Source organism: Moschus berezovskii, chromosome 25 (genome assembly GCF_049115385.1).
Source record: "Moschus berezovskii isolate FMDL1 chromosome 25, NW_MosBer_1.0, whole genome shotgun sequence".
In the NCBI taxonomy this organism is placed as follows: Eukaryota; Metazoa; Chordata; class Mammalia; order Artiodactyla; family Moschidae; genus Moschus; species Moschus berezovskii.
Genome location: NC_142484.1, coordinates 16,212,582 through 16,284,670, shown reverse-complemented (window position 1 = coordinate 16,284,670; position 72,089 = coordinate 16,212,582). Strand labels below are relative to the sequence as shown.

General features: G+C 47.6%; 1 protein-coding gene across 1 annotated transcript; it reads right to left on the bottom strand.

Moving 5' to 3' along the window:
- Positions 1 to 24,072: 24,072 nt before the first annotated feature.
- Positions 24,073 to 54,822, bottom strand: JAM3 (junctional adhesion molecule 3). The gene is made up of 9 exons (XM_055415877.2): positions 54,723 to 54,822; positions 29,300 to 29,365; positions 28,746 to 28,859; positions 27,715 to 27,867; positions 27,185 to 27,387; positions 26,689 to 26,788; positions 25,532 to 25,661; positions 25,394 to 25,448; positions 24,073 to 24,849 (listed from the first exon to the last, which is right to left on the bottom strand). The coding sequence occupies exons 1-9, from the start codon at positions 54,772 to 54,774 to the stop codon at positions 24,814 to 24,816; spliced, it is 909 nt and encodes a 302-aa protein (XP_055271852.1). The 5' UTR covers positions 54,775 to 54,822; the 3' UTR covers positions 24,073 to 24,813.
- Between the last annotated feature and the right edge of the window lie 17,267 nt (positions 54,823 to 72,089).

Here is a 72,089-nt window from a genome sequence, read left to right as displayed (position 1 = left end):
GACATAAATGCAGCAAGTTCTTTGTGGATTCTCCTTGATGGATGAAAGCTTACAGTGTTCCACCAGATTTGTGGCCTCTGAAGGATAAGGTTTAACTCAGGGACCAAAGACAGTCTGAGTCACTCAGAGCTTTGTGTAGAAGAATTTTTATTAAAGTGATAACAGCAGAAAAAAATCTTCTGACATAGACATCAGAAGGGGGTAGATTACCGCCTTGTTAGTTTTAAGCAGGGCATTATATACTTTTCTGTTAGCTGTTGAGAATAGAAGAAAAAAAAAAAACCTCATGACTGTGAAAATTTTTCCCACACCCTTCCCCATAACATACATCCTGGGAGGGATGACATCAGCACGAGATTAGCCAGAAGGAATGGGTTAACACAGAGCTCAAGGTTGTGGAAGTTTTACCTGGACCTTCTCCCATAACATACATTCTGAGCTCAAAAAAATCATGTCCTTGAACAAGAGATACCACTGCCTACAAGGCCTATGTGTCTATGTCAAAAGAATGTGAAAAAGAATGTTCACCTCCTCCTTAAAAGGACTTTAGGCTTGGACACCTTATCAACTTGCCTAAGTTAACTCTCTCAACCTCCTAGAATAATGAAAAATAAACCACAAACCAGAAAATGGGACAGAATTGACCTTAAAACCATTTGCACACCAAAAGAAAATCCTTAAGGAAAGACCAGGGCAATCCTCAGAATAGGAAGAAATATTTACAAAGGAAGATGCCCACAAGGGATTCATCTCCAAAACATACACACAGCTCGTGCAACTTAGTATCAAAAATACATAGAACCAAGGACAAAACGGATCAAAGGTCAAAATGGGTATTTCTCCAGCAAACGCTGACAGATTGCATTTAGGCACATGAAAATGTGCTCAGCATCACCAACAGAGAAACGCAGATTGAAAGTCCAGTGAGGACAGCACTCACATAGGTCAGATGGGCCACCTCAAAACGTCTTAAAGAAAAAAATGCTTGAAAAGGTGTGGAGAAAAGGGAATCTTCCTGCATTGTTTTCACAATGTACATTGGTACATCCATTAGGAAAAACAGTAGGGAGGTTCATATACAAAATAACAGAAGTACCTGAGGACCCCGTAATCCCACACCTGGGCATAAATCCAGAGAAAACCTAAAATTTAAAAGACATGGGTAACCCTTGATTTTGGCCCCACTAGGTACAACAGCCAGGCCTGGGAAGCAAGCTAATTGTAGAAATTACAGATGACTGAATACAGATGATGGGTACATATACACAGTGCAAAATTTCTCAATCACAGAGAAGTAGGAAATAATTCCAAGTCTAGGCAGAGGGAAGAAAGTAGAGATCATCATTCCAAGTTAAGTTAGGGAGACAGCGACAGACAAGTATCACTTGATGTCACTTCTAGGTGTAATCTAAAAGTGGATACAAATGAAGTTCTTTATCAAAAGAGATAAAGCCTCACAGACTTGGAAAAGAAACTCCAATCAACAAGAATATAAGAGTTGGCAGGGAGAAATGAGCTGCTTCAAACTAATGTATGTGCATTACTATTTATAAAGATGTGATCAGGACCCTGTGTGTAACACAAAGGAACTTACTAATACTGTGTAATAACCTACATGGAAAAAGAAACCAAATATATATATACATACATGTATGTATATACATATTCGCTTCTATGAGGAAGTGAAACAAGTTGCAGCAGATTGAAAAGAAAAAAAAAAACTCACAAGATTGTAATTCATCTATATTATTTGATAAAAACAGGAAAAAAAAAAAAAGCTGTCTCTATCCCTCTCAGGCCATAGTGATGTGGGCTGGTATCACATACCTGGAGCCTGAGTGGCTTGGGTATCAAGGCTTGCGTGTCCCCTGGAGCTGAGTGACCTAAGAGCATGGGGCAGGCAGTGTGCCTCCACAAAGAACCTGGAGTGTCTCTTCCCTTCAGAGCCCCCAACCCCAATACAGGCAGGAGAAACTAACAGTTTGAAACTAACAGACACACCTTAATATATATCAAGTAGATGATCAAAAGTAACTACTGAATGGCATAGGGAAGTTTATGCACTCACTGTAATCACCTATATGGGAATAAGAACCCACAAGAGAATAAACAAACATCTATGTATAACTGAATCACATATCTTTACAACTGAAACAAACAACATGTCAGAAATCAACTATATGCCAACATACAGGAAATTATAGGAAAATAAGACTGAAGCCTGAAAAAGTGCTGCTCCCTTGTGGCCTTTTTCTGTAACAACACCATGAAAAGCAGTAGTGCTGGGCATTTACTATTCACAAGAATTGAGTTCAGTTCAGTTGCTCAGTGGTGTTCGACTCTTTGTGACTCCATGGACTGCAGCATGCCAGGCTTCCCGCTCCATCACCAACCCCCAGAGCCTACTCAAACTCACGTCCATCGCGTCAGTGAAGCCATCCAACCATCTCATCCCCTGTTGTTCCCTTCTCCTCCCACCTTCAATCTTTCCCAGCATTCGCATCAGGTGACCAAAGTACTGGAGTCAGCTTCAGCATGAGTCCTTCCAATGAATACTCAGGACTGATCTCCTTTAGGATTGACTGGTTGGATCTCCTTGCTGTCCAAGGGACTCTCAAGAATCTTCTCCAACACCACAGTTCAAAAGCATAAATTCTTCTGCGCTCAGCTCTCTTTATAGTCCAACTCCCACATCCATACATGACTACTGGAAAAACCATACCTTTGACTAGATGGACCTTTGTTGGTAAAGTAATGTTTCTGCTTTTTCATATACTGTCTAGTTTGGTCATAGCCTTTCTTCCAAGGAGCAAGTGTCTTTTAATTTCATGGCTGCAGTCACCATCTACAATGATTTTGGAGCCCCCCAAAATAAAGTCTCTCACTGTTTCCACTGTTTCCCCATCTATTTGCCATGAAGTGATGGGACTGGATGCTATGATCTTAGTTTTCTGAGTTTTAAGCCAACTTTTTCACTCTCCTCTTTCATTTTCATCAAGAGTTCTTTAGTTCTCCTTCACTTTCTGCCATAAGGGTGGTGTCATCTGAGTATCTGAGATTATTGATATTTCTCCCAACAATCTTGATTCCAGCTTGTGCTTCATCCAGCCTGGCATTTTGTATGATATACTCTGCGTAGAAGTTAAACAGGCAGGGTGATAATATACAGCCTTGATGTACTCCTTTCTGATTTGGAACCAGTCTGTTGTTCCACGTCCAGTTCTAACTGTTGCTTCTTGACCTGCATACAGAGTTCTCAGGAAGCAGGTTAAGGTAGTGTTGTAGGTAAAAAACACCTGCCCTTGAGATATGTCCTAGGGGTTGTCATCAAAAAAGAATTCAAAACAAGGCAAGGTGTTCAAGTGGCCAGTTTCAGGTGGTAAGTTTAACTCACACCCATTTAAAAAAATCACATGAAAAGATGTGAACTTTTTAAATATTAGAGAAATGCAAGTCAAAGCTGCAATGAGGTATTTCCTCACATGGTTCACAGTTACCGCTGTCTAACAGTACAAACAGGAAATGCTGGAGAAAGTATGGGAAAAAGGGAAAGCTCCTACACAGTTGCTGAAAAGGGTAAATTAGTAACAGCCGCTATGGAGAACGGTGTGCAGGTTTTAAATGGTAATAAGACTGAAACTAGAAATGAATGAAATAATGTCTAATTAGAAATTAAGAAATGATAATAGGAATTAAATTAGAATACTCCCTAACAGCATACACAAAATTCAACTCCAATTAAATCAAAGATCTAAATAAAAGGATATACACAATGAAACTCTTGAGGAAAAGAGTATATAACATGCTTTGACATAAAATGCAGCACGTTCTTTGGACCCGCCTTTTGGAATCATGAAAAACAAAAATAAATGGGAACTGCTCCCCCTTAAAAGCGCTGGCACAGCAGAGGAAACCATAAACACAATAAAAAGACAACCCTCAGAATGGAACTATATTTGCAAACAAAGACACCAACAAGGAATTTATCTCCAAGACATATAAATAGCTTATGCACCTTGGTATCAAGAAACGACCCACAAGATTTAAATGGACGTTTATCCGAAGAAGACACAGAGATGGCCATGAAACACATGAAAAGATGCTCAGCATCTGTAAGTATTAGAGAACTGCGAATCAGAAGGACAATGTGGTATCAACTCACGCAAGTCAGAATGGTCAGCATCAAAAAATCTACAATAACTGCTGGAGAGAGTATGGAGAAAAAACAGCCCTCCTCCCTGTTGGTGGGAAGGAAAGTCAGTAACTCCACGTAGGAGAACAGAGCAAAGGTTCATTAAAAACAAAATAGAGAAGTACCAAAGGACCCAGCAATCCCATTTTGGGGCATAGATCCAGAGAAAACCATAATTTGAAAAGACAGGCGCATTCCATTGTTCATGGCACACTATGAACAATAAAAAGCCAAGGCATGGAAGCAACCTGAATGGATAAGGACACGTGAATGGGCAAACAAGACTGGCTACTCACATACACAGCAATGTCACTCAGCCACTAAAAGGGTGACATCATGCCATGTCCAGCAACAAGGAAGGAAGTAGAGAGGATCATAATAAGTGAAGTAAGGCAAAGAAAGACAAGTATAATATGCTATGTCTTAGAGGTGAATTCTAAAAATGGATACACAGGAACTTCTTTCCAAACAGAAATGGCCTCACCGGTAGCAAAGCAACCTCATGGTTACCGAAGGGGAAAGGTGATGGGCAATGAGAAAAAGATGAACATACAAAAATGATCAACAAGGACCCCTAATCAACACTGCACAATAAACTATATGGGAAGGGAACCCAAAAAAGGACATGTCCACATCTATGCAAAGGGAATCATGTTGCTGTACAAAATACACCCTATGACATTATGTCACCTATACACAAATTACAAAAAGACAATGCTGACTCTATTCCTCTCAGGTCTTAGTGCCCTGGGCTGCTGGCACATCCCTGAAGCCTGGGCAGGCTTGGTTCCCAAGGATGGACTGTCATGGGGCTGACGGAGCTGGGGAGGATGTGCCCGCCAATGAGCCCTGCCCCATGGACCTGGCGTGCCTGCTCCCCTCTGAAGGGGCCCACAACCTCCAGATCCAGGGGGTCCTCCTGCAGTGAAACTATGCCTCCTGCACCCGAAGGCTGTGGAGCATCTGGGCTGGAAGAGCTCTGAAAAGCCCTGAGGGCTCCATGTCTCCTGGTGTTGGGGTTCCCACCACCAGCCTCCTTCCTCGGGGTTCCCCCACCTATGGATGAAACCACCCTCCATAGAGTGGTATTAAAGGAGCTGAGATTTGTCCAGGGGATGGGGGAAGGAAGAAGGAATGGGACACAGGCCTTGGGTGTTTCTCCTGGCACTTTCCACTCTGACAATCCAGGAAAAGGCCTTTCCCTAAGGCTCTGGTTCCCCCAGTAAGCAGGGTTGGGTGTCATGACATGCTGCTCAGTGGCCATTTCCACAACAATTTTGAAACCATTGTTGATGGACACTTAATATTCACAAGGTCTCTGGAGCTGTAAGTAAAACACACCTGCCCTCAAGAACTCTCCTAGGGGAGGTCTTCAGAAAAATCTCCAAAACAGGGCAGGTGTTCAAAAAGCCAATTTGAATAAGTATGTTAATTCACATTGTTTAAAAAAACATCACCATGTAAAGATATCAGCATCAGTTAATGGGAGAGAAACATAAACCAAAACTTGAGGGCGGGGTCACCTCACACCGTCAGAACGGCCGCAGGCAGAAACTCTACACACAAATGCTGGAGAGGGTGGAGAGAAAAGGGACCTTCCCACACTGATGCTGGAACTGGAACCTGAGAATAGCCACCGTGGAGGACATCGGGCAGCTTTCTGAGCAATGGAAATGAGTGGAATTAGAATACTTCCCAACACCATACTCAAAACGAAACTCCAAATAGATTAAAGATCTAAATGAAAGGACAGCTACTATGAAACTCTTGAGGGAAAAAGCAGAACACGCTTTGACATAAAATCCAGAATTTGTGAACCACCTCTTAGATTCATGAGAAGTAAAACAAAAGTAAACAAATGGGACCTAATAAATAAAAGCATTTGCACAGCAAAGGAAGCCATCACTGCAAGAAAAAGACAACTCTCAGAATGGAAAATATTTTTGCAACCAAAGACACTCATAGGGAATTTATCTCTAACATACAAAAAACTCCTACGGCGCCACAACAAAACAAAACACCTAATAAAAAAGTGTCCAAATATCTAAATGCGCATTTTCCAAAAGAAGTCATAGAGAGGGCCATAAAGCACATGAAAAGATGCTCAGCATCACTACTCCTTAGAGAAAGGCAAATCAGATATCACCTCACATTGATCAGAATGACCATCTCAGAAAATCTACAAGTATAAATTCCAAAGAGGGTGTGGAGAGATGTGAACCTTCCTACACTGTTGGTGGGAATGTAAACCATTATGGAAGTTTAAAAAAAAAGAGAAGTACCAACTGACATAGCAATTTCATACCTGGGGTAGATCCAGAGAAAACCAAAATTTATAGACAACACCTGCACCCAAAGATCATGGCACGACTGGGCACAATAGCCAAGACGTGGGAGCAACTTAAAGTATTCATGGATGGATGAATGGATACATAAGATGGAGTATATACAGATACTCAATATTACTCAGACATAAAGAAGGATGAAATAATGCCAGACAGGGAATGACAGGTGTCATATGAACCACTTCTGGGAGAAACTAAAAATGGATACGAATGAACTTCATTATAAAGAGAAACAGATTCGCAGACTTACAAAAGAAACTTACGGTTACCCAAAAAGAAATACAGTAGAGGGCAGAGACTAATTAGCTGATTCTGATCAACATATACACCTTAAAACAGGTGCTGCTGTTGTCTAGTCACTCAGCTGTGTCCAACTCTTTGCCATCCCATGCACTGTAGCCCCACCAGGCTCCTCTGTCCATGGAATTTCGCAGGCAAGAATATTGGAGTGAGTTGCCATTTCCGTCTCCGGGTGATCTTCCTAACCCAAGGATCAAACCCTCATCTCCTGCAAGTCTCTTGCAATGCAGGCAGTTTCTTTACCACTGAGCCAGTAGGGAAGCCACAAAACAGATGCTGAAGGGCTCCTAATACTCACTAGTCCAACAGGGCTTTAAATGACACCTGCCCTCAAGAAATGTCCCTGAGTAAATCATCACAAAAGAATTCCAAACAGGGCCAAGTTTCAAGAAACAAGTTTCAAGAGGTAAATTGCACTCACAAGGTGAAAAAGAATAAAAGCACGTGGAAACATGGAAAGACACGCCACATCAATCAACATCAATCAAAACTACAATAAGGTATCACCTCACACTGGTCACAGTGACCATCATCAAAAAGATCTACAAAGAATAAATACAGCAGAGGATGGACAGAAAAGGGAATCCCGCTACAATCTTGGTGGGGATGCAAAAGGTTGGAGCCACTATGGAAAACAGCACGGAGGTTCACTGAAACACTAAACATAGAGATGGCATATGATCCTGCAATTCCATTCCTGGACTTAGATACAGAGAAAATCACCATTCAGGATGACACGTGCACCTTGATTTTTAGGGCAGCACTATTTACAATAGCCAAGACATAGAACCTACCAAAATGTCCACTGACAGAAAAATGAACACTAGTATATCTTTACACTGGAATACTGTGCGTGCACGCTCAGAGACTTTAGTCGTGTCCAACTCTTTGCAACCCTATGGGTTGCTGCCCACCAGGCTCCTCGGTCCATGGGATTCTCCAGGCAAGAATATTGAAGTGGGTGGCTATGCTCTCCTCCAGGGGATCTTCCTGACCGAGGGATAGAACCCATGTCTCCTTCATTGTAGGCGTATTCTTTACTGCTAAGCCACAAGGGAAGCCCCACCCTGGAATAATACTCAGCCCTAAAACAAAACGAAATAATGATACTGGCAACACCACTGATGGACTGAGACGTTTTCATACTAAGTGAAGTAAGTCAGAGAGAAAAAGACAAATATCCTAAGATATCACATACTGGTGGAATCTATAAAGTCATACCAATGAACTAATTTACAAAACAAAACCAGACTCACAGGCTGAGAAAACCAAATTATGATTATCAAAAGAAAGTTAGAAGGGAGGAATAAATTAAGAGTTTGGAATGAAAAATGCACACTAATATATATCAAATTGATAATGAAAAAGGACCTACTGAATAGAACAGGGAACTCCATGGGAAAAAAAAAAAACTGTAGCGTCCTATATAAGGAAAAAAAGAATAGTAGAATAGATATACTTCTATGTATACCTGAATCAAGTTCATGTACACCTCAAACAAAACATTGGAATTGGAAATCAACTCAATTCCAATATAAAATAACAAAAAATTACAAATTGCATGAACTCAGTCTAGAGGAAACCAGACTGTGGCGACCCTATGAATTAGATATGTAATATGCTATGATATGACTGTCGCATCACCAAAGGTTTTCACTCAGAATACAGAGCAGCAACTCACTCAAAAGTGCCTGACCTCAAATGAATGCGACAAAATGACGAGAAGAAAAAGGATCACAGGTTAAACAGGGCAACATCCTCAATTCAGACGTTGGGAATCTCAGCGGGGACAAGGCACACTGCAGATAGAGAGCAGACGTGGGGTCTCCAGGCACGGGATCCTGACCCATGCAGCTGGGATGAGACCCACGCAATCCCCAGACCTGGCACCTGGGGACACATGTCCACAGTCTCCAAGGGGACACCACCTCCTGCACCTGGGGTGGCATGACCCTTGGATAGGACACCAGCTTCTGCTGGTTGGGTCCTTAAGGTAGAAATGAGTGGGTTGCAGTAACCTCCTGGGATGGTAGAAAGAAGTGCAGAGTTGGTCCCCTCTTCCCACACTTTTAGAGAAGTCCTCCCCTTTTCCCTTTGGTTCTGTGTGATATTAACTGCTTTTATAGCTGTCATGATAATGTTGAACACACTACTTAGTTCTGGCAAGCTTGGTCCTTTCTTGTCCCACTGAAATGTTGAGAAAACGCAACATATGCAAGGCGGGAAGATGAGGGGCAGGTCTGGTTTCCGTTGAGTTGAAACAGTCAATCTGATCACAGCAGCAACCTCACCTGCTGCCCGTTGACTTCTTGCCCGATCCATGTGCCCTGCAATCAATTCATCAGGTGAACCTGCCTCCTTACTCAATGTGAAGGTTGGAAAATTGGAATAATTATCAGGTAGCCCACCTGAGGAGCCTCCATGCCCCAGGGAAGGTGACCCTGGCAGGGGGAGAGACTCAGAGCCACCGCAGCTCTGACCCCCGGGAGGGCCATGGAACCCCCTCAGAGAAGAGCACGTTACCCAGACAAGCCCGCCTCAGCTCCAGACCCCAGACATCTGAGCACTGACATTCAGATGCAGGCGCAGAGCTTTCCAGGACAGAGGCAGGCCAGGTCTCCAGTCCTAGAGCACAGAACAGGGTCAGGTCTAATGTTCTCATTGTAGAAGCACATTATCTCATCTACACGTCATCAGTGTATACAGGACTTAGGGTGTCAATCCACCATGTAGACTGAACTTGGTCAGGTTTTAGCTAGCTTAAAGCTGCTCTCCCAGGAGGCACAGGTCACACACAGGCAAAATCACTCATTGTTGGAGGGGGTTCACCCCCATGTGGGAACCAGGATGTACATTTCTTGAAGAAGAAATCCTCACTGGGCTCCACACTTTACCTACACCAGGGAACTGAAAGAATCCATGTCATTGCAACAAGCAAAAGAAAAATGTCACCAATTTCTCTGACCGTGTGATGGTCAGAATCCAGGGGAGAGCCATGAACTTCTTACAGGGCAGCCCAGTGTCCTGTAAAGGCAGGAAGTGGCCTGATTCTAGCATTCCAGGCTTCCAGCAGGAGGCAACCACACTGGAAGCCTTCTGGAAAAGGATATTCTTTATCAGAATAAAAATATATCGTTGAAATTACAAGTATACGAGTTATCATTTGCAAACCTAAAATATTTTTAAAATCTTGCCACCCTGATCTTTGTGGTTCCCATTGGTTCCTTGGTATTCAGATTTTCTAGGTAGAAGCAAGCCATCATTTCAAATTAGTTTCTTCTATTTATGTTATTTCTTATCAATGAAAAGTCACACTTGAAAAAAAACAAGAGAATTCCTGGAAACAGTTAGTGATTCAAAGAGTCTATAAGCTGCGTATACTTCATCTTCTAACAGTTTCACTTTTCTCCCTGAAGGAACCTGAAAAAATAGGCCCTCTGATTTTTTGCTTCTCTATTCAAACTGAGCTAAAGTGAAACTGATAGTCATATCAACAGGTAAGAGTTTCTGAGGTTTGAGATGTCATACCAGGGTAACAGTGCCTGGGGAAAAGGGAATGCTCCTACGCTATTGGCAGGCAAGCCAAATCCTAAAAATAAAGCTTAAAATAAAGCTTTTGGGTGCAACATGATTCCCTTAGGATCTGTCATGGGCTGAACGATGTCCCCCTCCATCCCAAATTCTTATCTTGAAGCCTCACCCTCAGCACTTCAAACGGTGACAATATGTGGAGCCAGGGTCTGTAAAGAGATAAGTTAAACTGAAGCCAACCTGACTAGTGTTCTTAAGAAAACAGGAGGTCACAAGGGATGATGGTGTTACGGCATCCTAGCAAACTGACACAGGTTCTGTTTACACTTTCCCATTGGTTTTCCTTTCTCCTCCAGACTTGATAATGTCCAGTTTCCTGTCTTCCAGTTCACCAACTCTTTTGCCTGCTCAAACATGCTGTTTATCCACTCCAGTGAATTTTTCATTTCAGTTACTATACTTTTCAGGTCCAGAATTTATTTATTTTTATAATTTCTCTTTGTTTATACTTTGTTGCTCATATAATGTTCTCCTGACTTCCTTTCCAAGTCTTCCCTCAGCTCTGAGCATATGTAAGACAAATGATCTTTGTCTAGTAAGTCCAATACCTGGGCCTTCTCTGGGACAGTTTCTATTCACACTCATTTTGCTCCACTGAATGAGCCACATTCTCCTGTTTCTTTTGTATGCTGTGACTTTTTTGTTGAAAACTAAACATCTATTATGAAATAGTTCCTATTGAAATCAAATTCTCCCTACCCAGGGTTTGCTGTGTGTATTCAAAATTATTGTTGAGGGCTGGAGGAGTCCATTTGTCTTGAGTTCCAAACATTTTTCTCAAACGTTATTTCCTTTTGAGGATGATCACTGAGGTTTCTTTACTTCATCTTCAAATTAAGATTCCCTTGACTGCCAAGAGCTGAAATAAACATGAGGGGAGAGGAAGAGAGGGAGGAGCTCCTCTCCCACGTCTTTGCAAACTGGCCCTGCAAAGAAGGACGTTTCTCCTCCTTCCCCCTTCAGCTAGGCTTGCTCTGAGTGCAGGCATCAACGTGAGATCCAGCGTGGCTGCTTTCACCCTAGTATCCCTCTCACCACAGCTTTCCTCCTCAGCCTCAGGTGGTCTATTGTAGACAGACCTCCACCAGTATCTTTTTCAGGCAACTGAGGTTTTGTCATCCCCCTGTAGCACTCACAAACAGTGCCTGCTGACTTTCCCACACACATCCCAAGTCACAGAGACTAAGATAAGCACCTGATGTCCATCCTTCACTATCCCCAAGCAGCTGAGAACAATGGACATGCTAATCTACAAACAGGATTTGCTCTGCTCCCTCCACTTTTGTGGGAGGAGGAGAAGGGGGCAGAGCGTCAAGGGTGAGTACACGTGTTCTGAAGCTTTCCTACCATTTTGAAGACCTTTGTTCTTGATCAGGCATTTACTTGGTTACTATGAACCTTTGACTATTTCCAGGACTACAAAGTTGGTTCAGCTCCTGTTTGCTTCTCCAATGTTTCTGTCGGGGAACAAGGGCCTGGAGTTTCCTATTCTACCTCTTCCTGACGTCATTCCAAATGATCGCTGCTGCTCTTTTTTTTTAAATTTCATCCATTCTTACGTATCTTTGCACCTCCAATTCCCTACCATCATACCTGAGTTGCAAGGGTTTTTGGAAATGTTATTGACTGTCAGTGAAGAAGAGACATGATTTCAACACAATGTGATAAATATCATAAAAGAAGCCTGCAGAGCATGACAAAGCTGGCCAGAGCGCCAGGATCCAAGCTGAGAATTGTCCCACTCACCGTCTTTGCTATTCTGATGTCATTTCCGGGAAATGTATATTGGGAAACTGGCAGGTTTGGGTTCCATGATTTCCCAGGATTTTCATTGCTTTAAGTGGGACTGACAAATATGTTTTCAACCCAGAAGAACTATGTGATCTGTACAGGACAGAGGACTGATCAGTCTTGGGCTTAAAAGTTTCATTTTCAAATTTCTTCCATATGCTAAAGCTATGAGCTAACAAGAAATCTGGGCACTATTTTTAATATTCCTATTGAGTCTCAGTGTGATTTTGTAGCCCTCACTTTTTCCAACTGTAAAATATTTTCAGAATATTTCACCAATTGTTTTTACTGTGTAGTCACTAAATCATGTCTGACTCTTTTGCAACCTCATGGACTGTCCCACCAGTCTCCTCTGTCCATGGGATTTCCCGGACAAGAATACTGGAGTGGGGTGCCATTTCCTTCTCCAAGGGATCTTCTTGACCCAGGGACTGAATCTGACTGTCCTGCTGGCAGGCAGATTTTTACTTCTGAGCCACCTGGCAAGCCCATTTCACCAATCAGTTCAGTTCAGTTCAGTTGCTCAGTCGTGTCCGACTCTTTGCGACCCCATGAATCACAGCATGCCAGGCCTCCCTGTCCATCACCAACTCCCGGAGCTCACTCAAACTCATGTCCGTCAAGTCGGTGATGCCATCTAGCCATCTCATCCTCTGTCGTCCCCTTCTCCTCTCACCCCCAATCCTACCCAGCATCAGAGTCTTCTCCAGTGAGTCAGCTCGTCACATGAGGTGGCCAAAGTATTGGAGTTTCAGCAATAATTGATGATAAATAAACATTTAGAAGAGGAGTCATTTATTATCATTTTTATCACTGTATTTTCTTTATAGGGACCAACATCCTTCTAGTGGCCCAAGAACATTAACTTTTCAATTTAATGGCTTTAACCCTAAGATCAGAAATTATATTAACCCTGGATACCATGAATGGAATAGTATGAATGAGAATCCCAAGAAAATTCAATGTCTGAGAAAGGAGGATGTGAGGCAGGCTAAAAAAAGGGAAGGGAAAGGAAGAAGGGGAGCAGGAACTGAAAAGGAGAGGCCTGGGAGGCAGCAAAAAAAAAAAGAAAACATCAAAGTGATGATTCCTGACTTTACACCAAATGCAGAAATTCTAAACTTTTGAGCATCAACATATGCTCGCACTCAGCTGGCAAAGGCTGTTGGTCTTCTGGCTCAGTGGTGTTTAAACCCAGCTGGGGGTCAGATCAGTTCTGAAGATGCACACACAGAGTCCACTCCTGGGTGGCCCCTCTCTGAAAGTGAGCAGAGATGACAAAGGACTTATGAAACCCTACAGAATGGCATTTCCAACTAAATTAAGGAGAAAACCTGACCTCAAAGTGGTCTGTTCTCCAGCTGATAATAATTACAAAAATATATCAGCTTGGTGCTGAGCCAAGGCTAAAACCCAGGAGGGAAATATTTTATTTTTCCCCTTTCTCTTTTCTTTTCCTGTAAATAACACCCCAAAGACTCTGATTTTATTTTTACAAGCAAAAAACATCACCACTTGGCTCACTGTGAGAGTCAATATGTGCTTTCTGCCCGGAGGTAGCTCATACTAACCTACCAGCCATGCCGCCCACACACCAAGGCGGGAGGGCCAGGTTAGGAGTTGAGGGCACAGGCCAGCATCACGGGCCTGTCTTCCTATTCTTGTCCTCTGTGACCTTCTTCATATTATTCTAGGAGCAGCAGTGGTCATTCCATTCTCCAAGTGGCCTAATTGCTCGAAAAATATTTAATTCATATCTCCAGAGGCATCATGCTTTGAAGTGGCTTATTACAATGGCATTCTTTCTTATTCTTGAAACCAAGTCCATCAGAGGTGGCACAGGCCAGGGCTGGGGACAGAGGTGAGGATGTCGCTGATCCCTTCCCTCAGTTCACCCTTCAAGATGGTGATGGTGAGTGGTACCTCCAGGCTATGGAGCAGCAGCGAGGGACTGGCCTTCACAGAGGATGAAGCTTGTCCTGAGACTCCGAGTCCAACACTCTTTCCACTTCACTGCATTTCTACAGTTTCTTCTTGTCCCCACGACACTGTCAAAGAATTCTTAAAACGTGGCTGGTTTTATATGTGGTGTACATGTGACAGGAAATGTAGCAGAAAAGCCTCAGAATTCTTCCTCTACAATCTAACCACTTATTTCCCTGGTGCTAAAGGACACTAAAATGGTCCCCTAAAGGCAAGGCTATTTCATGACGTGTCAGGGCCAGGCTCCATGGTGCCGACCACAGCATGTTACTAGAGCACCACGGGCACCCACACCCTCTCTGTAAGGCTGACATGGCATAAACAGCAGGACTTGGGGAGGAAGAGACAAAGACACTACTCAGGTGACACATGAACACCCCCGGCCATGAGCAGCGGTGTCTGGCACAGGTCTTCCCATAGGGAGACCTGACCAAGGTTCACTGCGGTCCTAACTGGTCACTGAGCCATCTCCACCACATGTCTCAGACCACACGGCAGTGCCCTTGCCGAATCTGGGTGCTGAGTCAGGGGGTCAAGGTGCTACTGTGGGGGAGGGGGCCAGCTTGGGATCCCACCTGGAGAATTCAGACAGGTCCCCAGTCAGGAGGTCTGCACTCAGACACAGATGACAAAATCCTACACACAGGGATCTGCGGGGCCTGAGAACCCGGCCTTAGCTGGAAGCCAACAGAGAGATGGTGGTGGGGTGGTCGTTTCACTGCACGAGTCACGGCTTGGACACAGTCTTTGCTCCTTGGCTGGGGCACCAGCTCAGCAGACACAGAGTAGGAGCCAGAGGGCCAGGTCAGTGTCTAAGTCCCAGTGTCATCTGGTTAGGAGACTGAGCTCCGGAAGGACAAGGACCCCACTCCTCTAGACAGTGGTCTGCAAGGGAAACGGGTGCTTTTCCTAAGAGACCGGGGTGGGCGGGGGCGAGGCTGCCAGATGGAGAATGCATGTCAGGGTCAGCAGGGGGAGGAGCGAGCCCTGGACTCGCACCAGCAGCAAGCGTGGGGTCGGGGCTGCTTGTGGCTCGAGCATTCACCTGCTGAGAAGGAGAACTGAACTGCTGGGGCTTTTCTCAGAACAGGACTGACGCCCAGCCTGCTGAGGAAAGAGCCAAGCAGGAGGGGCGGGAAGGCCCGGGTGCTGCTGGGGTTTCACCCTGTGGGGCGGCTCCAGCACCTTCTGAACGCACTGCCCCTTCCCAGGTCCCATCGGGGACAGGGTGACCATGCGCCCAGCTGGTTCACATCTACGTCTGTGTTTATGTCCAAGAGGTACGGCCCCTGGACTTGACAGGCCTCCTTGTTCTGGGAGAGGGTGCCGCCCACATGGGGGCCAGTGGGCAAGGGGAATCGGGACCATGCAGGCCCGAGTCCATGCCAGGCTGCCCCATAGGGCAAATCCTGATGCCCACACTTGAACCAGCATCACTCCCCACACAGGACTCAGAGCATTCTGAGGTTAATCTCATCAGTAGAAAGAAACAGCTGTACCTGGAATCCAAAATAAATACCTTAAAGGCAGTTTTGCTGACTTAGAAAGGCCACACAGGATGTTTAAGTGGATTTAGCACAGTTCAGGACTCACAGATCTAAGAGAAAGAGATGGAGTCTCAGGGGATGCAGAGCCCCCTGCCGACCCCTGGGGAGACGGCAAATCAACAGAAAACTAGAACACATGCAGAGTGCTCAAACAAAGGCGGCAATCCAGTGCTGCAGGCAGATGGGCCTTGAGGAAGAGCCGGCCTCAGAAGTAAAGCAACCCAGGAAAGAGAGGCCCACAGTCTGAACCAGGACGGTGTCCGGCTGAGCCTAGGGGCCCAGGATGCGTGAGAAAGAGGCAGAGACACAGCCCTGAAGGGTGATGAGATTCACCTGACTGCTGGCCAGCCCTGCAGTGAGACCTCCCCGGCACCCCACAGGCCCCTTGACATAAGTCAGTGCAGCCTCTCACTCATAAAGCTGGATGGTAGGCCTTCCTGGAGACTCGGGGCTCTATCCTCTGCCGCACTCTCTGCTTCCTGGCCTCTCTCCCTCATCTATGCAGCCCCGACTAAGCTCAGGCCCTCAAGTCCCCATCTCTACCCGCCCCCCCAACCGTGGACGCATGGCCTCAGGGCAGGTGGAGGAGGTGGAGGTCTCCAGCAACCCTTGGCCTCCTCTGCTTCCTCCCAAGGCTCAAATCTCCTGCTCCAGCATCTGGAGGCACACGGGCCTCACCCCTGGCACAATCTGACATGAAACTGCTTTACAGAAGGACACAGAGACCTACATTTTTTATAATCCCCCCGTCCCTGGGTGCCCCCAGCCCCTGCAGCTGCTGGTGACGGCTCTCTCACGGCTGTGTTCCCACCCGCGTCCTCTCCAGGGCAGGCCTCAGCCCTGGGGGTGCCTGCTTCCCCTTCCGGTGCCAGCCCTTCCGGCCACACGCCCCTTCCAGGACCACTTTGACAAGCCCGGCAACCCACCAGGTCTTTGAACCTTCAGTGGTTCCCCTCGGCTTCCGAAGAGCTTACCTGTCCTTGCGGTGGTCTTTTCCAAAAGCTGAGCTCTGCAGTCACATGTGGGACCGGTGTCTCAGTCTACCCCTGAGCATCTAAGTATCGTGGGCCAGTTGGTTAACCTTGTAAAGCCTCGGTTGCTTAGGTCAAATGGGGGTTCTAAACTCTCCTTCCCTGGCATCTGTGAAGATTAATTTAGTACCTGTGCCAGCTGTTACCAAACCACACTTGGGTCTGCTGGGGTGGGGGTGGGGGTGGGGGAATCAATAAAGCCACATTGGGAACTCAACTCGGTACTCTGTGACAACCTAGAGGGGTGGGATCAGGGTTCAAGAGGGATGGGATATAGGTTTACCTGTGGTTGATTCATGTTGCTGTGTTCAGAAACCAATACACTATAAAGCAATTATTCTCCAACTAAAAAAACCTATTGATGCCAGGGTGTTGGAAAGAAAAGTTCAGCATTTATTGTAGGATCTGGCCAGAAGTTCAGGCAGCTTGTACTTGAAGGACTCAGATGCCCCAAGGTTTTTTTTTTTCTGATTTTTTTTAATTGAAGGATAATTGCTTTATAGAATTTAGTTGTTTTCTGCCAAATATTCCCCAAAGACTTTTAGTTCACAGTCGCTCAGTCATTTCTGACTCTTTGTGACCCCATGGACTGCAGCACGCCAGGCTTGCCTGTCCATCATCAACTCCCGGAGCTTACTCAAACTCATGTCCATGGAGTCAGTGATGCCATCCAACCTTCTCATCCTCTGTCGTCCCCTTCTCCTCCTGCCCTCAATCTTTCCCAGCATCAGGGCCTTTTCAAATGAGTCAGTTCTTCACATCAGGTGGCCAAAGTATTGGAGTTTCAGCTTCAGCATCAGTCCTTCCAATGAATATTCAGGACTGATCTCCTTTAGGATGGACTGGGTGGATCTCCTTGTAGTCCAAGGGACTCTCAAGTCCTCCAACACCACAGTTCAAAAGCATCAATTCTTCGGTGCTCAGCTTTCTTTATAGTCCAACTCTTACATTCATACATGACTACTGGAAAAGCCAAAGCTTTGACTAGATGGACCTGTGTTGGCAAAGTAATATCTCTGCTTTTTAGTATGCTGTCTAGGTTGGTCATAACTTTTCTTCCAGGGATAGATGGTAAAACAGTGGAAACAGTGTCAGACTTTATTTTTTTCGGGCTCCAAAATCACTGCAGATGGTGATTTATATGAGTTTGGATAAACTCCGGGAGTTGGTGATGGACAGGGAGGCCTGGCGTGCTGCTGTTCATGGGGTCACAAAGAGTCGGACAAGACTGAGCAACTGAACTGAAAATAAACTGTGTCACTGTTTCCATCGTTTCCCCATCTATTTGCCATGAAGTGATGGGACCGGATGCCATGATCTTAGTTTTCTGAATGTTGAGTTATAAGCCAACTTTTTCACTTTTTTCACTGCTTTCCACCAAATATTCCCCAAAGGCTTTCAGGGGCCATCTTAAAGACCAGGTGATGGAAGGGGGTTGAGAAGTGTGTGGAACCAGGTTGCAGACATTCTTCTGACTGGTAATCAGGAACCAATATCCTCAACCTGGTTCCAACCCATCCAGGTGCTTGTGAGCAGTATACAGCTAACTTCTTCCACTTGGGGGTTTCGGTCTCTGCAAAACAGCTCAAAGGACATGGCTCAGAATTATTATTTGTAGCACCTGAGGAAGAGCTAAAGTCCTTGACTTTATTTAATGGCTAAACTGTAGTTTTGTTTTGGTTGACTTTCTGCATTTTCTCACCTGATTACATTTATCCTTTGACTAAAGTTTTCTACGGACGAAAGGCAGGCGGAGGTTATGGGGCAGGGGTGTGTTCTGGGAAGGCCCTGTAGGGGCCTGCTGTTACGTAACCGCTAAGTAAATGCTAACTGATCACCATTCACTGGTGAGCTCAGTGCTGTACTCTTGTGTTGGTTTCTAAGCAGACGATGCTTTGTTTTCTCCCTAGACCCCATCAGTCACAGTGCAGGGGGCGCATGGAGCCTGGCCGTCCAGTGGGCATGATGACACAGGTAGTGGGGACGAGGTGGGGGCATCCTGGGGCACTGGCATCTGCTCTCAGGTGGAGCCCAGGTGGAGGGGTGAGTCCTCTGAACACAAGTGGATTTGGACACAGGTGCCTTCGGTGATGGGGGAGCCCCATAAGTACATGGCAGTCATGGCTCTGTGTCCTCTCAGCACTCACCTTGTGCTGACCGAGCACCGAGTGAGGACTTAACCCAAATGATCTCATTTAAACCCTGCAGCTCCCCTGAGGGAGGTGCCTGTCTCCCTCCCAGAGACAAAGGTTCTCAGAGTAGCTTACAGCTGCTGGGATGAAAAGCCCAAGTCGGACCACGGTGGGAGGGTGAGTGGCAGGGGACAGGGGAGGGACGGCAGAGAGGGGGTGGGATTTGGGGGCTCTGAGTTGCGGGTGGGGCCCTCGGGCACAACAGGTGGCTGGGGAGGAGACGAGGCTGTGAGGGCTGGTGCTTGGAAGGTGGTCAGGGCAGCGGCAGGTCCTGCAGGGGAGCTTAAGGAGGGAGGCCAGGCTCTGGCACCACCCTGGGCCAGGTGGAGCCCCAGCTGGACATGCATCCACCGTTGCTCAGCTTCTCTACTAAAGGCCTTTGTTAACCTTCTGCACACCATTCTCCTGACCAGGGACCAGCAGTAATACATCCGGAGAGGAGAGGAAGTCAGAAGCCAGTCCCTCCAGACCAGGATGCACGCCCCAGGGAAGCTGGATGGCATCGAAAGCCCCAGACCAGGGGAACAAAGTAGTCCCTAATGGTTCCCAGAGCTGTTCCCTCCTGGGGGGTCCCTCCCCAGCTCCCATTCCCGATATTTCCAGGCCCTCAAAGGCTTTCCAACCCACACAGTTACTTCCCTGCAAGGGAATGCAACATCTCCCACAAGAGGCAAGTGCAACAGGGCCCCTGGGATGTTCAGCCTCGAGTTGGAAAATAAAACCAAACAGTCTATTAAGTTCTCAGAGGGCGCGGGGCCACCCACCCACACTTTAAATGTTCACCCATGGCAAGGGGCTATGATAAATAAAACTGTTGTGTCCATTTATATGCAGACTTTTGTATGAACATCAGTTTCCTTTGCTCTGGGACAAATGGCCAAGAGCACAAAATCTTGTTTTATGTTGTGGCATGGGGAGAAACTAGCTGTTTTCCAGAGTTGGGTTGGACCAAAAATTCATTCTAGGAAAGTTTTCTTTCTAAAGTTTTGTTTTTAGACTTAGTGGGGGTACCGTGGACCACTCTGTATTACCTTTGCAACTTCCTGTGAATCTATCATTATTCCAACAATAAATTGGAGAACGCATCTCTATTTCTAAAATGATGATCCTCAAATCAGTATGGCATTTGGAATCTACTGGGTATGCAAGAAAGTGATGCAACAGTTTTAAGCATGTTGATATTTACACCGGCATAGCAGACAGAGTCTTTACCGTTTGAAGCCAGGGAAGCCCATACACCAGAAATCATACACCTAATAACTAAACTTACTTAACGATTTTTACTTAAGGCCTCCTGAATTCTTTCAGTGAATATGTCAGGTAAAACATCAACTGGTGTAACTGCATTCGTGACCACAGGGTATGAAGGGGATGCTTGTGTGGTCATGGATAATCTGCAGTGCATGTCACTCAGCAGTCCTGTCTGAGGTCTGGCTTTTGGATTCTTGAACCATGAGCATCAGGGAGTCTGCTCTGCTACCGGACTGAAGGTTAGTGAAGACAGAAAGTCAGGGTGACGTCAAGATTTCTCCTTTACCAAATGTAGCATTTTTATCTCGGGAGATTCCGACAACGGAATGTGACACGAGGGCCCTGCCTTTGCATCCCCACTGTTTTTCATTTTTCCTACATCCTCAACATCATCACTATTTAAAAATATTGCTTATCCTGGTACAACACATACAACATAAAATTTACCATTTTAACCACCTTTACGTGTATAACCCCGGTGGCAATACATTCACGTGTGCAGTCAACACCACCATCCATGTCCACAACTTGTTCATTGTCCCAGACACTTTGTCCCCAGCAAACAGTAGCTCCTACTTCTCCAGATCCCAGCCCCAGGCAACCTCCAGGCCACTGTCTCTGGATTTGCCTACTCGAGGGACCTCACTAAGTGGGACCCTACAGTATTCGTTCTTTTATGTCTGAATTATTTCTTGCAGGGGGGTGCGGTTTCCAAGGTACATCCATGTAACAAGAAACATCATTCCACTTTTAAGGCTGAAGGATATTCCACTGAACATGTACAATCATCCCTTGGTGATGAACCAATGCCTTGGTGAACCAGGGCACTGGTTCCAGGACACCCCTCAAGAGAAAAATCCATGGGTGCTTAAGTCCCTCATATAAAGTGGCCTAGTGTTTGCATATAACCCATACCACCTCTCAAGTATTTAAAATCATCTCTAGGTTACTTATAATGCCTAATATAATGTCAGTGCTATGTAAAAAGTTGCTGAGGCTATGAGCGCTGGTGCTCGGAAGGTGGTCAGGGGAGCCTTCTAGTCTTGCAGGGGAGCCGGAGGAGGGAGGCCAGGCTCTGGCACTGCTGTGGGATCCGCAGCTGGACACACACCCGCTCATGCTCCACCCGCCCCAGCTTCTCTCCCTGAAGGCCTCTGCCAACTTTCTGCTAACCATTCCCCTCACCAGGGACCATCACATTCAGCTCGGAAATCAGCTACATGGTCTCACCTGGGCCAATGCCTGCTCTCACAGGCTAGGCCCTTCCGACCCAGTCCAGAGGTCATGCCACCAGGCCTGCTAGAAGCCCAACTGCCTGCCTCTCCCCAGAAGCTGACACTGTGAGCAGTTCCTTATAGTCAGTACACAGCTTCCTATGTCTGATGTCAAAATCCTGACTATAATATTTTCTGTTATTTGTAAATTTCAAACTTTTTAAAGATTCTTCAAATGCATAAAGGTTAAGCATGAGTACAGCCTCCTATACTTTTAGCACAGGGCTTTTATCAGTAGTCATTTAATAGAATGTCTGAGAAGAATACAACCAAATCTTTCCCCTTAGGGAAAAAGGACCCAAGCTTTGTTTCCGGTCTTCTGTCTCCCCCACAGCAGATGTCTTAACATAGACTGCAGTCCCTGTGTTTTTTACCAGAGCAACAGGAGCACTGCTTTACATCTAATCCACTGAGGGCTGTCCCTGCGGTGGAGGGGGCCTTAGGTTCCTCTGTACCACCAGTCTCCTTAAAACACTGGTGGGTGTGTGCTCTGTCCAAGAATGAGTAGCAAGAAACTGGGTTGGCTCAGGTTTCATCCCAGCTCTGCAGGAGCCAAAGCACAGGGTTTCTGTTTGTATGTGCTACACGTGGAGCGCTGGTAGGATGAGAGAGTGGATGCCATCCTGATCCCCGGCTTCCCGTGTGTGAATGCACATGTGAGCACGTCTGCACAGCACACTCCACATGTATGCACAGCAGAGTCAGAGGGTGGCCCCTGGGGGAACACCCTCACCTCCGTCCAGCACTTTGAACCCAGGGCGTGCCTAACACGACGCAGGGAGGAGGGAAATGAAGAGGCCGAGCTGCTGCCTTTTTTTTTTTTTTTAGAAGCTTTTATAAATGAGGTTTAACAAACACCAACGTACAGGTGTGTTAGTTGCACAAGTCTGTGGCGCTGGGCACAGCTGCAGCCACACCAAGGCCACGGCGGCAGGTGTGGCCTCCAGGCTTCTGCCACGTTTACACCTTAAAATCTCCCGAGGCTCCTTTTCTGTCCACAAGTCTGCATGATGGGCAGCAATCTTCCAGACCCACATTCACTCCCCTCTCCTCTGTCAGAGCCAGGGCACGGGGCAGTGGGGTGGAGGTTTTAGGGTCCAAGAAGGCCACCCCAACACCAGAGCTGCCCTCAGGACAGAGGGTGCCTTCCTCTTCACTGAGAGGAGCTTAGAAGGAAGGATCCTCTCAGGTCTGTGCTTTCAAGTCACAAACTCAGAGAAGATGCTACCCCAGGAGGATGAGGGGCTGCCTTCCGCTGTTGCCAGTTCTCATGGCAGTGTCCACACCACTTAGGAAAGAAAGGTCAACACAGTCTTGAGTGTTCAATTAAAAAACCCAAAGTATAAAAAATTATGACACGGAACGTTTAACCCCACGATGACTCTGTTCTTCTACGTGAAAACCATCCAGTGACAGATGAGCCGGAGCAACCTCTGCGAAGCTCCTGCTCCAAAGGCCTCATGTCGGGAGTGAACGCAGCGGCGTGTATGAGGCTGGGAATGCCTGCTCGCAAGGAACAAAGGCCTCTGGATGGTGTTCCTGATGCCCCTGGAAGCAGCCAGCGTGTCGGGTGGGCAGAGACTTCATCACCATCAGGAAACTGTCCTGGATTCAGGCTCATGCTTTGCCCACTGTCAGTCGGGCCGTCGCCTGGTTATCCTTTCTGCCATCGTCAGACGCTGGCTTCACGACCCCAGGGAGGTGAGACGGAACCTGCGCTGTCTTCATGGCAGAGGGACATTGGGGGTTGCTGTCTTGAAACAAATGTAAATGTGGTTGACAGGTTTGATTTCAAAACTGCCTTTGGCCCTGGACCATCCCATGGTTCAGGGATGGTCAACTGCATGAGTGAAGTAGTGTGTATGTGTGTGAAAGTCGCTCCGTTGTGTCCAACTTTTTGCAACCCGTGGACTATACAGTCCATGAGATTTTCCAGGCCAGAATACTGGAGTGGGTAGCCTTTCCCTTCTCCAGGGGATCTTCCCAACCCAGGGATTGAACCCAGGGCTCCCACACTTCAGGCAGATTCTTTCCCAGCCGAGGCACAAGGGAAACCCGCATGAGTAAGCAGAAGGAATTTAGAGGCCTGAAAGCAGGGCTGTTGTGTTTACTGAGCCACACATAGCCACAGAGCTTGGGCCCATGGAAGCCAGGCTGGGGGGCCACACGGAGGACCCCAGCCTTCCAGCGCCCTTGGCACTATCCTGGGTGGACCTACATGGCAGGTGAACAGCACTGTCAGAGCTGTTCCGCCCACGGCCTGTGTCGCGGAATCAGGTGGATGAGGGCAGGAGGGCTGGCCTGGAGACTCAGGAGCCAATGCCACTCCAAAGAGGCATGCGGCCTGCGCACCTGTGTCTCAGGGCCTGGGGCAGGGGCAGGGGTAGGGCTAGGCCCAGGGAAGACACAGCTGGAAGGTCACCCAGGAGCCCTGTGTCTCATCTGCACAGACACAAATAGACCATGAGATTGCTCAGCTGGAGTTTTCTCAAAGGTTTCCTAAGCCACCAGTGGTGTTTCCAATTGAACAGGAGCAGTTTAGGCTCCTACCTTGAGTTGAACTTTAAAAAAAAAAAAAAGATACAGTATTTAATGGCGTACGACAACTTATTTACAATTTAAATAGAAATTTTCAATAATCAAAATACATCTTTAGCAAAAATTTAGACTGTAAAATTTTATAAAATAAACACCCATAGAAAAGCAGAACATCATGTCAGTACCATTTCAGATTCAGCACAAGATGAAGGCTCTCCAATGTGGGGACCCTCTGTGGATGAGCAGGGTTCCCACAGCTAAGAAGATCCCTCCTTCTAACAAGCTGTTTACTGTCCTGATTTGGGCTGCTGTTATAAAATGCTGACCCAAAAAGAATCCCCCAGATGGACACAAGGACTATCTTGGCAAAGCCTGGGTATGAAGTGGCCCTGGGGCCACCGTGAAGCCCCGTCACTGCAGCCATGGCTCGGGCCATGACCCTGGCTGCCAGCCCTGGATGCTCATGCTGGCGTGGCCCCACCACAGGACAGGTCACCGTGCATCCCAAGCCCAGGCCGCCCACCTCGAGGCTGGCAGACCCCATGGGGTTGGCTTCGGGAACCCGGCCACTTCCTCGCCTTGTGGTGACTTGCCCATCTCCAGGAAAACTCTTTTATTCATGTAGCTTGTTAAAAAGTAAGAAAGGAGTAGCGGTCAACTTTGGCCAAAACAAAAGCTTTTGTGCGCGTGTCTAGCCCCGTCCGGCGCCCCTTGCAGGGCTGCTCCTGGCAGGGTCCCCCGAGGAGGTGTCTGCGTGGGCACACAGCCGCGCCATCATCTAGATCACGAACGAAGACTTGTGTCTGAAGTCGCCCTGAAAGGCCAACGGAGCAGGTTAGAGGGTGGCCAGCAGGTGGGAACAGAGAAGGCAATGGCACCCCACTCCAGTACTTTTGCCTGGGAAATCCCATGGATGGAGGAGCCTGGTAGGCTGCAGTCCATGGGGTCGCTAAGAGTCGGACACAACTGAGCAACTTCACTTTCACTTTTCACTTTCATGCATTGGAGAAGGAAATGGCAACCCACTCCAATGTTCTTGCCTGGAGAATCCCACAGACGGGGGAGCCTGGTGGGCTGCCATCTATGGGGTCGCACTGAGTCGGACACGACTGAAGCGACTTAGCAGCAGCAGCAGTAGCAGGTGGGAAAGGAGCCTGACACCACTTCCCTTGATGTGCTCTTGGATGTGAATGGCCGCAAGGCCTGTGGACAGAATACCCCGTGAGCACACCGCCAGGGGGCATGCTGCGGGGCTCGTGTGCTGGACATAAATCTCTCTCCCAGGGACCTTCGCGGTTTTCGGGGGGACGTCGTCATCCCTGCTGGAGACACCGTCTCCAGGCTTCCTTATTCCTTACCTCCTCATCTGTCCTGATGTAGTTAACTCCATCTGTCTTCCCTGGGTTCTTGTAGCTGAAACAGAGCAGAGGAGCTGGGTGATGCCTGACAGGCCATAGCAACGCTCAGGGCACGCTGTTCATGCAGGACTGGCTCACCTTTCGCCGCTCCGGTCGTGGCTGATGAAGTAGCCACGTCTGTAGGCACAGCAGATGCCCCCTGTGATGAGGGCCAGGACGGTCAGCACGACTAGGACCCCCCCGATGATGCCGCCGATGTTGAGGTCATCTGGAGAAGGGGAGGGGTGAGAAGATGCTGTCCCCCCACCCCTCACCTGGCCTGGAGCAGCTCTGCCTACAGGCTGTGACACCCACCTGCTGCACCATAGCCGCTGCAGCCACGGAGCATGGCCTGCTCTATGGGGAGTAACAAGCCTCTGGGACACATCCTAGAGCTTTCTTACTGAGAAACGGTTCCCCTACAGAGACAGGACTAGGAGTCAGAGTCCTAAGAAGAAAAACCCCTAAATTTCTAGGGCTTCTCTTTGCTGAAGATTAGTTTCAAGTGGTCATTAGAAGGGCAAATAGGAGGTAAGAACGTGGCCTTGCAGCCACCAGCCGTCCCTCAAGGAGACCCTCAGCTGCACTCTCATGCTTCAGCATGAGGCCTGGGGCTGCATCCTTTGTGCAGATAAAAGCACAGTGGAAACCACGCAGGAGTCTATGGACCAACGCTGTCCAGGCTGGGAGCTGCTGCAGTTCTCCCTTGTCTGGTAGAGTTCTTGAACGTGAGCACACGGTTACTTAAAGATGCATTTGAATTCTGATTTCATAACGTCAGTTTCCAAGCTCCATCTCTCGGGTCAGGAACTGTGGGGCACAGCCCAGCAATCTTTCTCCTGCCCAACAGCAGCTCCCCAAGTCTGGGAGCAGCTGGGGAGTCCCCTGGGGACCAGCTCCACAGGTAGGGTGGGCCCTGGACCCTGCCCCCCTCCACTGAGCCCTGACAACCCAAAGGAAGAATCGCCCCAACAGCATAAATTACTGGGGTGATCCCTAGTTTCCGCTTACTGCAAAAAGGTCAGACTGGGTAACAGTTACCTAAGAAATGGAGTTCAGGATTCTTCAGTGAAAGCTGTGGGTTGAGGAGAGAACCCGTGGGTCAGTCCTTCAGAGGGCCCTCCCACCAGACCCGGCAGACTCGGGGAGCCTGCGTGCCCCGCAGAGAGCAGCTGGCACAAAGGGTACTGAGCTGAGGGCAGCAGCAGGTGTGGCCGTCCCGCCGGCCCCTGGGTCGAGGCTCAGTAGACACTCACACACTTCCATGTCCTGCTCCTCACAGCGGGCCGAGCCCGCATCGTTGGATGCGATGCAGTAGTACTGGCCCGAGTCCTCCTTGTGGACGGCGCTGAACACCTGCCGGGGGTCGGGAGTGAAGGCAGACCTGCTGACAGTGCTCTTGTGCCGTCCCACCTCCCCACCAGGGGCTGTCCCCAAACATGACAGTGTGGTTCAGTCTTGCCCACGACACCATGAGTAGCCCGAACACACCAGCAATGTCACAACGTCACCGTGTGGCCAGCGAACAAGGCCCACTGCCTCCCGACTCTGCTCCAGACAGCACCCCCCTCGGCCATTGTCCCCTCAGCTCTGACCGTCCTCCTGTACCCCCTTACAGGCTTTCCTGTCTATAAAGGGCAGGGGGGGAGGTTCCCTGAAGTGAGGGTCTGTAGCTCTGGTCTCCTGTCTGCTCACAGGCGCTCTGTCTACAGCACAGATGCCTGCACCCGCACCTCTTCCCAGAGCTCTTACCAGAGTGCCCGTCTCAGGGTTTAAGACGAAAGAGGAGTTTCGGAAGCGGGGGTTGGCCCTGGAGTCTGTGGGCAGTGGCACGTCGTTGCGGTACCAGCTGTAGTGCGGCCGCGGGAAGCCCTCGCCCTCCTGGCAGGACAGGGTGGCCGCCTTGCCCACGGGCACGGCCCGTGGCACCCTGCACACTGGGGCCACTGGCTTCACTGTTGGAGGAGAGCGGGTGGGGGTGAGAACCAGCAGCAAGGCCTGCTTTTACCTGAGCCCACTGAGAAAGCTACTCCACAGCAGGAAACCCAGCCCCCGCGGGGACCCCCAGCCTTTCCAGTGCCTCCAGCTTGTGAGGGGCGAGGCAGAAGCTCCATTTCCCTCCCCACCCCTGACCTATAGCTCTCGAAAACCCTCCCTGCCCAGCCCCTGTGGATCCTGCCACACCCACAGGGATGTGGCTCTGGAAGAAAAGGAAGCTAGTCTTTGCCACCTGCAGACGCTGAGCCGAGGGCAAGGGTGCTCCGCCCCGCGTGCAACCCCACCTTGCACGGTCAACTCGATGACGATCTCGTCAATCTCCTTGCGGTCGTTCCGAGCGACCACCTCGCAGCGGTAAAGGGCCGAGTCTGTCCTGGTCACATTCCAGATCTTCAGAGACGTCTTCCCCAGCAGTTCTGCACGGTCGGTCAGGTCTCCTGTGGAGAGGAGAGGCGCTGAGGGTCCCTACAGGTGCCTGGCTCCCCACAAGGCTTCCCCGTTAAAGGAGAAAACTAGTCACCTGGCACTAAAAGACAAGGAGCATTCCACAGACAGTGCTGTAACCACAGGGTACCCCCGTGCAAGAGCTACCTGGACGCTGATCTTGCAGCCCACACCATACACAACACACACCTTACTGCATGAGCTACAACTCAAACCCTTAGGAAGAAAGAGATGTGAACCACATGACCTTGGACTAGACAGTGATCTCTCAGATATGACGCCCAAAGCACAAGCTCCCCACAACTCCCAAGCCACAAAGTTATATTGTTCCAAACTGGGAAAGGGGTACGTCAAGGCTGTATATTGTCACCCTGCTTATTTAACTTATAAGCAGAGTACGTCATGAAGCTTCCCATGCTTCCATGTTTTTGTGCCCCGTGTGCTCCTGGCCCAGCACCCCCTGCAAAGAGTCGGACACAATGCTCCACCCCCACCCTGCTCTCCTGAGAGGTGGGATCAGCATCCAGGTGTGTGCAGTGGTCACTGCTGTCCCCTGCTGCTGAAGTCACTGAACTTGCAAGTCATGGCCAACCAGAGGGAGGTGGCCTCAGAGAACGTTCACAACATACCCCAACGACATGGGTGCATGGGGACTAAAGACCTCCTGAGGAGGTGATGTTTACTGAACCAGAGAGGCAGCTACAGGGAGGCTTCACCCCTATCCTCACCACTTCTGCATGCTTGAATTCTCCACAGGAAAACAGACAGAAAACCAATCCTGGCTACAGATGTAGGTTCATGCAGAGCCAAGTCTTGGCTGCAAGTGCACGCCTGGGCCTTCTGTACAAAGGGGAGGACCACAGGATCATACCCTGAATCTTGTTGTCGAAAAACACATAGGTGGTTTGTTCATCTTGGATCTTCTTCCATTCAATCCTGGGGTCATTTGTCTGTGAATCCGTAATGATACAAGATAGTTCCACACCTAATGAGAAAGGGGTTAAAAAAAAAAAGAACTCTCTGTGAATGTGGAACAATTTCAGGTTCACCTGTATACCCAGACCCTGCGAGCTATGTCTATTTAGGTAGATTAAAAATCCAGCTAGCGCCAGACTCTGAGAAAATTTAATTTTAGCCAGAAAAACAATGAAGATGATTAGCAAAGAGAGTGCACGTCTCCCTCATCCTGTGCTTCTATATCAGAATGTTCTTGGCCACGTAAATGCAGACGCGCCAGGGACCAGGTGGTGGCCAGCAGGGAGCCCGCTGAGAGGCCGAGAGCCGCCGAAGCCATGCTGCGCTGACATGCATGCACACTGGGGCTGCCGACGGGCCTCTCGGGCACGCACGTCCATGTGCCTGTCCTGTGTCGGTCGCCAGACCACCGAGTGATGCCCCTTTGCCTCAAGCCTCCCTTGTACTTACTTTCAAATTCCTGAACCACTGGGGTTCGGTTGCTGGATTTGAGATTCACGGCCCCGATCAAGCAGCCTAAGAGGAGAAAGAAAAGTCAAGTCAGAGACGATGCGGCTCTGAAACAGCAAAGAGCCTGAGGGCAGATTTTCCTTCATGGAGGCTGCCATCACTAGCCACAGGGGACAGAAGACATCCTATTCCAAAACCAAGTCTCTTAAGATACGGCAGGGTGACGGCTTTCTCTCAGTCTGACCTTCGCCAGAAGGAACCCAGAGAAAAGAGGAGAATTTCCAGAGTGCGCTCTCTTTCTTAGCTCCAGAATAAAGACACTAGAGCTTTCAGGACTTTCCCTCTAAGTATGTATTTGTGAGGGACTGTAAGAGAATATCAGGAAGAGCTACACACCAACAAACTGGAAAACCTAGAGGAAATGGACAAATTCTTAAATTCGTACAACTTCTAAGACTGAATTATGAAGAAAGAAAATCTAGACAGACCGATCACTAGTAAGGAGATTGAAACAGTAACCAAAACCTCCCCTAACACAAAAGTCCAGGACTAGACAGCTTCCCTGGTAAATTCTAACAAACATTCAATGATTTAATACCTGTCCTTCTCAGACAACCCCCAAAATGGAAAAGGAGGAAAGACTTCTGAACTGATTTTTCAAGGCCAATATCACCCCGATACCAAAACCAGACAAAGGTGACACACAAAAAGAATATTACAGGCCAATATCTCTGAGGAACATAGACTCAAAAAACCTCAGCAAAATATTAGCAAACTGAATATAACGATACATTGAAGAGATCATACACCACGAACAAGCGGGATTTATCCAGGGATGCAGAAATGGTTCTACTCAATATTAGATATGACTGAGCAATTGCTCCACTCCTGGATATTCATCAGAAGAAAACAAAACTATAAAAGATATATGCACACCAATGTTCACTGCAGCATTATTTACAGTAGCCAAGATATGGAAACAAACTAACTGGCCATCAGTGGAAAAACAGATAAAAGGTGTGTGTGGCGGAGGGGGCATCTGTCTGCATAAATGTGAGTGGGATGGAATATTACACAGCTATACAAAGGATGGGATCTTGCCATTTGCAACAACATGGATGACACTTGAGTTGTTATTCCAAGTGAAATGTCAGATGGAGAAAGACAAGTACCATTTGATTTCAGTCACCAGTGAAATAGGAAAGCAAGCAAAGGAAATGAGAAAATAAATGAACAAACCAAAGGATAATAGACAGATCAAGGAGAGAGAGTAACAGTTACGGGGGGTGGGGTGGGGACAGGTGTAGGGGTGAGCAGTATGGTGACAGATGGAAACTAAACTTTTGGTGGTGAGCAGCTGTAGTGGAAACAGGAGGAGAAGTATACTGTTGTACGTGTGAAGCTTACATAATGTTATAAATCAATACTGTTGTACATGTGAAGCTTACATAATGTTATAAATCAATGCTATCGCAACAAAAATTTTTTCAAACAAATTTTATCTTGCTTAGAGTCACTGTTAATCTTTCTACCATCTCCCAGATCCACATGGGGCTTCTTCTCATTCCTCCCTCTGGCCTGGCACTTTCCCAGTAGGATGGCATGGACATTCTGGGTACAGTTACCAGCCAGGCAAGGGTTCACTTTGCTGGATCCGCTGTTTATCTAACCTGTGGTTCCCAATGTTAAAGGCTTTCTCCAGTCTTGAGTAAAATAAGAAAAATAACAACATGGTGATTTTTATGAAGTTTAGTTGAGTGAAGCTAATGGATGAAATCAAAATATGCTATCTGCATGGTGATCCCTTTCAAAACTAGCTTCTGACTCTCCATGAGTTTAAACAATGTTGTGATCGGTTATCATGGTCTCAAAATGTTTTAGCTGATTTTCTTGGGTGAAAAGATTAAGTAGGTACACTGACCACCTATGAAGAGTCCTTCGGCTACTTGGCCTCTAGGAAAATCTGCCATCCCCAAAGAAGGCCTTCCTGTTAACCCTGGGCCTCAGCTGACAACACAGGTAAGAATATGTGAAGACAGGTTGCAACCATCCATTCAGTAAGCCAGAGAGATAGTGGGGCGGGCACGGAGGCATTTCACTGCATGAGTCACGGCTTGGACACAGTCTTTGCTTCTTGGCTGGGGCGCCAGCTCAGCAGACACAGAGTAGGAGCCAGAGGGCCAGGTCAGTGTCTAAGTCCCAGTGTCATCTGGTTAGGAGACTGAGCTCTGGAAGGACAAGGACCCCACCCCTCTAGACAGTGGTCTGCAAGGGAAACGGGTGCTCTTCCTAAGAGACCGGGGTGGGCGGGGGCGAGGCTGCCGGATGGAGAATGCATGTCAGGGTCAGCAGGGGGAGGAGCGAGCCCTGGACTCGCACCAGCAGCAAGCGTGGGGTCGGGGCTGCTTGTGGCTTGACCATCATCACCTGCTGAGGAGGAGAACTGAACCGCTGGGGCTTTTCTCAGAACAGGACTGACGCCCAGCCTGCTGAGGAAAAAGCCAAGCAGGAGAGGTGGGAAGGCCCGGGTGCTGCCGGGGTTTCACCCTGCGGGTCGGCTCCAGCACCTTCTGAATGCACTGCCCCCTCCCAGGTCCCCGGTGACCAGGCACCCAGCTGGTTCACATCTATGAGCACAGAACCAAAACCAGAAGCCAGGAGTTCCAACATCCAGTCCCAACTTCACTGCTCAAACAGTCCCTTACTTATAGAGAGAGCAACAGCAGGTGAGAAGAGGATCTGGGGCCGAAGGAAGCCTGAGACAGACCCTGAAGCCCCGCTCACGTTCCTCTGTTCTGCAGGACCTTCCTTTACCAAGGCGAGGGAAACAGCCTTCAGGAAGCCTCTGGAAGGCATGGCAATGGTGTCTCGTCTCCAGCAGCTCCCTCTTCCTTCCGGGAAGCTGGGACACTGAATCTGGGGAGCAGAGGAGCAGGCAGGCGGGGAGGAGGCCTCGCTGGGTCCTGAAGCCTCTGCCCCCGTCCCCCACCACCCAGATGCCTGCGTTGCTCTCCTGGTCTGGAACAATGCCACAACTCATGAGCAGCAAGTAGATATTTCTACTTTGTTTTGCAAGACCCCCAGTCCTGGGGGTCTGACGCCAGGCAGGCTATGGGGGGATTACTTCAGGGCCCCATTTAAAAGCCCACTTCCCACTCCACCTCCTTGGCCCCAGAGCACATACTCCGAATTCTAACTCAGCAGGCTGGGAAAGGCCCGGGTCTGCATCTCTCCAAGCCCCTCATGTCAAGTCAGGGCCACCCCAAGTGCAGAGCCAGTCCCCAGAAGCACAGGCCTCTTGCTGGGTGTGAGGACTCGGCTTGCTCCCCCTTTGCTTTCTCAAGAATCACTGGCTATGAAATGCTTCTGGATCCCCAGGCCGAAGGAACTGATAACAATAAAAAAAAAAAAAAAACACAGTCATAGAAAAGCAGACTGTGAGCTGGAACAGCTGCTGAGGTAAGGCCACCTTGGCCGCAGGCAACCAACTCCGCAGAGGGTGCCCTGCTCTGGTCACTTGCCCAGGAGCCCACACGGGTGCCTGTGTCTGATGCAGTCTGAGACAGAGGGACAATGAAACCCCAAAGGCACCACCCAACCCACATGCATACACATCAGGTGGCGAAGTGCAACCTGCCCGTCTTTTCCTCCCGTGGAAACAAAACCGATCTGAACAGCAAGACAGGCCTGCTGGCTCCTGGGCCAGGTCAGGCGGGCACCTCCCTTTTGCCTTCTGAGTGCCTGCAACCATCTTGCTGCAGAGACAACTCTCAATGAAAAATCACACTGATCTGGGTTTACATTCATTACTGTAAACTGAGAGGGGAAAGCGGCTGTGTTAGAAAATGTTTCCACTAAAGCCGGATGCTTGGCTCATTAGAGACTCGCCTGCCTGCGTGTGTCTGTAAAGAGTTATATTTAGCTGCTGACATTCCGTCCAGTCCAGCGAGTGGGCCTTGGGCCGCGCGGGCGCACAGCGGCTTCACTGTGAGCCGCCTCGCAGGTCCCAGGACTCCGGGCTAAATATAAACAGCAGTGTAGGCCCTCCAGTGAGAAGGCTGCACATCCGCCCCTCGAGACCATGCCTGGGTGCCTGCTGAGCAGGGCCTGTCCCGGGAAGAAGGCCTCCCATCACAGCACGTTTTCAACATTGCTTTGGTTCCTTAAGCAAGTTTTACAGGAATTTAAGAGCAGGGGAAGAAGGTCCATGTAAGCGATATTTTCCAGACACACTGCAGAGGGTTCTGATGAGAACACAAGCAACTGAAGCTCTGGTTAAAGCTGGCCTGTTGTTACTCTGGCTAAACTAAATGGTTATCTAAAGAGACCCTTAAAAATAAGTATAAGAGAACCAACCAAGCATCATGGAGTTCCAAATAAATCTGACTGTGATGGTCCAAGTGTCAACTTGTGTTTATGTGTGTGTGTGTGCTAAGCTGCTTCAGTTGTGTCTGACTCTTGGCGACATTATGAACTATAGCCCCCGAGGTTCCTCTGTCCACCGGATTCTCCAGGCAAGAATAGTGGAGTGGGTTGCCATTCCCTTCTCCAGGGGATCTTCCCGACCCAGGGATAGAACCTGTATTCCTTAAGTCTCCTGCATTGGGAGGTGGGTTCTTTACCAATAGTGCCACCTGTGATTAGTATAAAATTGTGGACTTTTACTGCACTGTCCTCTGTAATGTGGGGGGGGGGGGGCAGCGCTCATCCAATCAGTCAGGAGGCATGAACAAATAAAATATGCCAGTCTCCCAGGCAGGAGGGCACCCTCAGCCCTCCTGGTCTCCAGCCTGTAGGCCTTCCCTGCACAGTTTCAACTCACCAGCCTCCATAACCACACGAGCCAGTTTTTAACAGTAAATCTCTGTATGTGGATAGAACATACATATATAAAGGAAATGCATTCTGTTCTAGTCACACACACACACACACCCTGCTTGCTGCATTTCTCTGGGGGGCCCTGACTCACACCCTGACCACAGAGCACCTTGTCTTGAATCCCAGGTTCACTGGGAACAGCACGTGTACCCACGTGACTCTAGACAGAGCCTCAGCACTATCACATCCTGCTCCAGGGCTCCGCTAAGAAGCAAGACGTCAGCGAGGCGCTGCTGACGCCAGTTCAGATTGCTGTTTCCTTTAACTCATCTCCAGGCCAAAGCCATAGAGGATTCCTGACCACAGGTCCCACTAACCAGGCCAGGTCACAGCAGATGAAAAGTCCATCAAACGGTAACCTGGACAGTGTCTGAAGAGCTAATGCCCTGGAGGGAGCCCTCCCCTCACCCTCCAATCTCAGGCAGAGGGGTTCACACAGTCAGGGAGCCCTTCCAGGGTCACAGTGGGAGGAGTCCCATCACTAAAGGAAGCTGAGGGGGAGGAGGAATGGCTGGGTCCTGTATGTCCCTCAGCATCAAACCACCTGGTAAACCAGAGCCTGGGGAGTCGGCCTAGAAGGGGGCACAGCCAGGGTGAGGGTGGAGGTGCTGGGGTGGGGAGGGGATGGGGTCTGTGCACACTGGTTTTAATGCTGCTGGACCTGAGGCGGAAGAACACATTCTATTTCTTCTCTAACAAGCGTTATGAAAACCATTTCCTACTGATGGCGTCTAAGTCATACACATAATAAACAAATTATTATGAAGCAATGTAACAAAGAGTGAAACATTCAATCTACTTATATTTTAAGTTCAGACCGGATTATACATTCAATAAATACAGCCAATGCAAAAAAATAAATATTGTAAATTTTACATTAAAGCTAGTTGTAAGGAGACAGAAACAGGGCAGTATGAGAGAAAAATCTAGAGTTTAGAGACAGAGGCACAGTCAGGACAAAATACATAAAGTTTACTATATCAATGCACATAAAAATTAACATAGAAAAAGAGAGAAAGTGCAAAACTGTAAAAAAAAAAAAAAAAAGTAGAGGAGGAAATGGAATACAGACCAATAGTCGGCATGAGAGATGGCTGAAACATCTGCAGGGTGGCCTTGGTCTGATTTTTTTTAACTGGTCTTCAGCTGCTCCACTAGGGACAGGAAAATCAGACATGCCTGTCTAGAGAGGAAATTCTTCCCTGGGAAGCCACATCAAAGACACTATCATTCTGGGACAAAAATCGAGTAAAGCCATGGTTGTCTTCACTTGTTTTGCTAACAGTTTCAACCTAACAAAACAAGGACTCCAGCCCTGGCTGACCTGCACGGTATTTCATGTCAAAAGCCGCTCTGAAGAAACGACTTTAGCATTACGTGTTTTATTTCAGTAAAAAAACAAACAAACAAACAAACACTATAAGAACCCATGAAATCATTTATTCTAATAAATAACTGCACTTTTAAAAAGAGGTAAGGGGCTGCCTGATAGACATAACAGGGTGTGGTGCTGTGATGGTGCATCCGTGGCCAACTGTTCACCAAACCCTTCAGAACTGTATACCACAAACAGTGAACTTTATACTTCATGAACACTGAAAAGTACAGAGACTTCCCTGGTGCTCCAGTGGTTAAGAATCCACCTTGCAATGCCTGGGGCATGGGTTTGATCAAGAGATCCCACGTGCCACAGAACAACGAGGCCCGTGTACTGCAAACGGAGAGTCCACGCGCTGCGATGAAAGAGCTGGGGGCACAGTGAAGACCCGGCAGGCTGCACCTCAGACCCGATGCAGACAAAAATGTACACACATACATACATACATACATATCATACAAGATGTCCTGGGAACCAGGTGGAATGCAGACTCTGACAGATGAAACTAACTGCATTACGGGTAAAATAACCTCACTTAAGGGGGAGGGGAAGAAAGGAATTGACAAAAATAACTTTGGAAAATATGTTCTGACTGGATAGAACAAGACTACTAAGAGAAGAACGCTGCACAAACACTGCACTCTAGCTGATGAACTTACGTCTCACAGCAGTATAAGTGAGCAACTCTGAAAATACTTTACACATATAACTGGGTTGAACAAATGAAAACTATAAGGGCCACCATCAATAATGAGGGCCAAATTCCTCACTGTCAGAAAAAAAAAGTTATGAATATGCAAGGGGGAAGCCAGAAATAGCTCTGTAGCACTAGCTCAGTCAGAGGTACTAATACAAACTAACGTTTACTTCATATACACAAGTACAGAAATAAATACAAACGTGTGTGCGTACATGGGTCACTATAAACACACACACTTCCTAGCCCCGTCTACCAAGAGCCTAGAAGTCCTGACACCTCCATAACAGACAGCACACTCAGTACGCAGATCCTGATTTCTAACACCATTCCCCGGTGAAGGGAACTAGAACTCCTTGGAGAAATGGCCAATTCTAAGGCTGGGGTGGGGAAAATATTACAAGATAAGCCTGGAACATCTTGTAGTGCCAGAAAGTGAGGAAGTGTTAAAACAAACAAACAGAAATATCAAAGGACCAGAAGCCAAACTGAAAGAGCTTCCAAAGACTAAAGCTGGAAGATCTGAGCACGAAAAAATAAATGACAGACTGTGTTACAACACAAAGAATAAAATAAATATCCATGAGTCCACATGAGATGCATATGCTAATGAATACACAAATGGATGGGACAGAGAGAACTTTCTTTATGGAAGAATCCCAATAAATAATGTAGACTGAATGAGGGAAACAGAAAACCATCCTTAGAATAACAGAGTGATAGTTGCTTCAGGCAAGACCCATTAATGGTTGCCAAAATCAGTGGGAAAACTTTAACGAGAAACAGAGCATTTGAACAGTTTCAGAATATCTGATCCCCCAAATATTTAATAGCTATTGTGGTGGTTTTACATATGAACACAGATGATTTGATATTCTGTCCTGCAGGAGCTGAAGTCTAACACCCCTCTCCTTGAGGTAGACTGGCTGAACCTCAGACAGTGTTAAGGAGAAATAGTAACTTCACAGGGTAGAAACCCAGAAGCCATCACCTAAGTCCAGAGATCCAGGCAGCACTATCAGTGACATGTCATGGTGACATTATAAGAAGGGTGCTATACCTCTGTGGTATTCACCCAGACACCCCCTTAAAATCTATGACACAAGTCTAATCATTCAGTTCAGTTCAGTTGCTCAGTCATGTCTGACTCTTTGCGACTAGCCAGGCCTCCCTGTCCATCACCAACTCCCGGAGTTCACTCAAACTCATGTCCATCGAGTCGGTGATGCCATCCAGCCATCTCATTCTCTGTCGTCCCCTTCTCCTCCTGCCCCCAATCCCTCCCAGCATCAGACTCTTTCCCAGTGAGTCAACTCTTCGCATGAGGTGGCCAAAGTATTGGAGTTTCAGTTTTAGCATCAGTCCTTCCAATGAACACCAGGACTGATCTCCTCTAGAATGGACTGGTTGGATCTCCTTGCAGTCCAAGGGACTCTCAAGAGTCTTCTCCAGCACCATAGTTCAAAAGCATCAATTCTTTGGTGATCAGCTTTCTTCACAGTCCAACTCTCACATCCATACATGACCACTGGAAAAACCATAGCCCTGACTAGACAGACTTTGGTTGGTAAAGTAATGTCTCTGCTTTTTAATATACTATCTAGGTTGGTCATAATTTCCTTCCAAGGAGTAAGCGTCTTTTAATTTCATTAGAAGACATCAAAAAAACTCTGAGGGACATTCTACACAATATCCAACTGTTACTCTTTTTCTTTTAACTGTAAAAAGTGATGACAGGTTTTTCTATTACATCCTAGTTTAGGGCTTCCCTGATAACTCAGTTGGTAAAGAATCTGCCACCAGTGCAAGAGACTCTGGTTTGATTCCTGGGTCAGGAAGATCCTCTGGAGAAGGGACAGATTACCTACTCCAGTATTCTTGGGCTTCCCTTGTGGCTCAGCTGGTAAAGATCCGCCTGCAATGTTGGAGACCTGGGTTCGATCCCTGGGTTGGGAAGATCCCCTGGAGAAGGGAAAGGCTACCCACTCCAGTGTTCTGGCTTGGAGAATTCCATGGACTGTATAATTCATGGGGTGCAAAGAGTTGGACACAACTGAGCGACTTTCACTTTTGCTGATATAGAGTTCTATTATTTTTCTGTTGACCAATCATGATACAATGGTATTAAGTAATAGTTATATAATCACAATAGTAAAAGATGTTTATCAGTTTTCACAATCAATAGCCAGACAAAAAATAAAAGATAATTACAACTGCAAGCCATAATGGGAATATGATTAACAATATAAAATAATTACATACAATTGGGGGAGGGGGCTCAAGCCCCCACAGTTGTGATGTGGTAAGTGGAAGTGTGTAAACGCACATGTTTTCATCTACCCAGCCAGTCTGTGTCTTTCGGTTGGTGCATTTAATCTATTTACATTTAAGGTAATAATCGATATGCATGTCACCCTGCTTATTTAACTTCTATGCAGAGCACACCATGAGGAACGCTGGGCTGGAAGAAGCACAAGCTGGAATCAAGATTGCCGGGAGAAATACAATAACCTCAGATATGCAGATGACACTACCCTTATGGCAGAAAGTGAAGAGGAAGTAAAAAGCCTCTTGATGAAAGTGAAAGAGGAGAGTGAAAAGGTTGGCTTGAAGCTCAACATTCAGAAAACGAAGATCATGGCATCTGGTCCCATCACTTCATGGGAAATAGATGGAAAAACAGTGGAAACAGTGTCAGACTTTATTTTTTGGGGCTCCAAAATCACTGCAGATGCTGATTGCAGCCATGAAATTAAAAGACGCTTACTCCTTGGAAGGAAAGTTATGACCAACCTAGATAGTATATTAAAAAGCAGAGACATTACTTTGCCAACAAAGGCCCGTCCAGTCAAGGCTATGGTTTTTCCAGTGGTCATGTATGGATGTGAGAGTTGGACTGTGAAGAAAGCTGAGCACCGAAGAATTGATGCTTTTGAACTGTGGTGCTGGAGAAGACTCTTGAGAGTCCCTTGGAATGCCAGGAGATCCAACCAGTCCATCCTAAAGGAGATCAGTCCTGGGTGTTCATTGGAAGGACTGATGCTAAAGCTGAAGCTCCAATACTTTGGCCACCTCATGCGAAGAGTTGACTCATTGGAAAAGAGTCTGATGCTGGGAGGGATTGGGGGCAGGAGGAGAAGGGGACGACAGAGGATGAGATGGCTGGATGGCATTACCAACTCGATGCGCATGAATTTGGGAGTTGGTGATGGACAGGGAGGCCTGGCGTGCTGCGATTCACGGGGTTGCAAAGAGTCGGACATGACTGAGCAACTGAACTGAACTGATGATTCCGTTACCATTTTCTTATTTGTTTGGGGTTTACTTTCTGTAGGTTTTTTCCTTCTCTTGTGTTTCCTGCTTAGAGAAGTTCCTTTAGAACTTGTTGTAAAGTTGGTTTGCTGGTGCTGGATTCTCTTAACTTTTGCTTGTCTGGAAAGGTTTTGATTGTTCCATCAAATCTGAAGGAGAGTCTTATTGGGTAGAGTATTCTTGGTTGTAGGTTCTTCCCTTTCATCACTTTAAATATATCTCGCCCTTAAATATTCCCTTCTGGCTTGTAGAGTTTCTCTTGAGAAATCAACTAATAGCCTGAGTTCCCCTGTATGTTATTTGTCATTTTCCCCTTGTTGTTTTTTTAATATTTTATCTTTTTTAATTTTTGTCAGTTTACCATGTGTTTCAGTGTGTTCCTCCTTGGGTTTATCCTTCTTGGGACTGTTGGTGCTTCCTGGACTTAGTTGACTATTTCCTTTCCCATGTTTGAGAAGTTTTCAATGATTATCTCTTCAAATATTTTCTCAGGTCCACTCTCTCTTCTCCTTCTGCGACCCTTATAATGTGAATGTTGGTGTGTTTAATGTTGTCCCAGAAGTCTCTGAGGCTGTCCTTATTTCATTCTTTTTTCCAGATTCTGTTCTGTGGCCGCGATTTACACCATTCTGTCCTCCAGGTCATTTATCCGTTCTTCTGCCTCAGTAATTCTGCTATTGATTCCTTCTAGTGTATTATTCATCTCAGTTTGTTCTTTAGTTCTTCTAGGTCTTTGGTAAACATTTCTTGCATCTTCTCAATCTTTGCCTCCATTCTTTTCCTGAGATCCTGGATCATCTTCACTGTCATTATTCTGAATTCTTTTTCTGGAAGGTTGCCTATCTCCACTTAATTTAGTTGTTTTCTGGGGCTTTATCTTATCCCTTCATCTGGGACATAACTTTCTGCTTTTTCTTCGTGATTAACTATCTGTGATGTGGTTGCTGTTTTAGCGGCTGTGAGACTGTGCTTCTTCTGTCTGCCCTCTGATGGATAAGGCTAACAGGCTTGTGTAAGCTTCTTGACGGGAGGGCCTGGCATGGGAAAAACTGGGTCTTGCTCTGGTGGGCAGGGCCTTGCTCAGTAAAGCTTTACTCCAATTATCTGCTGATGTGTGGGTTTGTACTCCATCCCATGTAGTTGTTTGGCCTGAGGCAACCCAGCTCTGGCGTCTGTGATCACTTTTTAAAACCCCAGATGCATATCAGAATTACCTTGAAATTCTGTGAAGAATACAAATGCTCAGATATTTCTTTTTTTCTTCACAGCTCCAGATTTCTAATGAGCAGTCATGTTTAAAAACAACTAGACTATATGATGATCTTTTACTTCTATCGAGTTCGTTTCACTTTTTCTATTTCATATTCACTTTTTCTATTTCATATGCTCCCATTTCATTTACTTTATTTTCTCCATCTCTTCATTTTTTTTTGATGTTCTTTCTCAATTTTTATCAAGAGTAGTATAAAAGCTTTTGTATATATACATATAAATACATATACATATTTTAGAAAACTTATGAATTTTTGCCTAACTAAAAAAATTATGTTTTGATTCTGCTTGTTTGACTTAGCATGAATAGAATGTTAGATTTCTAATTAAAAAATATATATTCAATACACAACAAAGGTTTACTGTATAGCATAGGGAACTATAGTCAATATCTTGTAATAACCTATGATGGAAAATAATTTAAAAAATAATATATGTGTATTTGTATAAGTGAGTCACCCTGCTGTGCATCTGAAACATTGTAAGTCAACTATACTTCAATAAAATATATATAGTTTTTAAAAATCACAAATTAAAAGCAAACTGTATACAAAATAAACAATGTCCTACTGTATAGCACATGGAATTATATTCCATATTTTATAATAAGCTACAAGGGAAAAAAATCTGAAAAAGAATAGATATATATATGTATAACTGAATCACTGTGCTGCACACGTGAAACTAACATTATAAACCAACTATACTAATTTTTAAAAGATAAATTACGTGGCACATATACACGCTCTTTAAATATATTTGATTTTTGTCAAAAATAAATAATTTGTAAAATGAAAAAATAAAGCAAACTGGAGCTTGGGAAAAAAGCATTGTTCTCATTCCAGATAAACAATAAAGCAGGAATCTCTGTGTTCTTTTGAGATAATTCATCTCAGTGGAGAAGAATGTCATTTTTCGCTTCTGTAGACCCACAAATTCAGAGAAGGAAATGGCAACCCACTCCAGTATTCTTGCCTGGAGAATCCCGTGGATGGAGGGGCCTGGTGGGCTGCTGTCCATGGGGTTGCACAGAGTCAGACATGACTGAATTGACTTAGCATGCACTGGAGAAGGAAATGGCAACCCACTTTAGTGTTCTTGCCTGGAGAATCCCATGGATAGAAGAGCCTGGTGGGCTGCGGTCTATGGGGTCGCACAGAGTCGGGCACGACTGAAGCGACTTAGCAGCAGCAGCAGCCCCACAAATTACCAGGACACCCACACACCCAATTTCCCTCTGTTGTAATGCAGGTCAAGTGAGCTCCCTGAGCCAAGCCACAGGGCAACGGGGGCCCAGCCTCTCCTTCCCCAAACCTCCTTATCACACGGCTGTGATTTCAGAACACAAGAAGACAATAGGTCTCCAGAAACAGAAAAATATCTTCTACGTGACAGGGCCCATCTTATGTGGCAAAATTTAACAGAGGAGAGTAATTTAACACGAGCTGTACACTCTAGACTGGAAATGATGTGCAGGTTCCAAGTCAAACTACAACCACAATCTAAACAAGAATGCAGTGTGTATACCTGACATCACGTACACCTGTTCACACAGATACACAGGCTGTGCACCATCTCACACATATGCACGCCGATGTCCCCAGGGGCACTCCTTCGTGCCGAGTGCTGGGCGCCCCAGGAAGCAGGACTGTGCTGACGCTCCCTCCCCCGACAGAGAGGCCACTGGGGGAGAGGGTCAGCAGTGGCCCCAGACATGTGCTCTCGCCCAGGTTTGTGACTTGCTGAGTCCCCAAGGGCTATTCTTCATTTTCTCCCTACTTTCCCGGGACCTGCCCCTAGCTAGGGCTCCCACAGTCACCCCAGCTCCCCGTGTTGGGGTGTGGGATTCCTGTGGACACAAAGGCCTGTTTACTCAGATGACATTCTCCTGAACTCATCCATTCTTCATACTTATTCATCTAAAAAGACGCTTGTTTTTAATGTAAACACACAGATTTATATTGGCAGCTTCTTCACTTAAAGATATGCTGGAATTTCCACTGAAACTTTTTATTATTCAAAGTTTGCTAGCGAAGGCATAAGAATGTCCCCAGGCAAAAGAGGTCTAATCTCTACAAACATCGTGGAACCACTTTTTAAATACAAGAAAGTCAGATAATGTCTTCTTCTTTATTCTTGAAACTTAAAACTAGACTTTTGGGGTTTCTTAAGAAAAAAATCAGGACACCAATCTGTACTTTAGTTGAAATGTCTTTCCTATATAGAAAAAGTAAATGTAAAAACTTGCTGTCTCATCAAAATAAGCCATCAAGGAAGCTTCAATATGAGAAAGATCCTCTAAATTAGGACTGTAGCCTAAAGAACCAAAAGATTAATGAAACTCTAGGACTCACAGAGAACAAAGCCGAGAACGGTACAGACCACTTGCACACACAGTCTCGGCTGACCTCTGGAAAAACCCTGAAAAGTGGATATTATCTCCTCTCCACAGATAGAGGGCTCAGATACACTGCTGCTGTTGTTCAGTCACTAAGATATACTAGCAGACAGGTATAGCTTCAAAACTTGAACATATCAGAGGCCAAAATGGAAACCAGGTCTTCTGACTCTATAAATTATTTTAAAATAACAGTTAAGAAACATACAAGGATTTCCCTGATGGTCCAGTGGCTAGGACTCCACACTCCCAATGCAGGGGTCCCAGGTTCCATCCCTGATCAGGGAACTAGATCCCATATGCTACAACTGAGAGCTCGCAGGCCACAACTGAAAGATGTCATAACAAAGATCCTCCAAGCCAGAAGGAAGACCCAGCACAGCCATAAAAATATATAATATTAAAAAGGAAGGAAAGGAACACACGAATGAGGCCATGGTTTCTCATCTGTCCGGGCTGTTATATGTTTGAACAGAAATCTCTGTCAGCCCCTATCTAAAATGGCCAGTGAAGCCCCAGACTCTTTCCCAAACAAAAAACTAAGGACAGACACTCATCTCCCTGTGCTGGGCCAGTGCAAGGCCACCCAACGTAAGAAGAACAGCAGAGGGGAAGAAGAGGGCACTCTAACCTGACTGTTGCTAAGGTGGCTAAGCTCTGCAAATCTGAGGATACTGCCAGGATGAAACTCGGGCTTTGAAAGGGGCCTCTTTGTAACAGTGGAGTCCAAAAGCCTAAGCCTGACAAGGTTCACTTTCGATTTGCTTCTGAATAACTGATGATCAGATGCACTGCACTAACATAGTTATGGGCTTCCCTGGTGGCTCAGTGTTAAAGAACCTGTCCGCCAATGCAGAAGATGGGGGTTTGATCCCTCGGTCGGGAAGATCCCCTGGAGAAACGCATGGCTACACTCTCCAGTATTCTTGCCTGGGAAATTCCATGGACAGAGGAACTTGGCGGGCTACAGTCCAAGAAGTCACAAAGAGTAAGACAGGACTTAGCAACTAAACAACAACATAGTAATAGTATTAGCAGCAGCAGCAGCAACAATTAGCATTGACAGTAAATCCCTACAACCGAATGCTGACAGCTTATCATTATGCCCAACCTCTGCTAAGCACTTATGCAATTACACTAGTAATTGTAATTTTACTATACTAATTGGTGTAATTTTTGTTACCACTCATGCACTTTGATGGGAGCACTATACATAGTCACTGGGCTACAAAACAATCCTACAAAGTTACATGTTTTTCTACTCTTTTATGGATAAGGATGTTGACTTGGACAGGTCGTACAGGAGCGCTGAGATTCAAATGTCATTCTAGCTTATGTTCTTCCTGCTGAACGTGAATTCAGAAAGGAAGAGATTGTTCCAGGCTAGAGAGCTAAGAAAGTTAGTGCTGTGATTCACGGGGTCGCGGAGAGTCGGACACGACTGAGCGACTGAACTGAACTGAACCGAACGCTGAGTTGGATACTAGGGAATGGGCTGGACTGAACAGGAAGACGGTGACCTGCGTTGGGGTGGATGGGCCGTGATGATAAAGCAGAAACACAGCACATAAGGTGACTCAGAAGCCGGTCATGAAATGCCTTACAGAGCCCAAGATCATGTTCTAGACTGTATGATTCCCTGAAAAAACTGAATTAAGGAAATACACTGTAAGGATCAATTTTTCTCTTTATGACATAACCATAATCTTATATATAAAAAAAAAAGGAAAACGTTACATTTCTCTAGACTCCCAACTCCTCTATGGAGAGGGCAGGTGTGGACACCCAAGAGCCTCGTCTTCGTCACCCCAAGCCCAAACCCCGTGAGTTCCCACAAAGGCGGTGTTCCCCACTGGAGCCCAGGGCTACAGAGCCCAGCCCCCACAGAAGTGGGGCAGGCAGGAGAAGCAGGATGGGGCGCCCAAGTCGAAGCCTCCAAGTGCCGGTTAAAGCATCTTCCTCAAGGGCTCATGAGAAGCAGTGTCAAAACTGAGCTGCTCACGAGGACAGAAGCACCAAATCCTAACAGGTTTTATTTACTCTGCGTTACTCTACACGTAGGAAGTGTACCTGATGAGAAGAGCACAGAAAAGAAAATCTGTGAGCTGAAGGGAAACCAACACACACATACACACACAGTCCTCCGGGAGAAAGCTACCAGCTGGAGGGTGCTGCGGGGGGTGGGGGTGGGGGTGAGCCACATGGCCACCAGGAAGGTGTTTGTTCTGGCCTCTGTGAAGGCCAGATCCCTCATCCGATGCCATGAGATGTCCTTTAGGCCTCTTCCCTCATCCCCCCTGCATACGGTAGAGATAGACAGACAAGGACACTGAGGGAAATGGAAGGGCGGGTCCAGTGAGGGTTTCACTGTTTTTCCTATGGCCTCATCCTGCACACCTCCTGGAGCTCTGCTAACATGAAGAAGCCCTGCAGAAACCAGAGCTGAAGTGTCCCTCCAACCATCTAAATCAAGTCTTCCCTCGGACCTAACCACAGCGTGAGGTAAACTGGCAACGTACGGAGATGAAAACCAGATGTTTCACACCAACAGTCACCATCTGTACACAGTCTAACGGAAAATTTGGGCTGGAACAGAGTTAAGGGGAAGAAGAAACAGCAGAATAATAAAATGACCCTCCTGGAGGCATCCTGATCCCAAACCCCACATACAGTCGGGATCGACTCAGAACTCAGGCCCTGTGCCCTCGAGGAGGCCGCTCCACCTGAGGTGACCGTCTGGGGTTTGTAACCCACCCCGCAAGACAGCATATAAAATGTCCATATATGTACACGAAAGTACCATGTGGAGGGAAGGGTCATGAGTTCTACCACGTCCTACAGTGTTCACAACTCTGCAACATAAACGACTCTAAAACAGCACCCGGTAAATTAAACACTTGTTCTTACTGAGCCGTGCTTCAGAGATTCATGGCGAAGGGGTTCCACTAGCAGTGGATTTGAAAGCAAGACTGAAGGTGGTCAGAGCTAAAACTCCACAAATCTGATGCGAGATATCAAACAGTAATCACCAGCCCAACCAAACAGTGGTCCATTGTTTTCTTCCTGGTAAACAAACATATGAACTCTCAAAACACTAGATCTAGTAAGGTCACAGCAGATTAAAAAACAAAACAAAAAAACCAAAAACCTGAGGTTCTGAAAGACGAACTGCCCTAACCTCTTGCAATAGAAGAAGGCCTGAAACCAAGGTTGTGTGTGTGAGGCAAGTCACTTCAGTCATGTTGACTCTTCGTGACCCCACGACTGTAGCCCGCCAGACTCCTCTGTCCATGGGATTCTCCAGGTAAGAATACCGGAGTGGGTTGCTGTGCCTTCCTCCAGGGAACCTTCCAGACCCACAGATCGAACTGGTGTCTTTTGAATCCTGCATTGGTTTCCTGGCTCTAAAAGCTTCTAAACTTTCAGAAGAGGAAGACATTTCTATGAACTAGGCTTTCAAAACTTTCACTTACACTTGTAATTAACAAACTAATTCAACGAATCCATGAACAGAAATGTGAATGTGTTGGTGGGAGGGGAAGAGGAATGCTGCTTAAATTACTTTCAAGTGACTTGGATTAAAACCAATACAATTAATATTTCCCCAAGGTCCTCAAATGAATCACATGCAAAGCTGGGAAGCGGGTCCAGAATGCCTGACACCCACACAGGCTCCCTCCTCCACCCAGAAAAGGATCCGGGAGGCAGTGCACAGCATAGCCTGTGGTGGGCTATCCCTCTCACCTCATCCAGCAAGAATCTGAAAATCTGGGAAGCTCCTTCCCTGTGGAGAGGGGAGAGCTCCTCCACCAAACACTTGTCCAGTATGGAACAGCAGTAATTCTCCAAATTTCAAGTTGCTGGGTCTCGAATCATCAATGCTCACTGCTCTTCAGATAAACCCACCCGCGGACGGGGATGACAGCTGTGCAGTAGGGTGTGTGTGTCTATAGGACAGTACAGCCCCATCCTGGTAGCGCTGATGCTCAGCAAGGCTCCTTCAACCCCTTCCCCTAAACCCATCAGAACCTCCGTTGGGGCATACGTGCTCCAACCCCCGCCCCCCAAAAGCCAGTATTTTAACTTCACCTTATATTTGAAAAATGAAAACAGAAGTATTACCTTCATCATATAAAAGTTTGAGGACGGTGTGTGACTTACTTAAGTTTTTCAGGAGGAGGCCAGGGTTCCTGTTTACAGCAGTGGTTTAACTACACTCCAGTGAGACCTCATGCAGACAAACTGTAGTTTTTACTGTACCTCTGGGCTCATGGGAAACAAGATAGCTGTAGGCTGAACCCAGGAAGTAATAGGATGGGTGGGCCGTGACCCTGAGGGTCATCATGGAGACTGCGCAGCTGGGCCGACAGGAAGGCAGAGCTGAACCTGAAGTTTCCAAACAATGCCAGGGACCCTGAAAGCCATCCCAGATGACCTGCTGCCCAGCATGAGCACATTCTCTCACGAAACGCATCCCAGAGCTGCATAGATTGCGATCAACCAGACGTCAGTTTATGTTTACAAGGAAAGAGAAACAAGCCACTTTGAGTAATGGTCACGAGAAATAATCACTCCAGAGAACTTCAGATATTTGAAGTCTCACATGTCGAATATAAAACAGCTTTGTGTGATATGTTTAAAAATAAAAAAGAAATGAAAAATGAACAAGCAAAATAAACTAGATTATAAAAAGAACCAGGTAAATTTTTTGAAATGAATATAATGGGTTAAAAAAAAAACTTCATACACCGGTTAAACAGATTATAGACATGGCTGGCAAGAGAAACAGTTGTAAAACAAAACTTAATAAATAACTCAGAACAGCAACAAGAAAGAAGAACGTGAAATTATGACAGAAAGGTTAACAGTCTTGGAAGAAAAAAAAAAAAACAGTCTTGGAAGATGAAAGGCTGAATATATCCAATCAGAGTTCTAAAAGGAAAGAATTAAGAAAATTGAAGCTAGGCAGTGTTGGAACTGACCCTCCCTGAGAATTCTCCAGAAAGATATAAACTCACAGATACACAACTTATAACAAATTAACAAGGAGAATAATTAAAAATAAATGCCTCCCAGACACATGTAGTAACACTGCAGCATGCCAAAGAAAAGACGAGATCCCTAAAGCAGGTGGAGGAAGACAGGCTGATGACCTGAGAGCAGTTTCACAACAGAAGCAAAGGAAACCAGACAGCATCAGCTTCATGCAGCCCAGGCTCCGAATCAACGCAACTGTCAACCTGAATTTATGCACCCAATAAATCTGTATCTCAAGAACAAAGGTAAAAATATATTTTCAGATATGAACAAAACTGAATTCAAGAGACTTCGGCTAAGGGGAACGGGCATGAACTACCCTGGAAGCTCTGACTCTCCCTCTCCAGCCTTCTTGAATGCAGTATCAGGCCAACACACCTAAAAGTATTCGATCAGATCACTTTCTGCTCCCAACTGCCATATGAATTTCTAGAACCCACATGACAGGGTCCACATTTTTCAGCCCGGCACTGAAAGCCTTTTTCAGTCTCACAGTCTAGTTACTCGGCGACATTCTCTTCCATTGGCCATCTGGCTCCTTGACTTACCAGCTGTGACCAGGGCCAGCTGACCAACCTGCCCAAGTGTCAGGTTCAGCACCTGCAAAGGGAGGCCTGTAGGGACTGACCGCTGAGATGGACTCAGACTCCTGTGAGGCGGCGCGGGCAGCAGTGCCTGGCGCAGCCTTCTAATAACTGGCAGCTGTCCTTAGTTATCATCATAACTCACTGGTCCCAAAATACAACACATGCATTCCCAACGCCTCTGCTCGTGGCATGTCTTCCACTTTCCTGGCCCCTAACACCTTCATTCTCCCAAATCTGCACTAAGTCAACCAAATTACCCCAAAAGGTGCTGTTTCTTGAAATGTCCCTCTATCAGGTCAGCCCAGAGTTAAAAGCTCTCACTTCTGTACATGTAGAACACTGACCCGAAGGGCTGCTCTGTTTGTTAACCACCTAAACCATGTACTGCTTCTGATCTGGGGAAGCGCTTATGTTAGATGTCTCTGTTTTGCTGATGTGAAAATGTGAGATTGTGAAATAATTATGGATTGGCTGATTAAGCTCCAGCACCCTTGTAGAGATGCTCTAGAGGAGAATCAAGGGACCAAATTTTAAAAAAGAAAGAAAGAAAAGGCAGTTGTCTTAGATTGTGCGGCATTATTTGTTATCCTCCAGACAGCTGCACTTCATTCTAAAAGACGTCAAAAGTTTCCCTTAGAGAAAGACATCCAAGGAGGAAGTCGTGGCGGGCAGGAAGACGTGATAAGGGAGCTTCAGCTCTCGGCTGACTTCAGGAAACATCTTTTGGAGTCGGTTTCCCAAGGAAGTCAACTTGACCTGGTATTCCTATCACCCAAGACAAAGAAAATACAGGCCCCCCAGGAGCTGCCCGGCTGGCACAGAGGAGGGGATCCTCTAAACATGGGCTTGTGCCGAACAGGCACACCAAAGCAGCTACTTGGATGATTTCACTTGTTTGTTCAAAAACAGGGAGAGCCAGGTATTCTCATCAGCGCTCAGTCTTCCCACCAAGCACTTGCTGAGGACACCACAGCTGGCGCCCCGACCCAGAAGTGGTGACAGCAAGTCTCTCAGATGAGTCACAAGGGATGCCTGATCAAACCGAGATCCAAGGCTGCCCCTCCTCCTCGCTCTGCAGCTGGCCTTAACTCTGGAGCCAGAAGGAGCCACAATCACAGGCTAACACATTAAACTGTTTGCCCATTTTAAAAGAAAATCCTTACCAACTGTCAAACTTAAAAGTCCACTATGTTATTGGAGGACCCCCAAGTGAAATTTTTTCCATTATATATAAAAAAATTCCTTATAAAATAATCAGCCAGGTAAATAAAGGAAAAGTAGAAAACAATCAGCCCTAAGACCTGCCACTGAAAAAGAGCACCCCCATCAACATTTTGATTATCTTTCAGTTTTGATTATTTTTTCAGTTCCTCTAAACATCCCCCCTGAGATGTTTTGTGTTGTTGGAATCATAAGGTATATGATTGTGTAGTTTAAATGACTTCACAAGCATTTCCCCATGTTTTCCTTCTTAACCTCATATAACCACATGAGAGATGTTTAAAGTAAACTAAGTCGAGAAATACTTACCATCCTCATTCTTCCACAAAAACTACAGTAAAAACCAAGAATCTCCAAAAGTTTCTGGGGTCACTGGAGATAAGATACATAAAAAATGCTTGGATGCACTGGAAGTGTTTAAGAAACGTTAACTGACTTTCAAGTGACAAAGACAATACTTACTATAGCCATCCCTGGAAAGATACAAAAGAAATTCAATTCAGCCTCTGTTCCCAATGAATTTTTAATAACATTGAGAAGATAAAATGCATTTACACCCAACAACTAAAGCACAATGTAATTCGATGGGCAGTCATCCTGGCTTGAGGAGACTTATTCCTGTCTGCACCCTACCACAAAGGACATATTACAGATACACAGTCAATGTCTGCTATACTAGTACAGACTACAAGCTATGCTGTTCAGAAACAGGAAGGATCACTGTGAGCTGAGTGAAGCTGGGCAAAGCAGGCCACATGCACATGGCAGAACTTGATATGGGCAATATTCTGCAGAAAGAAAGCTGGACCACAGAAGCCTTGGGATACTCTGAAAATAAAAGACGGTATAAGAAAAAAAATGGACTTCCTCGTAGCTCAGTCTGTAAAGAATCTGCCTGCAATGCAGGAGACCTGGGTTCAATTCCTGGGTTGGGAAGATTCCCCTTAAGAAGGAAATGGCAATCCACTGCAATATTCTTGCCTGGAGAATCCCATGGACAGTGGAGCCTGGCAGGTTACAGCCCATGGGGTCGCAAGAGTTGGACATGACTTAGCGACTAAACCGCTACCGATCTATTAACAAATTTGATGCTTCTACATAACTAGCTTCGAAACCTCAATTGCACGTATTAACTACTCATAGGAATATAATACAGAACATATAGTTGTTGTTTTGTCCCTAAATTGTGTCCAACCCTTTTGCGACCCCATGGATTGTAGCCCGCTGGAGTCCTCTGTTCATGGGATTTCCCAGGCAAGAATACTGGAGTGGGTTGTCATTTCCTTCTCCAGGGGATCTTCCAGACCCAGGGATTCTTTACCCCCTGAGCCACCAGGGAAGCCCCGCAACACATAGGAGATACTCCTTAAAGACAAACACAGCAACACAAAGTACGACAGTATTCCTAGACATCAGAAACAAAAGTTCTCAGAAGGCCTTCTGTGTGTCAGGACATGTTGGAAAGATGCAGTAAATCAAGGCTTTAGAACTCCATATAGAGAACCACAGTGGATACTGTCCTTGCTAAACTGGGTGTAAAAGAATGTGCTTACCAAAACTTTCTTTCAGGAATGCTTTAGAATCCACTGAAGCTATTTGTATATACTGTGGGCATCCAGAAAGTAGATACAAGAGATGTGAAATCTGCGCTCGGCTCTAACAGCATCACATTCACCACCTGATCACAAACACGTCTTAAGAAGGGTCCAACTTCACAACGAGGGTATCATTAAGCAGACTCCATACCTCCTGACTTCATCCACACACAAACCTCTTTGTTTTACCACACTTGTGCTTGTGAAAAAATGCAAAGAATTTGTGGGGAAGGAATTTGCTAATATTACATCTCTGACAGCTGCTGGCTGGATTGTACTAAATCCAAAGCCTCTACAGTCACATTATATGGCCATCTCAAAAAGTGGGTGTTAAGACACATCACGTTTCTTTCAAAAGAAATGATTTAAGCCTACCCTGTGAGGCTACTTAAGAGAAAGTTTCCCAGAGCTTGGGGTGGCATGTGTGATCTGTCTGTCTAGAGGTAACGCTGCAATTACTTATGATTAAGTATCTCTTAATAGCTTCCCACTCAGTTTCCCCAGACTGAAGCACTCAGAACAAATGCCTTCAACAGGCCCTCTGGGAATGAACAGCTGGTCTGAAGCAGTGCATGCTTCAGGGCAGGTGGTTCTTGTTTTTCTGAACACACACATGCACACACATGTCTGATAACAATTATACCAGATATAATTAATTCAAGAGACTGAAGACAAAATGAAAGAAGAGGTCATTTAAAAATGTTTCAGAAATCCAAACAAATGCAAATGGAAATTTAGAACTTTTTTCAAAAATTTCCCGAAATCATGATTTTCAGATTTTGCTAAACTTTAACAAATTGTCTAACCCCAGGAATACAAACTGTAACTCTCTTACCTCTAATAAAGCACCTCTCTAAGACATCAGAAGATTTGGAAACCCAATGGCAATTACCACATAATCATTCAAAAAAGATGTGTGGCATAACATTTGCAAAGAGGAATTGCACCTGTTACCAACTCAACAAAAGAATACTTTATCTACAAACCACACAGCATTGAACGTTTAAAAATTTGGTTAAAATGATCCATAACAAGAACACCACTGTCAAATGGAACAATTTAAGTAACAACAACAACAAAAAAGGATTAACACAAATGGTTGACGATTTCCAAACTGACATGCAAGGGATGTCACCCTGAGCAAGTTACTAAATCTCTCCGTACTCAAAATGATACTAACAACCTCTTAGAGTTGTTATCAATGTTAAATGAACACATATTAAATTTTTATAACAGAGCTTGGCAAAGGGTAACTAATAAAGAATGTATTATATCAGGAACCAGACTTTTTTTAATGAGATCACTCAAAAATAATAGCAATTAAGAGTAATCATAAAAATAAAAGACATGCAGCTGTGATGCCCTGTGAATGAATAATTTTCAAGGTATTACTGTATAGTTACAGCATAAACAAAATAATAGAAAAGAGCTCTCTATTAAAATGACAGCCACATCCCTTCAGAGCGTATTAATACATCCTACCACTTCTACTCTTTGTCATTAATCCTATTATGCAAAATCTGATTAGTCCTCCTATGCACCACAGGTAAATTCCAATCTTTAACATCAAGGAAATCACAAAAGTAGTGTTTCCAGGAAACCAAAATAAGTTAGTAAAAATAAGTTTACTGGGATTTCCCTGGTGGTCCAGTGGTTAAGAGTCCTCACTCCCAATGCAGAGGGTACAGGTTCCATCCCTGGTCTGGGGACTAAGATTCCCCCATGAGGCATGGCTCCGCCAGAAAAAAAAATTTTTTGTTTAATTAAAATAAAAAAAAAAAAAACAACGAAGCTGATGTGAAGGCCTTAGCATCCACTAGTTTTACTAACAAACCACCAACTTGAAACTCATTCCTGAAGTAAACTGCCAAAATGTTTCTGCAGTAAAAACTGCAAACTTTCATGTGAACAGATCTTTTCAACAATGGTGAGTTGTTCCAGTCTGTGAATAGGACAGTGTCCGTGTGACCAACAAAGCGGGGAGGGGACATTCCTGACACCCTTGTCCCCTGGCTAGCCTTTGATCATTCATCTCTCCCAAACACACGTTTATGGAAACCGCTTTCAGGCGCAGTACTGGGACATGTATTCCCTGAACTCAGCCCTCACCACAGAGTCCTGCTCCCCGGCTTCTGCCGGGACCCTCACTGTTCCCGCCACCCCTGAGGACCACTCCCCTCACTGAGCCTTCAACACAGGAGCCTTTGTTTTCCTAGTGCGCCCACCCCTCCCGGAACAGTCACTTGGGGCCTCGCTGTGTACACTCTGAAAACACCATGGGATGACGAAGGCAAGTAAGAAGATAAGAAAGTGACCCGGGGAGCTGGGAAGTCCTGCGATGCCCCAGGATGCGCGGCGCCCGGGACCGGGTCTGAGTGTCCCCTGCTCCTCAGTGTGCTTTCTGGACACTGCGCTGAGGACTACGTGGGACCGCGGTCTCGAGCGCCCAGCGCACGCCCACAGCCCCCAGCGTGTGGTCCCGCCGGTCCGCTGCCCAGGGCCTCCAGCCGGGGTGGCGGTCGGGGGACAGACCAACGCCCGGCCCGGGCGGCCTCCGAGCCACTCCTGGGCGGGCTGCAGGGCTCGGGGCCGGCGGGACAAAGGGGGCCGGGAACCACTCGGCTTTGTTCGCAGAGGAACCGAGCGCGGGGCCACGGGACCCGGCCCGTCCCCCGCACCCCGGGACGCCCTGCACCCAAACCCCCAAATCAGATCCCCTGGCCCCCCGACTCCGGGGCCCCGGCCCCCGGGACTCCCCTACACTCCCTACCGCTTCCCCGACTCGCAGCGCCTATCCCGGCCCCAGACCCGCACCCCCAGCCCGGGACCCGCACCCCTGGGACCCGGCATCTCCAGGACCGCCCCCGGCTCAGCCCGAACGCCGGGCTCCCCCGCATCCCTGACCCCGGACCTGAGCCGGACCCCCTCAGCCCCGAGAGCCCTCCCTGACGCCCCCCGCAGCCCTGAGCCCCAGGCCCCCGCGCCACCAGACCCGCTCCCCGCTCCTGGTTCCCTCGGGCCGCATCTGGCGGAGGCCCGCGGACTCACCCCGCACGAGCAGCAGCAGCAGGACCAGCGAGGGCCTTCGCCTCAGCGCCATGTCGAGCGCAGCTGAGGGGCCGCGGGCCCGCTCCCCGCGCACGCGCCCTGCCCGCGGTCCTGCGCCCGCCCCGGTCACCATAGCGACCACGGCGGCGAGCCGTCGCCATGGTGCATGGGAAGCCCGAGTCTGGTTGCTATGGAGGCAGGGATGCTCTGGACCAGGCCCCTGGGGTCTCTTTCAAAGAATTTGGTGCGAGGAGATGAAGGAGCGCGTTCAAGAGTGGGCGGGTTAATTCCCACATTTATAAAACGAATCCGTCACTACAGATCCGGAAAGGAATGCTCCATTAAAATTTGAGAAATGAAGTTCTTATTTCACAAATAAGATTGGAGCCCAGTTGTCCTGGGAGAATTTTTGACTGTGCCTTTTTTGGAAAGAAAAGTTAAAGCGTTAGTCGCTCAGTCGGGTCCACTCTTTGTGACCTTTCCTCCTCTGTCCACAGGCTTTTCCAGGCAAAAATGATGGAGTGAGTAGCCATTCCCCTCTCCAGGGGATCTTCCTGACATAGGGATCGAACCCGGGTCTCCTTCATGCAAGCAGATTCTTGGCCATCTGAGCCCCTTGGGGCCTGATTCTAAATGTGATGAGAGGGGAAAGTGCTGAAATCTGTATAAAGCACAAGGAAGACATGCATTATATAGTACATAAAAGTGATATATTTCTAAAATAAAAATTTGTTAGATCAAAAGCATCATGGTATATTTATTGATCTGTTAATTCAAAAAGCATGACAGTTTATTGCACAGAAAAGTAAGATAATTCTTTGCTCTTATTTCTGAATATTGAGAAATGGTAAGGTTAGGGAGAAAAAACAGAGAAGAATTTTATAAGGACAAGCACACAAGATGAAGAGAAGGATTACATGTACTGGAAGTTGGACTCAAGGATGCAGGAGATGTTGAGTGTCATTTAATACTGTGGGAAATGATTGAAATAACTTATTTTACACCCAACATAGTACATTTCTAATGCTCCAGGAAACAACAAACTCAAAACAAAATTCTTAGTATGGTTATTAGTAAAATAATGCAGAGTTTCCAACAACTAATATTTAAATGTTTAACTTAGGAACGTCACTTTTCACACAGTCATCCTAGTTTTTAAAGTATTAATATTTTAGTACTTTAGTTTTTACAAAGTAGAACAATGTGTCTATAAGTATGCATATACATATATAATTTACATATTACTAAATTATGGATGTCAAGAAACATGAAATAGATTGAAGTTGTTGTCAAGGATATGCTTCAACTGCCAACACTATGCAATTTTCTTTATAAGTCTTTGTTCACACTTTTGTTAAGTGTGAATTAATTATATTCCTTCAAATCCCATAAAAACAATAAAAGTTTAAAAATAACTCAATCACCCAACTCAATCACCTGTTATGATTCTATTATCTTTTCTTTCCTAAATCTTCTTTCTGCTCCAGATCACTGTGTTCTAAAATCACAAGTAAAAATATGTAATAATTATTTTATAGTGGCAGCCTCTGTCCCATAAATAAACTCAACAGAGAAATTTAAAAGAGTAAAATTCTACTTAGGCCCACTGACTTTTTTTCCTTTTGCTCCATCTCTGTTCTACCATTCCCTTTGGTTTTAATTATACACTCAGGCATATTTGCCATTTTGGTGACCTAGGAACTATGATAAAGTATTTGATTGTGAAAACAGCAGTTTTCAGAATCAATGTCTCTTCTCTACTGCTGAATTTCCTATGTTTGCAATGTGAAATTGTTCTGTCTGTTAAACAGTCTTAGGGAATCTTTTGAAACTCAGAACAAGATCACAGAGAAAGGCTCAATGAATATTCTACATGGAGCAGAGATTCCTATGAGAGTGAATGCAGGTCCTCATTGTAAAACATTAATTTCCCCCTACAGATGGAGTCTGCATGTCGGGACCAGTGGCTGAGACAGAATCCTGAAATGGAGACTAATTAGTGACATGGTAGGATGATTTTGGCTGTCAAATGATCTCCTCCGATGATTTCACTGTTCCTGGGAGAGTTCTGACCCTGTGCAGAAGGGTGTCAGAGCTCTGGAAGCATTCAGTGGAATAGCGCTGTGGAGTCTATGCTTCTATCACATTATCCAACTGACTATGCTTGTTTCTAATGGTGGCTACTAAAGAGAGACACAGGTCTTAAAAGAGCTCAGGGAGGGGCTTCTCTGGTGGTCCAGTGGTTAAGAATCTACCTGACAATATATCTGGACACAGGCTTGATCAGTGGTCCAGGAAGACCCCACATGCCACAAGGCAATTAAACCCATGTTCCACAACTACTGAATCTGTGCACCCTAGAGCCTGTGCTCCGCAACAAGAGAAGTCACTGCAATGAGAAGCCTATGCAATGCAACTAGAGAAAGCCTTCACATAGCAGCAAAGGCCTAACACAGCCCAAAATAAAAACAAATAAATAATTTTAAAAAAAAGAGCTCAGGGAATGAAATATATCTGTGCTAAGTTTGAACAACAGCCTTTGCAATACTTTTCAAACCAACACAAAGTGCAAATCAAGTAGTAAATGGGGAGTGGAATTTTCCTTCAAGACTTGAAATCAAGCAGGATGCTATGGGGTTTCCTCAGGTACAAAAGCCTTTCCATGTCCCCTGTTTCTTGTCAGTAGTGTTGACTGGGGGAAGAAAAAAAAAAAAGCACAACCTTAAAGTTCAGAGTTAGGTTTCATTTGGTGGATTTGCTCAGGACTTAAGCCTGGGAGGCAGCCTCTGATGGCTCTGAGGGACCTTTCCAAAGAGGGCAGGGAGGAGCCAGGGCAGATATTTCTGGCAGGCCATTTCTGCAACAAAGACCAGATAGTCAGAACATCAGGAGATTACTGTTAATTAAAGAAAAGCCAGATACCTCAAGTTAATGAATTTTGGGCTTTTCTACTTCCTGAAATCATTCCTTTGATATGTCTCTTAACTATCTAGGGCCAGTATCCTGTTTTTCTCCCTCCTGAATCCCCTCAGAGTGGGGGAGGCTGCATGGGCTAAAGACCTGATGGCCGAAACATCCTTTGTTTACTCATATGGCAGGGAAATTCTTCATCCAAAGCAGGAAAAAGGCTTTAGCCTTCTAGACCTTCCCTGAATTCCAAAGGGCAGGTTCAAACAGTTCCTAACTAGGAAAGAGAGAGGATGCAGAAACAAAGGAGGAGGAATCAAAAAACAATAGTCCCTCGATAAAGCAGGGTCCTGGTTCCGCCTGATGGGTAGTGCACAACCTACCTTTGAGTCCATCAGCAAGAACCAGGGCCCCTGCCCAGGTAAAGGCTGGTAATTTCAGGCTAAGCACAAGGTTCCTGGGCATCACCCTGTTATCTCCCCACCAACCAGATAGAAGGAAGTCATACACACTGCAAAGCTCACCCCGAACTTTGCCTTTCAAAACTCTCCCTGCAAAATGATCAGGGAGCATAGGGTTTTTTAGAGCATGAACCCCTTGTCTCCTTGTGTGTCCCTGCAATAAACCTTTCTCTGTTCCCAACTTCAATGTTCCAGTTGGTTTGGTCTCACTGTGAGTCAAGCACGTGAACTTACGTTAAAAAAACAGATTCACCTTCAAACAGACTGGAGAGATGCTGGAAGCAGCATGTCCAAGGGAGGAACATGGGCTCTGGCATCTGATGGACAATGATTCAAAACCTTGGATTTTGTAAACTTGGACAAGTTGCTTCTCTAAGTCATGGATTCCTTGTCTATAAAATAGGGATAGCAATATTCACCTCAAATGGTCACTTTGAAGATCATGTGAAAAAAGATCTAGATGCTCATGTATGGACAGGTAAGAGTTGGACCATAAAGAAGGCTGAACACCAAAGAACTGATGCTTCCGAATTGTGGTGCTGGAGAAGACTCTTGAGAATCCATTGGACTACAGGGAAATCAAACCAGTCAATCCTAAAGAAAATCAACCCTGAATATTCATTGGAAGGACTGATGCTGAAGCTGAAGCTCCAATTTGGCCACCTGCTGTGAAGAAATGACTCATTAGAAAAGACTGTGAAGCCTGGGAAGATTGAAGGCAGGAGGAGAAGGGGATGACAGAGGATGAGATGGTTGGATGGTATCACCAACTTGATGGACATGAGTTTGAGCAAACTCCAGGAGTTGGTGATGGACAGGGAAGCCTGACATACTACAGTCCATGGGATCACAAAGAGCCGAACACGACCGAGCGACTGAACTGAACTGAATCAGATGTCAACATCACCCACCTAGATCCAACCTGTCAGGGATCTGAGTGCATGTGGGCAGCATACAGTTAACTTCTCCCACCTGGCTGGGGTTCCATCCAGTAGCTATAAAACATCTTCCCCTTGAGAAGGAAACAGGACCCGACCTAAGGCTGCACTATTGTTCCATGACTTCTCCTCCCTCCTCTATTAGCAACTGTTGGAACCTGCCCATTAGAAATGCGGGAAGGTTCCTGGAAGCTGATTGAAGCTATTTTCTGCAAACAAGAGAATGGAGGACACAGAAAGGCTTTTGTGCCCCAGAGCCCCACAGTATCCAGCTCGGTTTCAGTGTGACTGAATTCTGAAAAAGTAATAGTAACTGGCTCCATGTCCCCTCTCTTCAAGCCCAACCCTCTTGCAATATTTCCAACTCTGTTTTCTCACATTTTATCTTAACGATCATCTCTTTCTCTTCAATGTCTTTCCTTAGTTTTATTTGAGTAGGAGGACACCTCCCCATAATCTCAGGAAACAGTATGTGGACTGAAAAAAAAAAAGCATATTAACCTAAAAGTTGCAAATTGTGGTGGTTTTTTTTTTTTTTCCAGGGGGGTGGGATTTACTGAGGATACAACCAGGGAAACAGCCACTCATAGTCTGAGGGACTGCTTCAGAGAGCCAAGGGGAGTCAGGATGTATAGAAGTTTTTACTGAAAAAAATCACATGTAATCAAATGTCAAGAGATGAGTGCTCATCTCACACATACACATACACGCACACAAACCGGACATCTCAAATTAATGACTTTGGTGCTTTTCTATTTGTGGGATGATGCCAGAGTCTGGGCTCATGGAAATCATTCCTTTGATATGCACCTTAACTATCTAGGGCCTGAGAACTGTTCTCCTCTCTCCTCTCAGGGCTCACTGCGGGTGGGCTGCACTGGCTGATGCATGCTTGTGGGCAAAGTTCTCTGTTTATTGAAATGACAGGCAACACTTTTCTTTGTCAGCAAGTAGCAGACATTTTCTCTAACAATGTAAACAGATAGGGTAGGTGGTCCCTGGAGAAAGAAATCTAGGCATTGTTGTTGCTACTGTTCAGTCACTCAGTCGTGTCCAACTCTGCAAGTCCATGAACGGCACCACGCCTGGCTCCCCCGTCCTTCACTATCTTCCAGAGTTTGCTCAAACTCATGTTCATTGAGACAGTGATGCCATCCGGCCATCTCATCCTCTGTCGCCCCCTTCTCCTCTAGACATAAAAGAAGCCATGTTTGGCTTGAGCCTTTCTGTGATCTAATCTTGGCCACAGTGCCTGCCCTTGAACAGGTCTCAGTAATCAATGCTCTTAAGGGAAGAGACAGGATGCAGAAACAAAGGAGAAGCCAAGAAACAACAGTGCAGGGGACTTCCCCAGCAGTCCAGTGGTTAAAACTTCACCCTCCAATACAAGAGGAGTGGGTTGGATCCCTGGTCAGAGAACTAGATCCCACACACCTGGCAACCAAACACCAAAGCATAAAATACAAACACTATTGTAACAAATTCAATAAAAACTTTAAAAATGGTCCACATAAAAAAAAAAACTTAAAAAAAATTCTACAAAAAGCAAAACAAAAAATAACTCAACAGTTTAGCGACAAAAGAGAGTCCCAGTCCCTCTTCAAGGGAAATACTTAACAATCTCACACAGCCTCTGAGTTCTGCAGGAACTCAGGTGCCCAGCAGGGAGAGTGACAGAGTGATGATGCAGACTCTCGTGGCTGCCATCAACTCAAGCTTGGACTCTGCTGACTTTTGCCCCAATTCTATGCTGAGTTCACCTCTGCTCAAGCCCCTTCATGAAGATGCATGTAACCTTCAGTGTAAAACTTCCCCAATTTTGCTCTTTGGGGAGGAGCTGCTTCAGGAAAGATTCCCCATGTTCTCCTTTACATCCTTCCTCCCCCCACCCTCTCTGGCTTGGTTGTATCTTTCGGTTCCACACCCACCTAGAGGCAAACACAATTCTGGGGGCAAACAATCAGACCTGCTGCTTGTGTGGGATTAAGAAGCAAAGTTGTACACCTTGATTTATTTGTATATTCCTCTCCATTGCACTGGTTCACTTGAAAAAGGTCATATGAATGTCCAAGCTTGGGCTTAAAGTGGCTTCCTAGAGAGAAACTTTGTAAGAAGCTGTTTAGCAGGCCTTTCACATTTCACCCAAAGGAGGCTGAGTGTCACAAGCCAGAGTGTGTCAGCCTGGGGTGTGTGTTTAAGCGAAGGAATCTCATGTGCCATGGGTGAGAGAGGAAGCCTCTCCCCTCTGCCTGGGGTCAGCATCTCCCAGGGCCTCTTTGTTCACTGGTGCACAGGGAGCCATGACACCACCACCACCAAGGACAAACTGTGACACGCCCACATAAAAGCCTGACAGAGGATTGGCTTCTCCCAGGATGAAGGGCTTAAGGATGATGGATGTCAGTTCCTGGTCAGCGCTCAGGGTGTCAGCCACAGCGCCTTCTCTGAGTAAGTGGAGAAGCAGGGCTTGGGCGAGAAGAGGGATGAGGGGGCAGGGGGCTGATAAACAACACTCCCCATTACCTCCCAGAAGGACACCTGCCAAGAAATAAATCAGATCAGCTCTTTCTTTCTCTCCCCTCGGCCTCAAGAATATTTCCACTCTCCTGGGGAAAGCAAGAAACTTTTCCTTATCTATGTTTTGAGACTGCAGACATATGTGATCTGAGTTAGGGCCATGCCAGGGTGAGAAGACCAGGGCAGATGGGACCTGTTGCCTGGATGCTCCCTCCCAGACACCTGTCCTGCTGCTGTTTACAGACTGGAGGTATTTTTATCCCAGCCCTCCGAATGAGAGCTAGTTTTCTCCTCACTTGAGTTGTATTCCCAGTGTTCACTTCCTGGAGGCACTGGAGAGAGACCAGGGCCTCGCCACTGCTGCCGGGCACTTGTGTGCCCCGCACTCCCTCCTGGGCACACCCCTACCTACTCAGGGGTTTGGGAAAGGGGACTCAGCTCCCCTTTCCCTGTCATTCTTTTTATCTCGGAGTCTTTGTCCACAGGTGGGAGAAGGAAATGGCCACCCACTCCAGTATTCTTGCCTAGAGAATCCTATGGACAGAAGAGCCTGGTGGGCTGCTGTCCATAGGGTCGCATAGAGTTGGACATGACGGAAGTGACTTAACAGCAGCAGCAACTGTCCACAGGTGACAAATTCCAGGGGTCCATCTGTCTCCTGCCTCGGCTGCCTCGGCAGCCTTTCCCCTCAAGTCCCTGTAGCCCGAGCTGCTCTCCCAGATAGGCCTGGTGAACGATCTCCGCCAAACAGACACAGTGCTCTCTGTGAGTGAAATCATAGCAAATCACCTCCATGCCACGGCCTCCAGCAGGAAGGCCACGGGTCAGTGCTGGCCTTGTGTCATGTCTTCTGAGGGCCTGCGGCATGCTGCTTGCTTGATGGCCACATTAAGAGTGTTGAGGCACATCGATATCACAATCATGACATAAGCTACAGAATCACCTGTAAAGATTTTTCAGAATAAAATAATACCTGTGTGTTTGGAATGATTGAGGAACCCTTCCCGGAGATGTGAAAAGACCTGCATAACCTTTGACGATCACCTTCCATCATTTTAACTATCCGCCCAGTCCAGCAAACGTCACTCTCGTACCGTGTCCCCGGAACTGAGCGGAGAACAGGAGATAATTCGGGCACAGTTTCTTTCTTCCAGGAGTCTGTAGTCCCGTAGGAGAGACAGAAGGAAAAATAATTGTGCCTTAGGCGTCGAGCAACTCACGGAATGAGCCAGAGTGTGGATCTCCACTGCTCCGCTGCATCACACAGGGAGATTCTGAATAAAATATAACATGAAAATTAACATGTACATTGAGCTTGAAATAAAGAAATCCTTATGTGACAGAAAAAGGAAGGAATTTAAAGCCAAAATAGTAAGTCTGCAAACTGGAGCCAATGCACAGCGAACAGGAGGAGGGTATGCAAAGCTAGGGGAGTAGTTCCTGACCCACGAGGACGGGGACAGACCCAGGACCCATCTGAAGCAGGACTCTGGACCTGAAATTCTGGCTCTAACAGTGGGAGAACGGCTAGGAAAAATCTCCATCCATCATTTTCTACCGTAGGCTCTGGGAAAGGAAAAAAAAAAGTTTCCTATGAAAAACTCAAATTTCCAGGTGTGGGGTGTGAACTTTCACTATCTCTCAGGGTGTGAGAATCCCCAAGCCCCCAAATTAATGTAAAAATTGTTCTCACACTGGGGAAACCTGTGGGCAATCAGTTGAAGCAAACCTACAACTGTTCCTGCTGTGTCCTGAGAGCACAAAGGCCCCCACGAAGGGAATAACCCCACAAAGATGCAAAGCATAATTTACAAGTCCTGGGAGGAGATGGCCTGCCTCACACAGAAGCACCATGTGACCATCAGAGGAATCAGCCTTGAACACTGAGATAATGAAATAATCCAAAAGGGACAATAAAATAAGTTGCCTTACAAAGTGCACAGAGATAAGAGGGCTAGAAAACACAGAGAAACACAAGGGCAATGGAAAGATGAGGCAGACAAGAGCTACACAGGGAGTTAGTAGGGGCTTCTGAGGTGGCTCAGTGGTAAAGACTCCACCTGCAACGCAGGAGACCTAAGAAACCTGGGTTCGATCCCTGGGTTGGGAAGATTCCCTGGAGGAGGGACTGGCTATCCACTCCAGTAGTCTTGCCTGGACAGAGGAGCCTGGGGCTACTGTCCATAGGGTTGCAAAGAGTCAGACACAACTGAAGCGACTTAGCACGCGTGCACTTGCAGAGTTAGTAGGAATTAAACCTTTAGGAGGAAAAAAAAGAACTCCATGGAATTGACTGGGGACTTCCCTGGTGGTCCAGTGGCTAAGACTCTGCACTCCCAATGCAAGAGGCCTGGGTTCCATCCTTGATCTGGGAACTAGGTCCCACTTGCCACAGCCAAGAGTTCACACACCATAGCTAAATATTCCACATGCTGAACCGAAGACCCAGGGCAGCCAAATACATAAAATATAATTTTTAAAAAATTGAAAGAAAATTAACGAAGTGAGAGATCTTAGAAAATTATGCAAGATCAGACACAGAGAGGCAAAGACATGAAAATTTGAAAAAGATGATAAGACTTGTAACAGAGGATAAGAACTGCAGAGGAATAAAATCAGAACAAGGAAAAAGCAGTAAGGGAGGAGACAATGGCTCAGAAAGGCCCAGAATGGATGAAAGACACAGATCCTTAGTTTGGGGAGGCATCCCGTGTGAGTGCCCAGGAGAGAGAAATGTCTCCTTTCGTTTAGTCGTCCAGCCCGACAGGCCTTCTCTAGACATAACATGGTGAAGTATCAGATCCCAAAACTAGAAGAAACATCCCATGGTTAGTTACACTGAAAAGACAGGACATCTACAAGGGAACAACAGCAGTAAGAGAGGCTGGAACAGAAGAAAATAACTGCTCCAAAGATCTGAGGAAATGAGAGAACAGTCCAGGATTCCATCTCCCGCTAAGGGAGTAAGGGTGAAAACAGGTGACAGCTGATCAGCTGTTTGTGTGTTGAAAGAAATGCTCGAGGATGATCTAAAAGAAAAGAAGAAAACAATCCAGAAGCAAGCCATGGGGTAAAAGAAGCAAAGAGGAGCAAAAACCTTGGTGAGCAGGTGGGCAATCTGCAGGTAAGCACTGGCTCTAAAAACAGATGATAATAATAATAACCTAGCATGTGAGTTTTAAAAAATAAGTGTAAAATACTAGGCACCAGTAACATTAAAACCTATAGTTAGAAGGAACTTGGAGCATAGGGAGGACAGCAAACGTTTAAATTAAATGTAGACTTTTGGAATTAAGAGCGTGCAGTTGGAACATTCAGGGTGCTCCTTAAAAGAAAAGAAGTGCATGGCTTCCAGATCAGTTGAGCAGGTGAAGGGGTCCCTGCAAAGGACCTCGGGTGCCAGGCAGAGCTTCCTAATGCATCCAGAAGGAGATGAGGTTAGGAAGAATTTCTAACAGGGGAGTGAGTTCTACCTTTACCCTCCCCACCCTCCCTGGGCAGAATTAACCACTTACTCCTGTATTTCAAAGCATCTTGGCGGTATCTCTGTGCAGGGGATTCTCTAGGCAAGAATACTGGAGTGAGTTGCCATTTCCTCCTCAAGGGAATCTCTCTGACCCAGGGATCGAAACTGAGTCTCCTGTGTCTCCTGCACTGCAGGCAGATTGTTTACCCACTGAGCTATGGGAAGCTCTAATAGTGTCTATCATAGCTTATCATTATTTACATAGGTGTGAATGGTATGCAATTGTCTTTCTTCTGGACTGTGAACTCCGAAGGGGAAGAAACATTTCAGTCTGACGCCAGGCGCTTTCTGTGAGTAGTAGGGGGTGCCGGCTCCGTCCTCCCCCTCTTTGGTTCCTCCTGCTGGTGGTGGCTGCCTGGAGCCCCCAGGCCACTCTCCACCTGCTCAGGGAACCCAGTGCCTGAGAGTCAGCCCGTCCCTGGTGGGGAGGGTCTTCTGTTGCAGGAGGATGAAGCCTGCCCCTTCTGGCTTCCTGGCTTTCCTTCCAGGGTCCCCTAAGGCTGGGGGTGGGGCTTTGCCTGAAAGGCACACTTTCCCTCCCTTCCCTGACTGCTCACCACCCTCTGACTCTCCTGGGGAGCACACTCCTCCACACAAATCCTCATCATCCCAGGGTATGGTTCCTACTCACCTGGGATGAGGCTGGGGTCCTCAGTTATCCTGGCTGTGCCCGAGCCCAGGTCAGAAGTTCAAATCTTTCCAGCTCTTTTCTTTTGTCCCCTCCCCACCCTCCTCTTTCCATCCCCCTCGTCTAGGAGCAGATGAGCCCCCATCTTCCAGGGCTGGGCTGGGCTGGACTGGGCGTAAGAACCCGAGTCGTCCACCGAGCCGTCAGTCCTGGGTTAAATCCTCTCAGTTCCCTGGGTTTGTTTTCCTAGTTCTTTCATGAGAATCACTTGGTCTTCTGTCTCTCAGAGGTGTTCTGTGATGATCTGTATAAAACAACAGACAGGAATGAATTTGGGAAGAAGGCAAGGCAAAGGGCACGTGTACAGAGGATGGGTATTCTGTGCAGGGAGGTAGAGAAAGTTTTCCAGCCTCCTCCTCCGCCTCCCCTTGGCTGGAAGCCCTGGTGTGTGAATGCCGGGGCCTGGCTGAGGAGGGCCGCCAGTCCCTCTGCAGGGCTGGGAGCAGTAATAGCAAGCCGGAGGATTAGCCATATGCCACTTAATTCCTGTTAATCAGGATTGAGCAGAGCTTGTGCTTGTAAGTAACAGCTGAGCCGCCGTAGAGGCGCTCAGGCTCCCCGCCCCCACATTCTCAAAACCCCGCCCCCGGCCCACCCCGCCCCGTCCTGGGCTGGTCCTCCGGCCCCTCTCAGCTTCCATCCCCTCCCTCCTCCTCTGAGATTTCAGCAGGGTCTTTGTTCCCAAGTTCTCCGACGGGCTTCTTGTCCCCAGCCGCTGCTCCCACCTCTGTGGTTTGGTCCTTCCCTCCTCTCGCGGGACCTTCCCTTTTTTGAACACCCACAGCTCCAGCTCCACGCTAGTAACATTTGTTCTTGCATCAGCAAACTCCCTGACGGTTGACTGACCTGCGAAGGCAAAGTTCAAAGGCAACGGTTCCTGGCTCCTGTGGGCACAGGAGCGTCGCCCTCATCCCTGACCTCACAGAAGAATCCAAACTCTGACTCCCTCTCCTCAGAGCTGAGGACAGACCGTCCTGTTTCTGCTCTACGTCCAGTGGGGGCTTCCAACCCAGCTCCCTGTGCTGAGCTCCGAGCCAGCCTGGGTGAGATGGAAACAAGTCTCCCACCCAAGGTGAAAGGGTGTGCATCTCACCTTGGGTGGGGGTCAGCATCACCCTGTGTCTGCTGTCTGAGGGTGTGTGCGTGTGTGAGTGCGCGTGTCCACGTGTGTGTTCACGGGCGCACACAGTGGCACGCATCTCCCTTCCCACGAAGAGCGATGCCTGTGAGATAATGTGCACGAACTCTATGAGGAGCCCCGTGTGAGAAGCGTGGGGCGGGGATGTGTGTGGGGTGGGGTGGGGGACTCGGGGCTGGCAAGAGGACGGACCTGTGTGCACAGATGTGTGTCTGAGCTGTGTTTTGCAGAAAGCTGTTGAGAGGGGGTCTGGAAAATGACGTTTGTAGAAATGCATATTTAACCACAGAAACAAACGGAGGTGGGCGAAGCGTGGACTTTGGGAAGGCTGGGTCCTGGATGAAAAACGAGAGGAAGCTTTTTAGAAACATCAACACCCTCACAGGATAGGCCCTTCAAATGTCCGATTCTGGGGCAGCAGCAGACATCCAGGGTTTGGCATTTGCTTCCAAGAAGCTTATCAGGCTGAGAAAAAAGCATCTTTGACCTTGCCCCACCCCCACTCTCAAACTCCAAGGACACACACACACCCCTCCTCCAGCACACGGCACCCCCCACCCCACGCTGTTCTCCCACTGAGCAAGATCCAATCGCGTGGTCCTAGATGTCTGACAAAGGAGAGAAGGAGGCTGAGAGCAGCCCTGGTCTGGTTCTCCCCGGCCAGCCCGCCGTGGCGGCCTCGGGACAGCCGCCCCGCCGCCCGGACAGCAGGTGACAGCCACTAGCGGGCCAGCCGGGCGCCAGGCTCATGGCGCCACCTCGTGGCCGCTCTCACCATCACAACCCTAACGCCATAGTGGGGGCTTCCAACCCAGGCGTTTTTTCTGTGCCCACTGTTCAGAGGGAGTTCTGGGGACCTACGTGCACGCGGCACAGAACCAGACAGGGTTAACCCTGAAACCCACTGGTCCGCAATCTGGACGGGGTGAGGAAGAAACTCTGTCTGGGCCAGCTGGGAGAATTCTAGGTATTTCGGGCTGGACTGCACTGGGCCTGGTCCTTCACCCAGGCCTTGAGATGACTTTGTCCCCTCTTTAAGAGCATTTCCATACCCATCTAAAAATGCAGGACTAAGAGCAGGGCAGCCTGCACTGACAGCCTGGGGTCTACCAGCCAGGAGTAGGGGAGCCCCCCCTCTGGCAGGGGAGAGGGGAGTGGGCCATGGGGAGGGGCCCAAAGCCTGGGAGGGGGCACCTCCCAGCCTAGGGCCTGCAGAAGGAGTGCTGAAGTTGAACTCAGATTGCTTTTCTACTAATTCAGTGACACCGAGAGAATTCCTTAGCCCCTCTGGGCCTCGCCTTAAATTTCTGAACCACCTGTTACAAGGCCCCCCTCGATTTGTGTTCAAGCCACACCCACCACCATCAGGTCATCTTTCGTACTACCAGTCACACAGGTCTATTCTTGTCCCCCAGACCCCACTGGCTCTTAAACTTTGCTGGTGTCATTAGGTTTGCTTGCAATGTGCCCCCCGCCCCGTCTGTACCTCTAAATTCCATCCACCCACACCGTGAACCCAAATTCCACTCCTTTCCTGGAGCTTTCCCTGGTCTTCCCACCTGCACATCCCTCCCTCCGTCCGCTCCTGGACCCGCCCTGGGCCTCACTGACCTTTCCCTTGGGTGATGCCTCACTCATGCCTCCTATCATCTTATGTCCCCCGCCAGGTGACCAGCTCCAGTGGTAGACATGATCCTGACTCGTCTTCATGAAGCCCGCCTGGCCCTGCTCTGGCCACACTATGTGCTGAGCAGACCCTTAGTGAATGAAACAGGATGCCCCTCTTTTGCCTGTGTCAGCTTAGATGTCATTTTTCCCAGTAAGTTTCCATGAACACACCCCCCGCCCCACCCCACACCTGCTGCTTCTGGAACCTGCCTTCTCCCCCCACCTCCCTACTTAGTGTTTGGCCGCAGCTGTCTCCTGGCCTGTCTCACCGATGTGGTGATGAGCTCCTTGAGCAAAGACTGGTCTTCAGGTCACCGTTGCCCAGACTGTTCATGGCACATGGCAGGAGCCCGGTAAAGACTGGTGATGGAACAGATGGATCCAGGTGGGGATGGGTGGTTGTTGTTGCTTAGCCGCTAAGTCATGTCCGGCTCTTCTGTGGCCCCATGGGCTGCAGTATGGATGGGTAACTCTCTGTAAACGAGGAGGGCAGGGAAGAGTGGTCTTGATGACCTCTTTACAAGCTAATATGAACTTCTTGGAGGGAGAGTTGCCCCGGCTACTTGAGAAACCACACAGCCAACTTGGTGGGGTTTGGAGGTGTCCATCTGTTGAATGGACATTGTTGGCTTCCATGGGCATCTGGCCTCCTATTCCATGGGGAATTTCGTGTTCCCTGGGCTCAGCCTGGCCCAGAACTTGGCAAGATCTCTGGGGCGTTCGTTTTGTCACCAGTCCTGGTGGGAGGGTGGACGGGTGGGTGGGAACCATTTTGGGAAAGAATGTTGGGGAGTGTTTGTGTGTGTGATGAGTCAGGGCCAGGGAGCTAGTGAGGAGCCCTAATCTCTGCCCCCTCTCTGTGGGGGGAGTTCTCACCCCTTGGAGGGGGTGGAGGGCCACCAACTGTCTTTGGAAAGTTTTCTTAGTCATAGCTTCTACCAAGTCAGCTGGCACTTATGTAACGGGGCCTCTGTTCTACAGACAAAGGGGTCCGATGGGCCAGAATGGATGCTGCCCACCTTCCCCCTAGTGGCTCCAGTCCCTCCTACCTGCCGGCCAGGCAGCGGCACCCTGAGGAAATAGCACTGGGACATCTGTTCCCACTGGAAAGGGCTCTAGGTCTCTTCATGGGCCCCAGGGGGAGGCCTTCCTTTCCTTCCTGTTAGTCCAGCACTAGGCGGGGCTGGGGGAAGGAAGAGCCCCCCAGTGCTCTCTGACTGTGTGTCTGCCCAGGCCCCAGGTGAGGTCACGGCCGGCTCCCAGGTCCCTGGCTGCTGTCTGATCACCTCAGTCTCCAGGCTGAGGGATACAGATTTGAGTTTCCTGTCTCTGACACTGGAGCCCATTTGCTTATCACAACACAGTCCCTCAGGGGCCCAGATAAGGCCTGAAGCAATTGTGTAAACAGAGTGGGGAGGGTTGGGTGCTGGTGGCTTGGTCTGGAGAGGGATGCGGGCCCTGGGTCCTGGGGGTCCCAGTGCTCGGGGACCGGGGGGTGCTGGGGGAGTCAAGGGCCTTGCACTGGCTTCTGTGGGGGCAGCTGGGGGCCCCAGGAGAGCCCAGGGTTGCTGTCCTTTGCTCCTTACTGGAGGAAAGTGGTCTTTCTTATGCCTTAGGTGCGGGGGTTGGACGCTCTGGAAAAGGTGGGCAAGTAAGGAGGGGCGTTTTTTGGAGGCGACTTCCCAGGAGAGGAAGGGCCAGGGGACAGGGGATGGGGAGCTGAGGATGACTGTTCCAACTGTGAGAGTGGCCACTCTCGCCCTATGGCCTATGCGGGGGCTGGATATGTTATGGACTTGGGGGTGGGGAGAGCTGGGGAGGAAAGCTGGGGGTGGCAGGGAGCATGGTTGGGGAGAGCTGGTTGGGGGTTTGCAGGAGCCTCCTTGCTACCCTTCGGCTCCTTCCTCCATGTGAGGAAATTTCATGGGGGCCAGAGCCCGCTTTGAGCCCAGGAGGCAGAGCCAGAAGGAAAGACCTCGAGGGGCCCTGAGATAAGTGGGACCTGCTGAGAAAGAGCCAGGTGGGGATCAGAGAGGGAGGCCGTGAGAAGGTCGGGGGTTCCCACGCCGCTCTGAGCCAGGCCAGCAGACCCAGGTGGAGAGGACACGCCCCAGAGGAGAAGACACCATCCTTTCTTCTGCCTGGGTGCCTAGTGTTGTGAGACACACAACAGAACTTTCTGGGTCCTGTTGAGCAAAAGCTGGGGAGACCTGGGAGGGGAGGCTGGGACAGGAGAGGTGGAGGAGGAGGAGGAAAGACAGAAGTGCCCACCAAACAGCAGGGTCAGCGTCTGTTCCACTGTCACGCAGAGTCCCCAGGCCCTCCTGCCTTCTCTGCAGCTCGGGACATAATCCTACAGGCTAGATAGGGCTTCGGGGAAGCAGCCAGGAGCCGGGACCCGGGCCCTCAGCGCTCATGCGGGCGTCCCCGGCTGGAAGCCGTTGTGTGGTCCGTCTCTTCCAGCAAGTCTTCCTTCCTAGGATGCAGCTGTCCCTGCCCTTCTTCTGGACCTCAGAGAATCTCCACTGCCCTGCAAAGGGCGGGGGGGGGGGGGGCGGGGAGGGGGTGAGTGGGGCAGGGTGCACAGTGCAGAGGTCCCGTCTGCACGTTAGAAGCTGAGCCTGGCTGAACCCCTGGCTCTCCCTGTCATCCCGGCCCTGATGTGTGTCCCCTTCTTCAGAGGCGGGGCTCACCTGGGGGTGTGGGTGAAGCCCCTGGGATAATGGTGCTGGAGCATCTGGTTCTGAGGCTTCCCATGGAGTCAGTTCTGGTTTTCAGGCACCACCATGACCTCACACGTCTGATCCCGTTTGTCCCAGACAGAGACAGCGTGTTCCAGCGATGCTGGCCTCCTCCTCCCTGTACCGTGAACAGCCTCTGCTCAGCCCCATTTTCTTGCCCATAAATGTCCTCCCACCTCCTGCACAACAAGCACGCGGCACCCGCACGGCCTCGTGGAGTGCTGCCTCCTCCCCAAAGCCTTCCCTGAGGTTCTAACCCACTCACATCTCTTCCTCCTCTGACTTCCGGTGCTTCCAGCCAGTGCCTGGAAATTTTAACTTCGAAACCATAGACTGGTAGGATTTGTAAGCTGGAAGAGCCCTGACAACTGACCCCTGTCTGTTGCTCTTCATCAGGATGGTAGAGAAGTAACAAGACATCGACAAGCAACCTCTGGCTCTCCCCATGGGCATCACGAATTAACCACAGCCTCAGAATCCTTCTCAACACAGCGTTCCAGGCAGAAGTGCTACCGCCATCCTTAACCCGGACAGTCAGGGGTCATTTCATCTGCAGCGTGGATGAAGAAACTGCTTCAGGTCCCAGGTGCATGGGCTGGAGCTCTGGTCTGGTCCTTACCCAGGGCTCCTTGGACCAACTGGGCCGCTGTTGGTCTCCTGCTTGTCCTCTGCCCTCCGGATGAAGTGACATCTTAAACTGCTCTGGCATCTGGTCAGGACTCCATTTGCTCACCTGCTGATGGGGAAGCTACTTGGGGTTTCTTCTCATGTCCTGTAACTTGT

Coding starts and splice junctions, on each gene's coding strand:
- JAM3 (XM_055415877.2), bottom strand. CDS start 54,774: ATGGCGCTGAGGCGAAGGCCCTCGCTGGTCCTGCTGCTGCTGCTCGTG. Junction 26,789..27,184: donor ACCCTGAGACGGGCACTCTG/GTAAGAGCTCTG, acceptor GACCCCCGGCAG/GTGTTCAGCGCCGTCCACAA. Junction 25,662..26,688: donor GGAGCAGGACATGGAAGTGT/GTGAGTGTCTAC, acceptor CCCCTTCTCCAG/ATGACCTCAACATCGGCGGC.